Here is a 70,465-nt window from a genome sequence, read left to right on the forward strand (position 1 = left end):
CACTGTTAAATATCATTCCAGCAAAGACCCTGTGACTGGATGTCTCCACAGTCTTACAGATTCAGAGGCTGGTTTGTGGGTTATGTTGTGTGAATTAACATGTATATTCTTCCTCCTGTTTGCATAGGACATAAGCCTATGATCTCATTACCTGAGTAACTGTCTGTACGTATAGGCCTCCCTTAAGAAGCCCATCTGCATCGCCGCCTCCTGAGACTCAACGGTTTGGCTTAACTAAGTGGTTGGGTTGGTAAACTGCGGGGCAATCTGTGGGCTTCACTTTAAAACTGGTTTCTTTTTTCCTGTCCCATAGCTTGGACATAAAGAGCACAGAGGTCTGAGATGGAGGAAATCCTAAAATATTCTCCTCAGCCGTAACTAAGTTTAGTGGGCAGAAGGGCTTTGAACAGGTGTGACATGCCTTGCATGCCTTCCACCAAAGAAGCCAATTTTTTCCCTAATGTGGGACATTAAACATTAATCTCTGCCTGTTGTCATCTAGTGGTTATGGTTTTAATGATGCCTTTTAACCCTGCTGCCAGATCTGTTGCTCTCAGAATATGACTAGGATGCCAGTTTGTTCAGCGCTGGAGACCAAGTAGCCAGTGCCTGAGGACAGCCAACTGACTGGGACTTTACAAAATCCTTCCCCATGTGGGAAGGCCACGCTCCCCACCTCACTCCCACACTATTAGAAATTTCTAGAGCCAAGAGTAGGTAGGACGACAGCCATGCCCAGCTTGAAGCAGCCAGAGGAGCATGAGATCTTCACCTGTTGTCCTTTATAAGATTATGAAGGTTCTTAAGTCTGAGAGGGTGAATTGTTACAGAGTAGGGTCCCCCCAAACTCCCCAGAGCCTGCAGTAGGGGGATGGAGGAAGAGGACAGCTTTTAAGATGCCTTTGCATAGCTATGGCTGGTAGATAGTGTCTTAGTTATGGAGATGGCTTTGGCTCTTCCAAGGCCCCAAGGAGATGGGAGGGATTTTGACCATAGAGTGGTGAACAAAAAGAGGTCAACAACTCCTGGTGGATCATTCAATCCTCACATCAATGACATCGATGTCATTAGGGTCCCAAGCCCTTTGAGTGCCAACGTCGCTATGAGTGACGCTGACAAATTTTCCCAAAAGTGCCAGCGTCACTCCCAGCGACTCTTTTTTCGATGGCTATAAATGTAAATAACAATGAAATAATTCATATTTTATGTTTTGTTCTCCTTTTTTATACTTCAGGTTATATATTGATATAAGTTTTTCTCATGTTGATCCAAGTTTTGAATTACACATGGCACTCAAAGAGCCAGAGAAGCTCCAGATGAATTTAAGGCTAAAAATCAAATAGCGAGAGGTTTTGAAGTCCTCTTCTGATCAGATAAACTATATTTATTATAACCAGCAGTGGCTTATCAATTATACTAAGGATGCTATAAAAGGAATAATTCCACAATTAGATGCTACCAGTTGTATGACCTGGGAGAACAGGATAGCACTGGATATGATGTTGGCAGAAAAGTGAGGTATATGTGTAATGCTCGGGGGGCAGTGTGGCACCTTTATCCCTAATAATACAGCTCCTGACGCAATTATCACTAAGGCTCTGCAGGGACTGACCACCCTAGCAAATGAACTAGTGGAAAACTCAGGCATCGACAATCCTATAACAGGATGGTTAGAAAATTGGTTTGGTATCCCTCATAGTGGTAGCAGGCGTCCTCACAGCTTCAGGCTACTGTATTATTCCCTGCATCAGAGGTCTGATTCAGAGACTAATTGAGACTGCACTAACTAAACAGATGCTAATAACATCATAATCTCCTCCTCCTAGAGGCCAAAGGAAATCCTTGCAATGAGGGAGAGAGTCTAGAAATCCTCATGAGGTTTGAAGGGACAAATTAGAGGTTTGCGTAGTCAATTTTCCAAAAGAGGCAGGGGGAATCGTAAGGGACAAAGAAGACAGTGACTCTCAAACCAGCAGGAGATAATTAACAGGTGAAATCATGGAAAAAGGGCCAGGAAATGACATTCCGAAGCTCCTCACACGTATCTCTGGGTTCAAAAGGAGGACAATTGTTATCACCAAACACAGAAATGGGAAGATGTAGCTGGATAACTTTGCAAATAAGTTGGAGATAGACCTGTAACTAGATTAACCTTAGATAATCACACCCTGAGTTGAGTAGTTAATTGCGTTAGATTGTGAACCTGGATCAACCAGTCCTGGAGAAATGGGGGAGAAGGAGAGGGGAGGGGGAGCTAATCGCGTTAGTATAAAACCAGTTTACTTTATCTACTTGGGGTTCGTATGCCTTTGGCTGGCTGTGCTTTGCTCTGCAGACCCGTGAATAAACAAACGCCTCACTTTGCTGCTGAAGTCCTGTGTCCTGGTGTTTTATTGTGAGCGTTTCTCACAATCCTGCATATGGAAAAGTCACGGGTTCGATTCCCAGTCAGGGCACATGCCTAGGTTGTGGGTTTGGTCCCTGGTTGGGACGCCTATGACAGCAACCAATTGATGTTTCTCTCTCACATTGATGTTTCTATTCCTCTCTTTTTCCCTTCCTTCCCTTTCTCTAAAATCACTAAGCATGTCCTCAAGTGAGGGAAAAAAAATTTTTTTTTTAATGAAAATTGCCTTTTACACCTCCTCCCCCAGTAATACGCCTGTCAGAGGTGAGAGATGGGCAAGGGAAGGGGTGTGAGGTAAAACCCTGGAGGGGAGCAGTCCTCGAAAACACCCTGGATTCTTGGGGTGCGGTGTTCAATCAGTAGGGTTTTCAATCAAGTTCCCATTCAGAACTTTTGGGGCACATTCTGGCCAGAGGAGAGCATCTCCCTGGGACCCACAGGACCACTTTGGAGTGTGGCAGGAGAGCAGAACACGTGTCTTTGTGCACTCAGGTGGGGGGACAGGTCCCTCCGTTCTCAGTCCTGTGGAAGGATTACGGCCGCTCCCCCAGTCACGCAGGGGGAGGGAGATGGCTGTTTGCTGGGTGGCAGGGCTGCGGGGGGCTTTGCTGCAGACGGGGCTGGGTGAGCCTACAGCTGAGGCCCGCTGAGGGCAGGCTACTACTGGGCAGGGCATCTGCTGTGCCACCTTAGAACTCAACAGCACTGGGGACAGCCAAGGCTGAGGCATGGTCAGCAAAGGAGGCCAGCGTCAGAGCCCACGAGGAACACGGAGCCCCCTCCTCTGATGTAACAACAACCCGGTAAGTTCTGCAGAAGCCGGGGCCATCTTGCCAAGTGGAAGGCTTGCTGAGAAATAGCCCTGACAGGGAATTCAACTTTGAATTGACGAAACATTTAGGCAAACAAAGCTATTTAAATCTGAATAGATGGAGATAACCTTTATTGGCAGGTTTGAAGTTCCTCCCACTCCACCCTCTCCTGCTCTTTAACTACCGAGTTACCCGAGTTACCCGAGTTACACACTGGAAACCTGGCCCTTTGCTATGTTTATTTTCCTCTCCTCCACTCTTTAGACTATGAACTCTTTCAAGGACAGAGCCTGTCTTCCAACGGCCCAGCTCAAGGGGAAGCTGTTTATATAGTTTTACCTTTTCTAGCGGCTGCAGTGAAAACTAAAAAGAAACAGGTGAAATTAATTTTAATAATATATTTTATGTAACCCGATAGAACAAAAGTATTATCTGTACATGTGCTCAATATAAAAATTACTAATGAGGTATTTCCTCTTTTTTTCTGCACGAAGCCTTTAAAATCTGGCATATTACTTTACACTGACAGCCCCCCTCACTTGGGACGAGGCACCTTTCAGATGCTCGAGACACATGGAGCTGGTGTGTGCCTCACTGGACAGCTCAGGTCTGGCACAATCCTTGCCACAGAGCAGGTAAAGAGTAAATATTTATTCGCTGGATGAATTTATTATACTAAATGTTATCATTATATCTTCCTGCCTCCAGAGAAACTTGTTCCTGTCGCGGTAGTGCAGAACAATAAATTGATGTATAGCAGGGCTTGCCCAACACTAGTTGGCAGTACATTTAGAAACAATCTAATAGAACATATGTCTTACCACGTCTTAATAAGGTACATTCAAGTAGGACCTTGGCTTCACTCTGCTTGTGTCAAGTTGCAGCTCATTAAAATGTGTAGCCCCTTCCAAAATAAACATACGAGGAGTACGTGTACTTTGCCCTCAGCTGCATGGCCATACCTAATATTTGTGGAGCCTGGAATAATCTCTATGATATTTCACAGAATCTCAGGGGCTTGGTTTTTAAAATTCAATCAAGATGTCCTGTATTCAATTACTAACCCATTTTGTTATCCATTGCTTGGCTTCCCAGTGATCAATGACCATGTTCATTTTGTTTAAGTGAAGATTGATCAGATCAAAAAGAGTCTGTGCCTTGTGGAAATTTCCTGGTATAGAAGAAGGTCATCCTTCTGAGAATCTGGCTAATCATTTCCCAGTTTGGACCGCTGGAGTTGGACCTGTGTGTGCTCCCTTTCTAAGAACAGAGCTGTGTCATCTTTCTTATGTGTGTCCTTAACTGCCTTACAATGCGTTCTGAGACGCCAGGGATGTTTAATTCCCCTCTCAAAATTGCTATTGATCACAATCGGGCTGTGTCCCTCCTTTTATCACCTCGTTACTATTGGGAAAATAGGAAATGGCGTTGATTCTGGGCAATATTGTGGAGAGAAAACCATTACCGGGTGGTCCTCTCCCTGAAAAACTTAACGGCACCGCTTGTTCCCTTGCCAGTGTATTTTGCTACTTTGCTGCCGAGAACATCTCTTATCAGGTTAGTTTCTCTGGTGGATGATAAACTTTCACGTCACAGTGGTTACGGGATGCATCGTCTCATCAGTGACCCCTTAGCAGCAGCTTCCAAACTCAGAGGGTGAGAGATGCAGACGATTGTGACTCTCTCGCGGTCCCCGACCAAAGCCAAGTATTCGGGTGTTCCCGTCCGAGGAGGCGTGGAGGCCGTCCGACCGAAGGCCCTCGTCGTCGTCCTCTGGATGCTCCCTGATCGTATTCCCGTGGTTTCCTCCAGCGTGAATTGCTCCTCTCTGCTTTCTGGGGGAGCCAGGCAGCCCCTGTTGTGTGCATTCCCTACCCTGAGAACTAGGGGGTGTCTTCCTTCTTCCAACAGCTGTTTACTTGGCATTAACGTCTCAAGCTCAAAAGGTACCGCGGGGAATAGGCCCCGTGGAGCTCCCTTCGCAAGTGCGCGCACCAGCAAAAATCCCAGAAGCAGGACCCTCTTCCCCGCCCCAAACGATCTTGTATTGGGTTCAGTTAGGAAGAACTGTCCCAACAGCCGTCTCTGAAGAAGTCAAGGCAGTTTTGAATAGAGGGGACCGTATTGGGTATTTACAAGTCGGACAGTAGAATATTTGCAGATTGACGAATTCTGGGGGGCGTAGTCTGCTCCGACTTGTCAGGCAGGCGCACTCGGCAGCTCTGGACACTGGAAAGCGTTAAGATTGGATTTAAAGCAAGTACTTCACAAATCTTACGGTGGAGCCGAGCGCTGGTTGCTAGGCAACCTGACAGACTCTCCAGCGAGGACCAACTTGTCTCCCACACTTGACCATCTCTCCCCAGCGGTGGGACGCGCCGACCCCATTGGCCCCCGGCTCCTCTCGCTCGGCTCCGATTGGTCGGAGAACCTCTCAGTCCGCTCCCGTTGGCTCTCGCTGTCTCGCGCCGCTCTGTCATTGGCAGCCCGGTTCTCGGGCCACTCGACGTCACTCTCTCACCCCACTTCCTCTACCTTCGGACTCTGACACCGCCCCTCCTCCCGCCCTTCCAGCCACGAGAGATAAACCTCAGCGAGCCCCCGCCTCCATCTTCCTCCTGATTGGCAGAGGCCGGGCTGCGGGGCGGGCACTACCGGGCTAGGCTGCCGGCCGCAATTGGCTTCTTGAGCCCCTGCCCCGCCTCCCGCCGCCTCCCGGCGGTGCCGGAGTCGGGAGGCTGGACGGCTATAAATTTGGTGGCGAGGGCGGGCGCCGCACCCTGTGCCTTCGTGGCTCTTTCTTTTCTCTGTGGTGCCGCCCGGTCACCTTTGGGTGAGTGCCGCGAGGGGGACCGAGCCAGGCTGCGGAGCGGCCGCGGGCGGGCCGAGGACGGGGTGGGAGCGGTGCCCTTGACTAGGCCCGAGGCAGCCGGGGTTCGGTCCGGCTCAGGGCAGAGGGGGACCTGGCCCCGAAGGCGGCGCGCTGAGAGTCCGGGCCGTGCGGGGCTCCCCTCCGGGACGCGCCGCGGCGGCGGGGAGAAGGCGCGGGGCACCCCAGTACCGGCTGTCGAGCCGTGGAGGGGAGAAGGCGAAAGGGCGTTGAAGGTTACAGTTCTAGTGACCCAGTGAGCGGGGGGCTGGCGGCGCCCGGGGAGTGGCCGTGGCCGCGACCGCGACCGCAACCGCCACCGCCGAGGGGCCGGGGCTGGGGCTGGGGCTGGGGCTGGGCAGGGGCGGGCTGTGCATCAGGGGGTGCGAGGAGCAGCTGGGCCGCCGGGGCGCTCCGGAGCCCGGGGTGGATAAAGGCGGGCGCCGGCCGAGCGATGGGGCCGAGCACGCTCCGGGGTGGGTGGCGGGGGTGTGTCCTGCCGCCACCGCGGAGAGGGTGGGAGCGACGCGCCTGGCGCGGGTGCGGGAGGGCATCCCAGCCGCGACCTCCCCTGGCCGAGGACCCGCGCCCCGGACGCCTCTGACCGTGCCTGTCGCCAGGGTCACAGATTCCTGCCTCCCGCCTCCATGTTGTTTATGTCCATTTGAAAAGAAAAAGGAAAAAGCAGGTTTCTCGGGCGTCCTGAAATCCTGCCCCTCCGTCCTGGGGCAGCTCCGGGACCTGCCCGACCTGCCGGGATGGGTTAGGGCGCAGGCACCCCCGGAGCCCGCACACACGGGACACCTCGGAACCCGGGGCGCGGAGCCTGGGAGCAACGTGTGTGCTGTCTCAGCCCGGGGTCGAGAGGGGGGCGCCCAGAGCCCCGTGGGAGGTGACGCGAGCCCTGCGGCTGTGGTCTCGGGGCTCCGCAGGGCCCCCCTCCCCCGACGCTCGCCTCTGCTGCAGCCCCTCCGCCCTGTCCCGGAGCTCTGGCCTCCCGCGGCGGCCCGGCGGCGTTTGCCCTGGGGCGGGCATGACTCACGGAAAAGGATGGCAAGGAACACGACAGGAGTGAGACCAGTGCGAGGGCTCCCGGAGTCACCGACGCTTCCTTCTGGGGCGCAGGGTGGGCGGCTCCTGCCCAGATGCCGTTAGAAGGCGGACGGCAAGCTTGAGCCACGGATCCCGGCCGGGTGGTTTCTTGTCGCTGGGGACAGCTAAGCAGTTGGTGTTCTTCCCTTTGCTCCGAACTTCGGGTGTCACCTCGCACTTGTCTGTATACGGACGGGAAGAGCGGGAAGAGCAGGTCTCTCGGAGAGGAGGAAGGCATTCTTGGTGTCTGATCTTGGTGGGCTTCTGTCGTTTAAGTGTGTAGGGTTGTCCTCTTTCCAACCCTGGTTCAGTGCAGTTCTGCTTTGGTCAGGAACCCCAGTTCTCACATGGCGTTTCCAATGGGGAGACCTAACCTGCATGATGTGTTCGAAGCCGTCGCAGGCCACGCCATCTGTTAGGCCGATTCTGGTCTTGTTTTTGATCTTGTTTACTTACATATGTCTCCAGAATGCTTTTGCTCCTGTTTCTCTTAACTGGGATTGATTTTGAGAATTTCTGATCAAGAAGTCAGATAGCTTTTCGCAGCAAATGCAGAACGCCGATATTGATATAATGTGTTTCCTGGGTATCTTGAATAATTTAAAATCATAATCCAGTGGGACTGAATGTGGGGAGACAGTTGGTTGTGTATGGCGGAGCCTAATGGGCTGTGTATATCAGGGCCTCTAATTTCATTTAGAAAGGAATACAAAGTCCTAATTTTATGTTTGGTTACTCAAAAAACAAATATAGAAGGGTGTGGTATTTTTATGTTTCTCAGGAAGGTGATACAGATTTTAAAAGTTGAGAAACACGTTCCCCAGCCTAAAGGGAGCGTGATGGGACTCGATTCTTAATAATCTGTTCATCCTGCTGCTCGGCACGTGATGGTGCTCACTCGCCGTCTGCCAACTGCGTGTAGTTGGAGCAGTAGAGGAGAAGCTCATCGTTCAGGCCCCCAGTCTTCATGTGCGTAGGGTTTGTGGTTGGAGGGGTGTGCGTGTGGAAGTGGTTGTGAGAACCACAGATGTTCTCTTCTGGTTCTGTGTCCAGCCCTTCCAGTTGTCAGGTTAGGATCTGGGAACAATCGAAACCTGTCATCTGCTTTGAACAACGGTGGAAAGCCCGTGTTCTGGACGCTGGTGCTACGGCCTACCTGGAGCATGATAGCAGAAAGGACTTCCTAGTGAGGACTGCTGCAAGTACTTGGATCTGCAAGATGGGTCCTCCAGTTGTTGTAACTCCACCCTCAGCTGCTTACAAAAATGGCAGTTGAATCCCCTTTACACCGAGGTCTCAAAGGGATTTCACAAGAATCAAAATAGAGCCGCTCCTCCTACAGGAGCCTGGGAACCCAGTGTGGATGAGAAGATCGCCTGTAGAGCGGAATATGGAGACTTTGGTGTAAACGACGTGCCTGCTGTAGGATTGTGGGACCCTGATTAGAAACCTCTAGGAAACCTTCCTGGAAGAGGGAGCCTCCGAGAGGCACTTGAAATATGCATAGAATCTCTGATGAGCAGAGCAGGAGCTCAGGGAGGGGCGGGCAGGCCGGCAGGGATAGCCAGGTCTTCTGCTCAGAGAACTAGACCAGCGTGTACAGTGGAAGCAAGGCCTCCTTGACAGAGGTTTTGCCCACTTGCTCCTGAGGCGGAAAGGCAGCTTATCCGCAGTTTCCTGGATTTCTCTCCTGTAATAGTGAAAAAGGTCACTCGTTTCTCTTGTACCAAAACGTGTGTCCTGGATGCACCCTTCTGACCACCCGTTTGAGTCAAGGCTGAGGGGGCCAGAGGGGGCATTGAGAACGCTGACGCAGCCCCAGCAGCAGCAGCAGCAGCAGCAGCAGCAGCAGCAGCAGGGGCCCGGCCGGCCAAGGCAGCCTCGTCCTTCTTCAGTTTCCGCTTTGCCGGACTCTGCCTCTCGGCATCTCCGAACACGTGCCGGCGCGGCCTGCCCCGCGCTCCTGCTGCACCAGCTGCGCCCTGACCCGTGCGTGCGGTGCCGCTGCGCTCCGCCGCGTGGCCTGGGAACACCCTCCGTGGGCAGTAAGCCGGCCTGCTGGGGACGGGCGGTGCTGTGCAGGCGGGACAGAGACCCTTCCAACGGTGGCGGAAGGGACGGGAAGCCTGATCCCTTCTGATGGCTTCATGGCTGCGCTTGTCCTCCAGCGCCTTTCCTGGGAGCCTGCGCAGCCCGCAGGGACGCCTTCCATTCTCTCTTGCCGGCTCGCTCTCCACTCTTCCTCCCCTCCCCCTTCCTCCCCCCCTTTCCCCCTCCCCCAACCTTCCTGCCCAGTTTATTTATTATTATGCTTGAGTTTTTATAAGAGTTTATTTGAGCCAAACTGACAACATATGCTGGGGAGCAAGATCTCAAATGCTCTCCCTCCTCCTCAGTTAAAATAATCAATATTGAAAGGGAAATATTTGGCAGTTCAGGGGGACACCTCCTTGGCATAAATATAGTGTCTAATGTGTATACATACACGGCTTCCAGAAAAAATACTGGTGTTACTGAAATAGTCTCAACATGCAAAGGGGGTCATGATTTTCCCCACAGTGAGACCTGGTCTCCATGATCTGCTTAATTTGCAGATTACAAAAGCGTCATTTGAGATGCTAAAGAACAAAAAATAGGTTATTTTTTCAAAACATGTGTTTACTGCTTTAATCAGAGGTTTTTCGGAATGCAGTAGCCTTATTTTTCTCTGTTAAGCTCAGGATTTATTTATTTTGGGAAGTGAGGGTAAACTTAATGAAGAAGTAAAAGGTACTAAGTCTGTAAAGAGTTCTTTAATCATCTAATGACGTAAAGGAAGTCAAGCTTTAACGAAACAGCATCTCAATGTAGTCTGTGGGCCGGTGCCAAATGGCTCAGTAATTAGAGAGCTAAGGAAACTGTGTTTGAGTTAAAGGTAGGAACCATTGCCTCAAGTGACAATCCTGCGAAACAGATGAAATGAAGAAAATGCAGGTCACCACATAATTTAAATCCTGCTGAAGCTTGATGATGTTCCTTGTCCTGATACAGCAAATGGTTGTCTTCATAGAAGCACTAAGGGGGCAATCACTCTCAAAGGTAGCAGAGAGTGAAGTTGAAAACTAGGAGCGTACGAGTAAATTAATGAAGATAATTATGTCTTGCTAGGAAGATAGACATTTTGTTTGAAAAGTACTGAGAACTAGGATAATTGTCAATATGTCGGTCCGTTTGGCCTTGGCTGAGCAGCTCAGTTAAAGCGTCGCCCTGACAGGCCACGGTTGTGGATCGGACCCGGGGTCAGGGCACATAGGAGAATCGGCTGATGAATGCATAAATAAGTGGAACAACACATCTCTCAAAAAGTTTTTTTGTATTGGTTCTTTATGTTACAAAGCATCATTCACACATTTTATCTTCTCTACAGTCCCTCACAGTGAGCCGGGAAGGCAGGTGTTAGCTCCGTTTTACAGGTGAGGGACCTGGGGCCCAAAGAGGCACAGTTACTGTCAAAGCCACGGACTCCTCAGTGCCGAGCGAGCCCTTAGATACGTAGGCCTCTCCACTCTAGACATTTGCGAGCCCAGTACGACTGACTTAAGTTCCTTTCTCGCAGTTCTTGAAAACCCAAATGTAGTAAAGAAGACCACAGCTCTCCCAGCATCAGACTTGTTTGAAAGTCTGAACGTGAACTTAGGTCAGCTCATTAGCAGGACTGAACGTACCGCTGTAAGAGCGGATAAAGTAAAAGGGGGGGGGGCACGTCTCACTTAGAGGCTTTAAGGACCATCTTTTCTGCGCAAAGTCTAATTCTGGACTACGTAATGTGGTTGGGCCAGGAAATGTTCCTTGTGCCGCCCTTTGGATTGAAGTCGTTGGAATCTGTGTGGTAATTTATGACCTTAACCGGAGCTCTCGTTTGAAATTTCTAGTGCCTGAAGGAGGAAACCGTGCCAGACCTGGAGACTGAAGTTCCTCGTCCCTCACACAGGTACGGCGCCCTGTCATGCTGCTGAAGGGAGGTGTCCCTCTGACCAGAAGAGGGGTTTCAGCTTCTCTCCCAGGGCAGATAGCCATTCGCGTGTACCCATGGCCTCCAGACGCGTTGCGGGGTGCACCCTAGCTTGAAACAGTAGCGCGCGCAGTGTGCTTCGGGAGACGGGCTGGTTGGTGTCTAATTGACTAATGGTTAAAGTTTAGAACTAATTTTAAAAATTAGTGTTTTTAAAGATATACAGCTCATAAGATAAGCATGCATATTGTTTAACCACAAAAACATCACAGGTAAGCATGCACGCCCATCGCGCTTATTTGGTTACAGCCTCAGGTGATCCATAGCTGGGCCATGGGGGGATGTTGACCATTACACGAGATTGGACTGTGATTGACTGTAAATTTGTCTGAAGCAATAATCTGATTATTTGTGGCCATTGTTTTCTTGTATTGCCCTGGAGCACCTCTCTTGTGCTTTGTGCATGTGCGCACGCGCATGAGTATTACGATTTCCCAGGAGTGTTACTGACTTCAGAAGGCTAGTAAAAATTCATTTATTTAACGTTCAGCTTCCACCATATGCCAAGTGCTTGGCTGCGTATTAGGGACACAAAGATGAATAAGGTACAATTCCTGCCCTCCAGAAGCTTCTTGGCAGGTGCAAAGAGGCTGACGCTAAATAATAGAGAAGAAACTTGGAAAAGTTTCCAGTTGCATCTGGACAGTGGTCAGATGTCCATTTGGAAAGATGAGCCGAGGGCCGGGAGAGAGTGGGCGAGGATAGGGAGCCGGAGGCTGGTGTCATCAGTGCCCGGGGAGGGGTGCTGAAGTCCCTCCCTTGCCCGGCCGCGGAGGGGCTCGGCGGGGGCTGCCCTCGCGTCAGCCTCCCAGACTGACTTCCCTGCCTGTCCCAGTTCCCCTTCACGCACAGGCTTCAAAGTTTCCCAGCAGATCTGTCGGTCCCTGTTGTTTCCTCCTTGGAAATAAGGCCCGGAGCTCCTTTTTTTCCCACCAGAAAGGGGGAGGCTTCACTTTAGACAGACTTGAGGCTACTGTTGGTGTTCTTGTTGGAAGGTAGCTTTGAGAGGTTTACAGAGCTGTGGTAAAGGGTACATCCTCTTGAGAAGTTTACATATTTTATTACAAATACAGATTCCCCATTATCCTGCTTAGGCTTTTAAAAAAAAATTGTTACGTGTACAATACTCTGAAAAATAATGAAGTAACTTTTTTATCAGCAAAAGGTTAAAAAGATATACAGGTAATTTTTTAAAACTGTCAGATTTTCAAACTTTTTTAAAAAAATTTTTGTGATAAATACAGAAGAGTGAATTAATCAGAAATATACCCCATTCACCATAATGTGAACATCTCAGATCTTGAGCGGGACCTTTGTTCCCTTTCTTTTTCTGATTTGTACCCGGCCTGCCTCACTTGAGAAGGCAGCGTAAGTGCATGCACTTGATAGGACAGTTAAAGGCAGACATTACAGACTAGAAATGCTATCAGCATTCTGTTGCTTGACATGCCATGGATGTAATTACTTCCCTGTAGTAATTTTCTTCTTTCCTTTCTTAATCTTACTCTTCCTTGATTTTAACCGAAAATGAAATATTTCACATTAGATAGCTTTTTACCAAGAGTGTAATGAAAACTTGGCCAAGAGAATGAGCAATATTGGCTGCGTTAGACAATGTAAAAGTTGTTTTCATACCAAGGTCAGAGTCGTGATTCAACCTGATGTGCGTGGGTTATTTTAGTTAAGCTACATTTGTTTTTCCAAATGAAACGAGTCACTTATTTAACCTCTAGGAAGTTTTAGAATAACAGCTTGTTTTTTAAAAGTGCCACAATGCAAGGATTAATCAGAGCTAGTCAGTTATCATAAATAAAGTACGTAATTAATTCTGGAACAAAAGCCTGGTGTTAATGATTTTTTATGCAGCTGTTTATACCTTCAGAAGATGATCAATACTTGTCTACTTTCTTTGCCAAAGCGCTGCAAGCCGTGGGACCAAGCAGTGTCTGCGATGGCCCTGCCGCCAGCAGGTTTAGCACGGACTGAGGGGGCGAAGAGAATGTGAAGGGTGACCTTGTGGGACAGGCTGGGAGGGTGGGTGGCCTTCTGCTGCTGCCGTGGTGACTCAGAAGGCAGCCTAGAGGGAGGCTTCCTCTTATCAGTACATGGACTGGCCTGTCTGTTATCTATTTATTTATTTGGTGCCAAAGCCCAGGACTGAATTTTATTTTTAAACACGAGCTGTAGAGCTCTTTTCTGTGGACTGTGCAGAAGATGTGATCTTATTTTTATTTTACTCTAAACTTAGAATCTGCCTGGTGACATATTACATAGTCCCATCTCGCTTCATTTCAACTCCAGTATAGCAAAGTGTAGACTATAAAACTGATGTGTTTGCATGGGGGAGGAGGCAGAACAAGGCGGAAAGCTGCTTCTCTCTACTCAGATAGGGGAGCGAACAGTGAGCCTGTGTGGTCAGCACAGTAGAGGCGACACCACACATCTGGGGGTCATCTGGAGCGTCTCTTTTTCCTAACGTCTAGTCAGTCACAATTTTGCCAGTGTTTTGCTTCTTCCATATGTTCTGCAGCTGTTTCTTCTTCACCCCTTAGGCTCTGTAGTTCGTGCTCTAGTGCCTGACCCGTGTCTTACCTGGACTGTTGTATCAGCTTCCTAACTCAAATCCACTTTCTGCATAGAACCAGTGGCTAAAGACGGTGGCCTTCATCAAGGAGCACACTTTATAGATGTGTGAATAATTGAAACAAAAATTTCATGAAAAATTTCTTACATTTACCATGTGCTATACAATCAGATATTTTCTGTTTTTTAATTTAAGAAAGTGTCATGCACGAATTTGATTCTAGCCTTGGAGAAACGCTCATCTGCACACTCAGTGTGACCGTGTTATTCCTGCGTACAGGTCTCTGATGGCTTCCTGTGCCCGCGGTAACGCTGGCGCCCCCCGATAGCAGCAGGCCGGCACCCTGATGACCTGCCGCAGGCATCAGGCAGACCTGCGCGCTCCGACCTCCCCACGGGGCCTCCCATCGCACTGCCGTGCATCAGGACGCCGAATTGGGGTTGCTTGGGGCGTGCCTTTGTGTGCGCTGTCCTCCTTTGGGAATCCCCTGCCCCCGCTGGCTTCTGCAGGGCTTTACTGATGTCTCCTCCTCATCCCTAAGGCTCAGGTCGGGCACCAGAAACTGAGAAGCCTTTCTCCCTGCTCCCCGCGCCACCAGGGGGGCTTCCACAGTTCCCCAGAGCATGACATGACTGTCTGTGGTGTAGCGTTAGTTGTATCTTACTGGCCCACAAGGCAGGAGCTGTTTCACAGGGCAAGGGCCCTCTCCTCTGAAACGTACCCCACATCTTTGGCATGGAACGTGCTGTCATTGTGTGGTTTAGTAAGAATATATATATACAAATAAGGTTCTAATATTTAGAAGGAAGATTTAACAGCTATCCCCTAAGGCCCTCAACTTAGATTATGTGATTCTATTTTAAGGTGCTTATTTGTTAGGTTTTTAATAGACACATAATTTGATGACTTGTGGGCTAAGGGTAGACATGATGATTTCGGGACAGCCTTTCTACTTTTGATATTCTTAAGATTTCAACAGCTAACTCATTGTGGCAGCAGCCTACATTCCAGACTTTGCAGGGTGGCAGAAGGCAGAGGGCACAGACACGGGGTTTGACTTTTCGTTTTCGGGAGTCCAACTGGCGGTGAGCTGGCGAATGCTGTGGAAGCTTAGGGAAGCGGTCAGCCCAGTAACTCGTAGGCCAAGGCCTTTCTGTTGTCGAGGAGCTGAAAATCTGCCACTGAAGCGACACCATCCTATGATGTGATACCAGAAAAGGAAATTGAGTTGTAGGAGTTTAGATATGGAAAGAAGTTTTTCTCTAAAAATAAGGCCCGTGCCGCTCATCGAAGCCTGGCGCCTCCACGTGTCTGCCCCTGTGCCAGCTGGGCTGTGGTGAGGCCGCTGGGGGCGGTGGTCCGGTGAGACGGGAAGGGGGGGAGCCCACGGGTTCCTGTCGGTGGCAGCAGCCTGGCGTGGTCTCTGGTTCTGGCTCAGCGGCAGCGGGGCTGGTACTGTCCTCCAGCAGCTCCAGGAGGAAGGGGGCACATGGGACCTGAATGCCACCGTCCCTTTTCTCCTGTAGCTGGTCAGCAAGCGTGTAGCCACTTCCTTGTAGTAAAGTCCCTCCATTTGAAGTATGTAGTGTAGTTTCTGTTGTCCTGATTAATACAACCTCTGAAGAAACTGAGGCTCTGATCGTCTGTGACTCGCCCACAGGCACCAGCAACAGTCTGGAGTGGTTAGCGCATTTTTTTTTTTTTACTGTTGGTAGGAATACTTAAGACGCTACTGTAAAGAAAAGGGGTCGTCTCAAGAGGTGTTATCTAAGAGTCAGTTACCATTGCTAATAATGTGGGAATTGCCAGTTTTCACATTTAATCAGTTTTTCTTTTTTTCCTAATTTAGAAGCTAAGCAATACCATGTGATTTTATGGTATCTGTCACATATACACTAGCTACAGAAAGTATAGAATACTGGCGTTTGACCCTGCGATAGGCTGTGGAACTTGTCTTTGCTGAAAATTGTAATCATTTGGGCTCCTGGGTGGGGGGCTTCTTCGGAAGGATAGGATCATATATCGGGCTGTGTATAGATCGGCTCGGTAGACTTCTGTAGTGCAGCTTTTCTCCTGGATCAGATTGTTTAGATCAATTAAGAAGGCAGTATTGTTTTATCTAACAGTCTGTAAAGTCCTATGCAGTCAGTAGCTGTGAACTTGACAGTGTATAACAGAACAGTATTTTTCCGTTTTTCTTTCTAAAGCTCTTCCACCATGCCCGGGTCACTTCCTTTGAATGCGGAAGCCTGCTGGCCGAAAGACGTGGGGATCGTCGCCCTGGAGATCTATTTTCCTTCTCAGTATGTTGACCAGGCAGAGCTGGAAAAATACGACGGTGTGGACGCGGGGAAGTACACCATCGGCCTGGGCCAGGCCAGGATGGGCTTCTGCACGGACAGAGAAGACATCAACTCTCTCTGCATGACTGTGGTGCAGAATCTGATGGAGAGAAACAGCCTTTCCTACGACTGCATCGGGCGGCTGGAAGTGGGAACAGAGACGATCATCGACAAGTCCAAGTCGGTGAAGACGAACCTGATGCAGCTCTTCGAGGACTCCGGGAACACGGACGTCGAGGGGATCGACACGACCAACGCCTGCTACGGGGGCACGGCCGCCGTCTTCAACGCCGTGAACTGGATTGAGTCCAGCTCGTGGGATGGTAGGTCTGCAGGTCTGCTCCAGACAGCGGTCCTTGGAGACGGACAGGCCAAATGACCTTTCAGTTAATGTCCTGTGCAAATGTCCTGTGCAGCGTTACCACTTAGGCTCGTTGGCATGCATTCGGGAGGCTGGTTGTGACTAAACGGGCCTGAATGATGAATTGGTTGTCTTTATTGTGGAGGATAATTATCTTAACAAAATTTAGTCAGCCATTTTCTTTCTTTACCAAAGATGGAAAGTGTTTTCTGGGGAAAGTGTGTTACTTTGGCTTGCATGTGTAATCTTGATAGTATGGATCACCTGCTTTTGTGCTAATGATGTTTTTCAGGACGATATGCCCTGGTAGTTGCGGGAGATATTGCTGTTTACGCCACAGGCAATGCTAGACCTACAGGTGGCGTCGGGGCCGTTGCTCTGCTCATCGGGCCAAATGCTCCCTTAATTCTTGACCGAGGTGAGTGTTTGGGAAAGGGGTTTTTTAGCGTAATATGCTGAGAAATTTGAAAATAGAAGCAAGTACTTGCTGAGCGTTCCTTCAGTGCGGTTCAGTGCAGGCACTGCCTGCCGAGCGCTTTGTGTTATAGTTAGTGTTCATGGCAGTTGTGTGAAGCAACTGGTGTCACCCCTGTTTTACAGAGAAGAGAAGTGGGTTCAAGTAACAACTGAAGGGAGTGACTTGCCGTAGTCACACGGTCAGTGGCAGGTTTGTTTTCAGCATCCAGTTGTGGTCACCCAGTTAGGTTTGTGAACCTTGCACGACCACGTACATCCGAGGGAGCTTAGGCCTGTTAAGGACATGGCTGTTGTTTCAGTTATGTACTGGCTCCATCTTGTGGTTTTTATACCCCAAGTGGCAAGAGGTGACTGGTTAAGGAAGGCCCCCCGATAATGCTCACTAATCTACAGACACCAAGAAGCAGAAATCCATGGACATCTGCCTTTTTGGTTCTAACAGGACTTCGTGGGACACACATGCAACATGCCTATGACTTTTACAAGCCAGACATGCTTTCGGAATATCCCGTAGTCGACGGGAAACTCTCCATCCAGTGCTACCTCAGTGCATTAGACCGCTGCTACTCTGTCTACCGCAAAAAGATCCGTGCCCAGTGGCAGAAAGGTGAGTGGTACCCATTTTTCTTGGCTTGGTCTCTGGGGAGGTCAAGGTGCCAGGGGTCTTCAGTGAGAACCTGCTTTGTGGGCGTCCTTCATTCGTGTCCTTTAACCACTTCTTCCTCACCCACCAAGGAGCATTTGCCTGTGGTTTTTGGGAAAGTGGAATTCAGGACAAGGGGTAAACTGTACTTAGGGTGACTTACCCCCAGTACGAAAACCAAAAGTAGGGTAAAGGAAAGTAACTTGAATTTTGTTCATCTTTGTGGGAGTTATTTTCACAAGGTTTTAGTGTGTAACTGTGATCCAGAGAAAACTGGTGAAGACAGAGTTCTGAAGTGTGAGCCCCTCCCCCATTTGCACATGACTTGTGAATTCGTATTTGCTTTTTTAAAATATATTTTATTATGCTATTACAGTTGTCCCAATTCTTCCCCCTTTGCCCTCCTCTTTCTGGCACCCCCTTCCCTCCAGCATCCCCCCCCAACTTAGTTCATGTCCACGAGTCATGCATATAAGTTCTTTGGCTTCTCTCTTTCCTATACCCTGTCTGTTTTGTATCTACTGATTCTGCTTATAATCCCTGCACCTGTTCCCCTGTTCTCCCCCTTTCCCCTCCTAGCTGATAACTCTGCATCTGATAGGTTGGCTATCACTGTTTTGTTTAGCTCTTTTTCGGGGGTTTTGTTCTGTTCTTACATTTGGGCCATATTTCTTTGCCTCCTCAACTGGGCAGCCTCCCTGGGTGTGTGCTTCTGTGTATTAGGTAGAGCTCTTTGAGTCCCTGTCTTAGGAGCATGGCCTACTGTAGAAAAGCAACCCTGTAAGCTGTGTGGGGCAGAGCCTTCGGTAGTCACCAGGGTAGGGCCACCCACCCACTTCACCACTCTGTGGCTCTGTGAATGGGGGGGCGGGGGCTTGGAGAGGGGACAGTGCCACTGCCTGGCTTCTGGAGGTTTGCCTGGCACTCAGCCCATTCCCAGTCCCTTCACCCACTCCGTGTCTGCCACTGACGTGCTTCCAGCCACTGCCCCGGTGGGGATTCCCAGAGTGGGTGGGCTTGCATGTGTTCTAGGACCGTGCGGGCCCTTTACGCGGAGCCTTCTGAAAATGCCCCAGCTGCCTGCACTGCCCCAGCCTCACCGGGTTTTGCTGCAGAAGTCAGGGGCGTTTTGCTTCCCGGTGCTGGAACCCAGGGTTACGTGGCCTGGCCCAGGGCTGGGAGAGCTCAGTCCCACCACATGTGAGCGTGGGAGCATCCGTCCCACTGCTGCTGCCACCCCTGCCTCCCGGCTCCAGCCTGCGTCTCTGCGCCTCTCCTCCTGCCTCTGCAGCTCCACCCCTCCCGCCGTCTGGACAAGCGTGGCTTCTTTAAATCCTTGGTTGTTGGACTTCTATGCAGCTTACTTTTCTGATGGTTCTGGGTGTGGTGTGTTGTGAGATCTAGTTGTAATCTCTGGTCGCACAAAGAGGCAAAGTGTGTCTACCTACGCCTCCATCTTGACCAGAAGTCCCCATATTGGCTTTTTTAATGTCATCATCATCTCCATCTTTAACCCTAAAAAAGTCCGTCACTCCCCCCACCCTCCCCCTGCGGTGGTATGTTTTTTAATAGCTTTCAGAATCCAGGTCATATAATGATACAATATTATTACATGCTTAAGACACATGATTAAACAGCAAGCAGTCTGTGTCTTTGATGACCACTCAGAAGAGTGGCATACTTCACCGTGGAACTTGATATAGACGTGGGGGAGGCGCTTCTGTCACAGCACGCAGCGTTCCCACAGTCAGAGCTCAGCAGAACACGGCGCTCAGCTTCAGGATCTGAGCGAGCGCTGCTTTCGGGCCGAATAAGACGCCTGAACAGCGTTGATGTATTTTGACTAGGGAAGAAAGTAGATGTGGTTGCTTATTAGCCTTCTGGATACAACATATCTTTTCCAGAATGAAACTGGTTTAACTAAAAAAGTTCTGAGGCGCAGAACAGGACAGCGTTTGAATCCATGTTGTTAAAGCACAGGGTGTCCTATAAAGTGTGCTCTTCCCGCAGTCCAGCCTTGCTTTATAGGGTTGCGAGAGAGGATCGGAAAACCAGTATTCAGAAACCTAGGAGCTCTGGATAAGAAGAATCCCTGTAGGATGTAAAATGCCATAGTACTTTAGTAACTTGTGTTCCTGGAGGACGTGTTTATTGGTTTTAGAGCGGAAGGAGGGAGAGAGAGAAGCATCGATGTGAGAGAGAAACAGCAACATCAGTTGGGGGCCTCCTGGGAGCACCCTCACCGGGGATCGAACCCGCAACCTTTTGTTGTACAGGATGACCCTCCAGCCAACTGAGCCGCCCAGCCAGGCGTAGTTTTCTAACTTTATTAGGACCCACAGTAAAAAACACGGTCTCAGTTGTTTGCGTGCTTAACTCAATCAGAAGTGTCCCGAAATTACTTATCCATGCTGCAAATGCACTTTATTTTCTACTCTATTTCATTTTTTTTTTAAACTTCCAAATTTTTAAGTACTGGCCCTGATGCACTGAATTGCTTCCACAGTCCACTCGTGGGTTCTGACTCTTACCTTTGAGACCCAGTCGCCCATGTCCTGTCCCTGGATGTCTTTCTGGCATACATTTTAAACCATAGAGGTTTCTCATCATATAGTATATTTTGGGGCTACATCCTAGCCCTGTTCAAAAATAAAAACTCAAAAGTTAGTGGCTTATATGGAATTAATTCATAATGTCTTTGCATTTCTTTTTCAGAGGGGATTGATAAAGATTTTACCTTGAATGATTTCGGCTTCGTAATTTTCCACTCTCCCTACTGTAAACTGGTTCAGAAATCTCTAGCTCGGCTGATGCTGAATGACTTCCTGAATGACCAGAACCGAGATAAAAATAGTGTCTACAGTGGCCTGGAAGCCTTTGGGTAAGAGGTTATGCAGTGTCTCCTTCTGTGTGAGAATACTTTTGATATCTGTTAAACTCTGACGTGTACAGTCCGCGGGATTGTAGAGTCGGAAGGATCTCAGACGTCACGTCACCGGCGCGGAAACAGCCCCAGAGCAGTGGCGGCCCGCCTGCGTGACTCCTTCAGGCGCTTCCACTCAGATTCTCTGACTTCCTGCTTGTAGCTCCCCACGCCCGGGTTTATAACACGCCCCGGGCCCAGCGGCTCGCTGCCACTGCGCGCTCCTGCGTGCCCCCCGCAGCCCCCGCTGGGAAGGCCCCCTGCCCTGCCTGCGGTGCCCGCTCCCGCGTCGCTTCCCCTCGCCGGTGCGCCTTCTCCAGCTGATAAAACTCCGTTCCACTCTTAAGACCGGGCTCCTGTAATAGCTTCTCTAACTAAATAGACATTATTATGGACTTAAATGGCGACAGCCATGCTTTACTGGGACTATTAACCCATTAGAATCAAGTTGTCTTGATGATAAAAGAACTTTGAGGAAAAGGGTTACCTGCCTACAACTGCTGTCTTCCGTAGCAATTGGCACGCTGCCACTTGGCTTTTAGCAAACGGAATCATGAAACACAGAATGATACCCACTTGCAGATTAGAATGTTAATTGGGCACATTATCTAATACAAGAAAAATGGTGTATTTGAACACTATAACTGTCTTTTTTACAAACTTTCCAGGGATGTGAAATTAGAAGATACCTACTTTGACAGAGATGTGGAAAAGGCGTTCATGAAGGCTAGTTCTGAGCTGTTCCATCAGAAGACCAAGGCGTCTTTGCTCGTGTCTAACCAGAACGGAAACATGTACACGCCGTCCGTGTACGGCTCCCTGGCCTCCCTTCTAGCGCAGTGAGTGTCCGCAGCAGCCGCTGAGCGCCCCTCGTTGGGGGAGCACTGGGGCCCTAAGGCCAAGCTGGGTGCCAGGTCACAGAACGGTATTTGGTTCCCAGGCCCTAGCCTGTTGTCCCCTGACCTGAAAGGATACGTGCGGCGAGAGCGCAGTCATTCCTGAGCGTTTAGTGTCACACGGGCTTTTCTGGCTGCTGGTCTCGTGCTTCTGTTATCCCCGACCCACAGTTGAACCACGAATCCTTGGTGGGCAAAGTAACCTAGGTTATGGTGAAAGAACTTTCACTAGTCCCGTTGTTCTCCGAGACGGAAACGCTCGCTTTTGCCCGCTTGCTGTGCGGGGGTGACACTTTAGGTCAGGTCCCCGAGGCTGCAGGATGAACTTGTACCCCCGCGCGTAGCTTCCCGCGCACCGCTGTGTTCTTTGGCCAGTTAACATCCTGATAACTCTCCCCACGCAGGTACTCGCCTCAGCAGCTGGCAGGGAAGAGGATCGGCGTGTTCTCTTACGGCTCCGGCCTGGCTGCCACCCTGTACTCCCTGAGAGTCACGCAAGATGCCACACCAGGTCAGTCCTGAGGCTTTCAGCGGGAGGGTACCGAGGGCCAACCGTGGAAAGGCTGACGCGGCCCGCTTCTCGGCGGGCACTCGGGTCCGCGCCGTAGGTCGTTCCTGCGGGCCGGCCCCCACTGTGTCCTTCAGCGCCGCTGGCCTTCGCTCTCCTCTGAAAGCCCGCCTTCCCTGGCTGCAGGGCGGGCCTGTGTCCGGGTGACGGTGTCATCTTCCCTTCCATCCAAGTCAGAGAAGAGGCCGGTGTAAGGGTGTCTTACAGCATAGTGTTTTCGACAAGGAACTGCCTTTCATCTCCGGTTCTAGTCATACAGGCAGGGGACCAGGGAGCGCGCCCACTTAATGCGGGCAGCTTTTGAGAGTGTGATGGTCAAGTCTGGTCACATGGGGGAGAGTAACAAATCATTCCTTATCGTTCACTAGTATCTAAGTTATCTAGTTTCTATAACTTCGTGGTCTTAGCGATATCTAAGGAAACTCGGGCTTTCTCTGAGCTGGAAAGAGCGAAAACAGAGAGAAAAAGTGACGGTGGACTTGGGATTGCTTTAAAAGCTGGGTCGTGGGTCACCTGCGCACAAGTTCTTTGTTGTTTCAAATCGCATCTGCCCCGTCTCCTAAGCTGTGCACCGGCTGGCACCAGACAGACGTGCACTCAGAGGTCGTAGGGCGCTGTCACACTGACACCATCCTCCTACCTTTCATCAAATGGCGGCCAGCATTTCCAGCAGAAGCGAGAAGGTTTTCTTCTCGTGTGGCAACATTTTGATTAGGCTTTTGGGCATGCTCTTTTTGGTCTTTTTTTTTTTTTTTTTTTTTTTTTTTTACCTCCCTCCCTCCCTCTCCCCATCCCTCCCTCCCTCCCTCTTCTTGGTCTTTTAACGTTGGAATTGTTACTGTTTTAGGGTCTGCTCTTGATAAAATAACAGCAAGTTTATGTGATCTTAAATCAAGGCTTGACTCAAGAACTTGTGTGACACCCGCTGCCTTTGCTGAAAGCATGAAGCTCAGAGAAGATACTCACCACCTGGGTAAAAATACTAAGTTGTTCATATACATATACATAAACATACTCCCAAAATCCCATTGGAAGGCTATAACGACATTCAACATGTTACATGTAAGATAAGGCTACCCACATATGTCGGCCGTGTTCAGCCCTGATTTGATGTTGGTGAAAATCACAGGATAACATGCAATCGCTTTAGTTTATTACTGGACGCGCTGTGTGCTGTGACTGATTTTTCACACTCTCTGCCTTCCCTGTAGCCAGCTACATTCCCCAGAGCTCAGTAGACTCGCTCTTCGAAGGGACATGGTTCCTGGTCAGAGTGGATGAGAAGCACCGGAGGACGTACGCCCGGCGACCCTCCCGCAGCGCTGACACTTCGGACGGAGGCGCGGGCCTTGTGCGTTCCAGCACCACCACCGAGGTAGGTCTGCTCGCTGGGCCTGCTCACGGGCTTTGACAGGGTAAATCCCCAGTTCTCCAACCTCAGGGAATGGGACTGAGATTTAGGGACTTAAAAGAATGTCCAGGAAGCAGAGAAATCCAGAGCAGGGCTCCGGGTGGATTCCAGCTGGGCCATTTTCCGGTTTTATAATCTTTGCACTTTAATTATTAGCATTTAAAAAATGTCCTCTAGATACTAGGTTTTAATAATACCAGAATTTAAAGGCAGACTGATCTAGAGAGAGGCTGGTTTGTGGCAGGTCATGGTGAGAAGACGCAGGGCCAGGGTTTTGGGGCCCTGACCGCCTCTCGGACCATTTCAAGCCAGTCCCCCAGCTGTCAGGAGGTGACACTAATAGCTACCCATACTTTGAAGTCCTATTATGCTAGGTACTTTGCTTACATTCTCTAAGTTAATCCCCACAAAAATTACCTTGAGGTTGATGATATTATGCCCATTCTGCAGGTGAGGCTGCAAGTTGTCAAATGACTGGACCGGGATCACAGCCTGGCCTCACACCGAGGGCTTTATAACCTTGCAGTTATTTCTCTTCTCTGCTCATTACAAATCTAGTGAATGCAGCCTTGCTTCTTGCTAAATTAGGTAGCAGGTCAAGCTTCTAGTGTTTGAGTTGTGAATGTCAAATGGAACAAGTAAAATACTGTGTCTCGTAGATGTCAGGCCTTCCTCTGTCTCTTGCTATATTGATAATTATGTAATTAATTGACCATAAGATAAAGAATGGGTAGTTCCCATTATGAACAGTTACAGAGAATAAATATTTAGCATAAACCTGTCTGAAGTTGTTCTCTCTGTTTTTCTACTGAAACTTTAATTAGCACCATGACTCAAAAAAAAAAAAAAAAAATAAGGAAGTAAAACAAACCATGAGACCACTCTTCCCCATTGATTTTTTAGCACATTCCAAGTCCTGCTAAGAAAGTGCCGAGACTCCCGGGAACAGCAGCAGACCCAGAAGCAGCTGTCATTAGCAACGGCGAGCATTGAGGACTTCGTGCGAGGGAAGGCTTCAGTGTGGGTCGGGTGGGGCTGGGCGTGCGTGGGAACGGTTGGGAGTGGGGTGTCTGGGGACAATATTAAAGGATTACATGTTGCTTATCATTTTATATGACTGACACGGAGCCTGGAAAACTGTCGTGTTCTTGGGGAGGTCTCTCTGCTCAGTTTGCTAATGCGCTTCCTGTTGTGGCCTAGTTGATGCTTGATGTACTCAGATGATGTTAAGGGCTCCGTACAACCCCGTACCTCTGGCCATTTGTGTGCATGAAGCTCAGTTTTTAAATGTGGTTCGATGACTCGTGTGCGTCTGGCCGAAAAGAGCGGAGGTACCTGTCTTCAATTTTAGTTATTTTGAACATGTAAGAATTTTATATTTTGAACAAACAAGGTTACTGAAAGTACCTGTGGTTTTTGAAGGAAGTTTCTAGTTTAGGAATGTGCTCTTACATGGGATCTGCACAAACCCTGTTGGAAAATGGCAGGACAGATGCATTCTGTTTCTAAACTCAGTACATTCGGAAGAAAGAAGAGCTGGGAAGGTAACTCTGGTTTTGGAAACTGGGGTGCGGCTTTGGACCCAGGCCAGCAGTGACGAGGGCTGGTCCAGGCCTCTGAGCAGACCCCCGGCGCTGACAGCCAGCGCGCTGTGAGTGCGGCTCCGGGTCGGACCCCGGTCGGACCCCGGTCGGCCGTGCTGGACGAGGCGGAGCAACACTCGGATGCTTCTGGGACTGGGGTAAGAGGAAGCTTGTTGCTGCCTTTGAAAATGTTAAAAGGAGGGCTGGGGCAAGGCATTATTAGGTGACTTCTGATGCTTCAGTGTTACAAACTCAAAGGCTGGTGACCTAAATTCATGGTGTAAGTATTCTGTTCCTTTTTTTAAAAAAAGAAAAAAATTGTTTAATGAAAATAAAAAGGTAAAACCCAAGTTTTTACTTAGTTTGATCAACCCAAACAAGTGTTCCACTTCAGGATCTGGAAGTAGGGTGTGTAACGCGCTTTCTCAGACTCTCCCCTTACAAACACTGTCACGTGGTACGAGCGAGCTTGGTCAGACGGTTCTGTAGATACTTTTGGTGCTGAACTAGGACGTGAGCCTTGTAGGCTGTAACGTAGCGATCGTTGGAACTAATGTACAGAACTAAGTTTTTAAAACTTCATTTGCTGTTAAATTCTGTGAAGTCTCAGTTACCTGAAATAAATTTACACAAATATGAACTGTAATGTTGCAAATTCAAGGTAATATGTAATGTAGTGTCTGTAAAATACTCTTGTCTGATATTAACTCGTGGCATTTTGATTTGTACAGTCATAATCTGTTAATGGTTTCATTTTAACACACACTGATATAGATGAATGATGGAAGTTCAGATTTAAAGGCCGATGGGAAGGTGGTGCATGCAGTCCTTCCGCAAGTGCTGGGAGTTCGGTGTGTTTGAAACGTCATTTAACTTCTGGTGTCAGAAAATGGGCTTCCTCGGAGTCCATTGCCAGGAATGGGCAGCCCTGGTAATGCTGGCACAGAGAATTAACTGTATACCTTATCAACAGTGAGGTGAATAACTCCGAATAAAGTTTTAGAGAAATATTTCAGATACTCGAGTATTCTTTTTTCCTCCCGAACTAACATTTAGGCAAGAAATCAGCTAATACTCTATTTTTAAATATGGGCATTCCTGTCATTTCAGCTTATTCATTCACCAATCCATTCATTATTCATCATTCAACCAACATTTGAAAACTTGATATAAGCAAGGCACTCACTTAAGTCAGAACTGAAGATGTACCAGACATGGTTTTGCCTTCCAGGAACTATTCGCCTAGTGTAGTAATTTATTATTACACTTCAGACAAAGTAAGTCCCAAATTGGGTGATAAGCGTGTATGATGTTTGCTATAAATTTTTATGAAGGTAGTTTGTTTTCCTAAAAACAACCTAAGATTAAGAGTTGGCAATTGAAGATTCAAAGCAAATTTTATAACCTGCAGAGAACTGCCTTTGGCTTAGGGGGTCCCATGTTCCCAGGGGTCTTACAGAGAATTGTTGCATTGCTAGTAATACTGGACTAGGTGGTCTTTCAGGGTCCTTCCATGAATTAGGAATTAAACCTAATTCTCTGCTACTGATTAGCTCATTTTATCATGTCATGTCTAGATTCAATACCGAGTCATAATGTCTTATGAGCCAGTCTCCTGTCCCTGTGGGGGACTCAGGAAAAGGCCACTGTGCTCTGAGGCCACCTCTGCAGATTCTAGAACCATGATTAATATGCCTTTAATATCCTTGCCCTTCACGATGGAGTCTGTGTACTTTTTCCCACCTCGGTTTTTATTTGTGCGAACGCTAATGAGTAAAGCTAAGATTAACACGAGATGAAACTCAGACAGAAGCGAACAGCTGCCTTTGATCTTCCCGTGACTTAGTTGAAACCCTTCATCTCTCGTCTGCTGTTTGCAGTGTCCTAAGAAACAAAGTGAAGCTCAAATAGAGCAAGGGACGGAAATTGGAGCTCTGTGATCTTGACCCAGAAGTGAATAGTTTAACATGTCTAGCGACTGTTCTTAACTGAATCATAGGTTCCTCTTTTTTCCCCCCAGTTGGCGGTGGGAGAACATAGCTGACCCATGATCTACTCCCTACCAAATTATCGTAAGGGCAGTAATACCTTGCTGGAGATCTTGAAAACAAGGCCTCAGTAAGTGTATATCATCAGGGCTCTAGCTTATCATCGGAAAACACGCATTTGCGTTTACAAGTTTACAAGTAAAAAAGAAGGAACTATTCTGTGTCCTGTGCCATCGTTGTGCAGGCGTCAAGAGTCAAAAATAATAATAAAAGCGATTGAATCAGTTTTGCAAAAGCTCCAGCCCACCTTAGCAAAATCTTGTTCTGTTCGGGGTCCAGCTCAAGAGCCAACCGCACTCAGCAGTCAGCACTTTTCGCCCTGTGCATCAAATTGCTTATGCAGACTTGCAGACTGGGGGGGTGGGGGCGGGTCCCTGCCACACTCACCCTGCCTTCTCTTCCATTCCTCAAACGTGCAAGTGTAGACAGCCTTAGTGCCTTTGACCTACATATCAGAAACCTTGGGCCCCACCTCAGACCTCCTCTGCCCTGGATCCTCCTCAACCAGGATCCCAGAGAACAGAACTCGCTCCTTTTGGATTCCTGCTGCAGACCTTTCACTTGGGCTTCACTGTGATGTGGGATCCTCACAGAACTCAGTGCTCCAAAGTTCACGTGGCAGGAGTGCAGAGTTCTTATGTCCCCACAGGTTCGCCCTTGACCAGTGGTGGACGCTCGGTGGTGGATAGATGCCTTTCCCTTTCATCCCTGGGACAGACAGTTCTGAGAAGCATTCAGAAGATGCTGTAGAATCAGCGGCCAGTTTCCTATGGCCATTCAGTGATGCATCCTTATGTGGGCATTCTGGTGTCCTGTTTTACTCCTGCGTGTCCTGCATCCTGGGATCATATCCCAAGTAAATGACATACTGACAAGCTTTTGTGTCTGGCTCCACCGTTTTGGAAAATTCAGGCTAAGACAGTTGATAACCCAGGATAGTCATAAAGCAGACCCTCAGCATAGGAGGTTGGAGCTGGTTTACTCATCAGCATGGCCAACAGCCCATTGCTGTTTGTGATTGGCAGAATGGTGGCCCCACCCCCGAAGGTGACCATCTCTGGACTCTGAGCCTGTTGCCCTGAATGGCGAAAGCAGGTATGATAAAGGTTAAGGACCTTGAGATGGGAGATTTTCCTAGAAGGTCTGGACAAGACCAACCTAATCAGTGTCCTTGAAAGCAGGGAACCTTCCTGGGCTGTGGTCAGATGTGGCCACGGAAGAACGGTCAGAGAGGCGTGTGTTGCTGGCTTTGAGGGTGGGGGAAGGGAACCATGAGCCAAGGAAAGTGGGACACGTCTAGCAGCAGGAAAAAGCCAGGAGACAGACGGGCTCTCCCCCGAGCTCTCAGCAAGAAGGAACCCAGACCTAACACCACCTTGATTTTAGCACCATGAGGCCCACGATGGATTTCTGTCTCACAGAACTGTAAGTTAATAAATTTGTTTCACGCCACTAAAGCATCAGGACATCACCCGAACGCTCCGGCACTGTTGGTAAGCAGGGTGCCAACATGCCCTGGCCTGCAGGGCCAGCAGTTACTGCCAGGGCTCAGCTATCGCCGCAGGCGGACGGCGAGCACTGGCACATGAACGCGTGGCACCGGACGGTGCAGGGCGATGACCAGGACTGAGTCCGGCCAGCTTCTATTAGTGCTTTGGGAGCCTGGGGGAAGAACTAAGTAACAGGCCTGTCAGCCGACTATCAGCTCAAGGTGCGCCCTGAAAGCCCCAAGGCCTTGGAGGCAGGCGGGCAGGAGCGCCTTACCCTGCCGCAGAGGAAACTACCTGCCAGAGGCCCAGGACCTAACTGCAAGGGTGGCCGAGCTGCAAGGCGATAAACTCAGTCTTGACGGTTTTCCCTGGTCTAAGTCAGGGCCTTGAGAGGGAGGGAGTGGGCGGCTGGGGTCTAAGCAACAAGAGGGTGTATGGGCCTGAAGATGCGAAGAAACGGGGACCCCCCCCCCCATGTGGGTCTTCCTCGCCTGAAGACCCTGCTGACGCCCCTAGGGAGGCAGGTAGCTGCAAGCTGATGCTTGACCTCAAGATGCCCCGCCAATACCTTTGTTCCCCTCCAAACCGAGAACTCGGTCGGGGCCCAGCCCAGCCCGGGCGGAGAAGCACAGCCTGTGCCTGGGAGGAGAGAGATTCCTTAGACCCCAAAGGAAGTGCAGATCCTGCCCGGTGCGTGCCGTCCGGAACCGAGGGGCAACGTGGCTGAGTGGATCCTGAGAGGAACAGGCCCCGGGGGTGGGGACGCAGAGAGAAGACTAGGAGGCATGGGAGCATTGACCTGTGACGTGGGGTGAAGATCACCAGAGCTGGCCCTGACGCGCCGCGGGGGTGACTGTGGCTCAGGGGTGAGTTTGGCTCACGGGGCACAACGGGGCACAGCAGCACCGCCAGGGCGTAGCGTTCAGGAAGGGGGCAGGAAGTTCCAGGAGGCGTGGATGTTCGCATGGGTTCATCGCGTGAGACTGAAGAGCAGCTATGTTCTCGGGAGGCCGTTTCCTGCCCTGAGCCAAGAAGAACGCTCGGCATCTGTGGGGACTTGGGTGGCCGCCGCCCAGGGTTTGACAGCAGGAAGTGCTGCCAGGACACTGGGCGTGCTGGTAAGCGGGGAGGGCAGGGGCCATGTATTATTACTTCAGTCAGAGGCGAGGTGGACATGATATAATGAACAGTCAGGCTGGGGGGGAAATCGGGGTGTCTTGACCTGCGGGGGTTCGTGACAATGGCTAGCACATCACAGGGTCTGAGCGACAGCTGGCTAGAGTGTTACTGGGCCTGCATAACCAAAATGAGGAAGAAGAGAGGCAGGCTGGTGAGCAGAAGCCTGGTGTCGCCTGTCACCGTGAGAAAATCATGGTCCCGGATATGTTTACAGATTCGGTGCACCGTAGCGGGGCGCAGGGGGGCAGGTCTTTGCTGCTACAACTATATGCCACATATACACCCAGAATTTTTGTGGACTGTTGGATAAAAGTCTACACTGGCACGGGTGCCAGGGAACAGAGGGGTCAGAAGCAGGTCACCTTTCCCTGGGATGGACAGAGATTGTCACTGACACTATTGTCCTGAGGTGATGATAAACCTGTGCTATGTCAGAGGACCCTGGTCATCTCGACATCATGCAGAACATCATGCTTGCCCACTGCGTCAGGTGGATTTAGCATCAGAAAGCGGCAAGGGCCCCAGATGCTCTAGTAACATTTACGAGTGCCAGACAGTGGTGTAGACTCCATGATGGGGTCCTGCTACACTGATGAAGAAGTCAGAGCGCCGATGCCCTGGGCCATGTCTGCCTATTCGTTCTGCACCTCACACCCCTTGGCACCGGGATAGGGGCATGGTGTTGGCAGGCCTCTCTGTGTTTTGCAGGCACCTACATTGCACTTGGTTTATCCCTCCCGCCCATTTATCAGGGTCTGTCAGTTTCAAGGGGATCCCACACACACAAACATGTGTTTCAGGCTTTAGCGGAAACTGCGCTGCTACTCTGGCCATATGCATGGCAGTGAAGGGCACTGTGCAGAGTCTCTGGCAGCCCCAGTGGGTTGCAGCTCAGCCCCGGAGGGTCCTGGCGGGAGGCCATGCTTTCTGCAACAAAGAACAACACTGACTCCTGGCATGCCACTGGGCACCAGATTGTGGGACACTAAGAGACCAAGCAACGGGGCTGTCTTCTCACGAGCGGGACGTTATCAGATCCACAGGTCATAAATGCCGACAGGCACAGCAGTGATGAATCCTGATTGGAACTGACATCTACTCAGGACGCGGGTTTGCCTTTCCTGCCTACAGTTATTCGCCAACGCAGTCAAGCTACGGCAGAGAATGTCTGACCCGTTGTCATGGCGACTCACATAACATTGCTTCTAGAACCACTCTCCTTGCAAAGGCAGTGGGGCCGTGGGCACTAGACCACAGGACCTGCTCATTTGAACGTCTGCCTCTGCCCCAGAAGCAGCCAGCACCAACGGAACAGTGGAGTGGGTCAGCGAAGACACCGGCCGCAGGACAGGGCCCTGCAGGGGTGAGGGGCCGCCCTCCAGGACTCAGTACGCGTGACCTAACAGTGGCTGAGAGATCTGTGTCTCCCTCCGGTTAACATACACAGGTCTGCGAACATGCAGGATTGACCTCTCTCGCCATCACGACCAGTGACCTGCCTGAAGAGTTCCTGCTTCTCTTTCCTGCAACCTAGGCTCTGCCAGATGAGAGGCTGTGGTTCCCAGGGGCAGAGGGATGCTTTCAGCAGGGCACCCAATAAAGGCCCAGTAAATTGGGATCAATGGCTGTCCCAGGGCCCCTCTGGGACCTCTGTGCCCGCTGACAAGGAGGCAGAGAAAGGAGCTTTGATTATGGACCCTGATTGTCATAAGGAGTTAAAGGGGAGCATGTCTGGGACCCAGGAGAGTGACTCCAGTGTCCCTCTTGGGGCCTCCTGATAACAGTGAGCGGATCGTTGCAGCAACCAAGGCCCGAAAAGGCCAAGCACGGCAGCCGAAGGCTCAGGAGCTGTGATGATAGAGGGAAGGACATGTGCTGCGGGGCGAGCCCAATTATGGCCTCCGGAGCAGCTGCCGCCAGGGCCGTGGCCTGGTCGTGTTCAGTGTGTGGGCCCTGACGAGCAGCATCGTCATCATCCAGGAACTTGAGAAAGTCTCAGGCGCCGCCCCAGCTGTACTGAATCCGGGCTCTGGGGCCCGGCCTCCCAGGCTGTTTCAACAAGCCCTCCAGGTGCGTCTGATGCACCAGAACGTGAGCGCACCTGCCGTGGCTCCTCCTGCCGACCCTGCGGCTTTGCGTCCTCCCGGTCCCACCCCCTTGAAGGCTGGGGCTCCGCAAAGGGTTGGATTGAAGAGGGCGAGGGTGCCCGTGTGCAGAGCCAAGGCGGGGCCGCTCCTGTGTGCACTCCGACGCTTCCAGCCACACTCCGCCCCCAGCCAGTGACGCAGGGACCGTTCCCACGGACGTGTGGACAGCTTCGAGCGGGTCCTACTTGGCCAGTGGCGAGGACCTCATACTGCCCAGGGCTTCTCTGACACTGGGCGCGCGGGGCAGGGGGAACCCAAATGGCGCTCACACAGTACCATCTGGGAGTGCAGGGCAGGGCCACCCTGGGGCCCCTCTGGAGCTGATGGGTCAACGTCTTCCCCTTGCGCCCCGGGCAGACGCCTGAGATGTGCTTCATAGGCTCCTCAGAGGAGACTGAGCACGGACCACCGGTGCTGGGTTTCCCTTCTCTCCCCCACCCCTCACTCTTGCTCTCTAGTTTACGCCCCAGGTAAACTGCTCTACACGGAAGCCTTGGTCTTGGGCTGTGTTTGGGAGGAACCCCGTCTAAGGCCTCTGGCTGCCTGGAGTGCGCTCGGTCTGCTTCTCCGGCTACTCCTGCCTCTCATTCAGATCTGATTGCGGTCCCCTCCACGCAGCCTTTCCCAATGATCCAACCCAAAGGAGTAGCCTCTCTATCACACCGTGCTCTCCGAATTCTGTATCACTATGACAGTTTCCTTTAAAAAAATCCTTCTGTTAGTGCCTTTGTGGAGCCCTGGAATATCCTGCATCAAACAGGAAGAACCTGGCATATTTCTTTTTTTTGGCTGTTTCCCCAGCTCGTGAAACAGTGCCTGGCATATAGCAGGCACCGAATAAGTATTTCTTGATTAAATGAATAAATGCTAAAGTTTGAGAGCAAGAGAAGACTGTAAATGAAGTCCGGATCTGAGCTAATACACGTATTCAGGGGAAAAAAATGCATACCTTAAATTTAAATTTATTTAAAAATTACAAAAAGTATCCCCACCAAGTGGTCCGTGAAAAAATTTAAAAGCAGCCACAATGATCTTGGTTAATTACCAGCAGTCTAATGCAATTTATAAAATTGAACAAAATTTGGATGTGTGTTTTAGGCCTCTGGAGACACGGGAGCCTTTCTTTAGGTCCCGGTCTTCAGGGTCTGGTAGTGTCATCACTGGGACACCCTCCAGAGCCTTCCTCCTCTGGACCCTATGCAAGATGATCCGATACACCCCCGTGATGGAGCTCCGGGCGTCTCGTCCCTGGTTGTTGCGAATATGCTCTTCCGTGATACCCAAATGCTCCAGCGTGCTCTTGACTTCATTTTCTTCTTCTCTGAGGGTGCTGGTTTCTGACAAATGTTTGGGATCCAGCTGGAAAGGTTCCAGCGGGGCGGGGTGCGGCACCCCTTGCATCCACTCATGGTTCATGATGGAGTCGATCCCGAAGCGCTCAGTGGGTACAGGCTGCAGGACGCCCTGGATGAGGCGGAGGCACGGCTCTGACACGTGGGGGGGCACGTTGTACGTGCCCTCCAGGATGCTCCTCTTCAGTTTGGCCACGGTCTCTGCCCGAAAGGGCATGGTGCCCGTCACCATGAAGTACAGGAGCACCCCCAAGGCCCAGACGTCCACATACACGCCCACGTAGTGCTCATCTCGGAAAAGCTCAGGGGCCGCGTAGGGGGGAGACCCACAGAACGTGTTCAGCATTTCTCCTTTTTTACTCACAGTGCTGAATCCAAAATCGCCCACCTTCACACAAGAATTGCTGGTGTAGAATACATTCTCTGCTTTCAGGTCTCTGTGAATGATTTGGTTTTCGTGCTGCGGAAGAAGACATAGGGGGAAACGATCATTTCCAAAGCAATACACCGACATAAAAAGGCGTCAGCTGCTTCTGGTCAAGATGGAGGCGTAGGTGGGCATGCTTCGCCTCCTTGCTCAACCATAAGAAGGATCACAGCTAACTAAAAAACAAACAAACAAACAAACAAACAAAACACCCAGAACTTTCAGAAATCGAACTGTATGGAAGGCCAACAACCAAGGATTTAAGGAAGCCAATTTCATCCAAACAGGCAGGAGGAGCAGAGACAGGGAGCCAGGATGGAGAGGACTTGGTGTGGCAGTGGCAGCAGCGGTAGCAATGGCTGGTGGAAGTACGGTTCCACATTTACATGTGGTGGATAAACACTGGGAGGGACACCTGGGGACCAATCCCGGTCCCAAGCCAGACCATACAACCTAGCGTTCTAGTGCCAGGAAAATAAAGCCTCATAACTTCCGGCTGTAAAAACAAGTGGAGGGTGGGGCAGCAGAATACACTGCCGGCCTCTCAGGAGAGAGAGTCCGTTTAAAGGGCACACATGGTCCTAGAATGTACACAAATCCACCCACCCTGGGAACCACCACCAGGGCAGCAGCTAGAGGGGTGACAGATTCATATGGAAAGTAAGTGAAATGAGTGGAAGCAGGGCAAGTGCTGAGCCAGCCTCCAGCAGCCAGACAGCAGCATTGTCCCCTCTCCAACCCCTCCCCCACATACAGAGCGACAAAGCGGTGAAGTGAGTTGCCCTGTCCTAGCAATTACCTAACGCTCCACCCCATTCAATATAACAGGTGCGCCAAGATGAGAGGTCAACACAGCTCTACCTAATACACAGAAGCACACCCAGGGAGGCTACCCAATTGAGGAGACAAAGAAATATGGCTCAGATGAAAGAACAAAACAAAATCCCAGAAAAAGAACTAAATAAAATGGAGATAAGCCACCTATCAGATGCAGAGTTCAAAACATTGGTGATCAGGATGCTCAGAGAACTCACTGAGTATGGCAAATGCATAAGGGAAGAAGTGAAGGCTACACTAAGTGAAATAAAGGAAAATCTACAGAGAACCAATAGTGAAGGGAAGGAAGCTGGGGTTCAGATCAATGATTTGGAACATAAGGAAAAAATAAACAGTCATCCAGTACAGAATGAAGAAACAAGAATTCAAAAAAATAAGGCGAGAATAAGAAGACTCTAGAACATCTCTGAAAGTGCCAACATCTGAATCATAGGGATGCCAGAAGGAGACGAGGAAGAGCAAGAAATTGAAAACTTATTGGTAAAAAATAATGAAAGAAAACTTCCCTAATTTGGTGAAGGAAATAGACATACAAGTCCAGGAAGAACAGAGAGTCCCAAACAAGTTGGATCCAAAAGTACCACACCAAGACACATCATAATTAAAATGCCAAAGGTTAAAGAAAGAGAGAATCTTAAAAGCAGCAAGAGAAAAGAAGACAATTATCTACAAAGGAGTTCCCATAATACTGTCAGCTGATTTCTCAAAAGAAACTTTGCAGGCAAGAAGGGACTGGCAAGCAGTATTCAAAGTGATGAAAAGCAAGGACCTACAACCAAGATTACTCTATCCAGCAAAGGTATCATTTAGAATGGAAGGGCAGATACAGTTCCTCCCAATCAAGGTAAAGCTAAAGGAATTCATTGTCACCAAGCTCTATTATATGAAGTGTTAAAGGGACTTATTTAAGAAAAAGAAGATCAAATCTTTGAACAGTAAAATGAAAACAAACTCGCAACTATCAACAACTGAATCTAAAAACAAAAACAAACCAAGCAAACAACTAGAACAGGAACAGAATCATAGCTATGGAGATCATTTGGAGGGTTATCAGCTGGAAGGGGGAAGGGAGAGAAATGGGGAAATGGTGCAGGGATTAAGAAGCATAATTGATAAGAACAAAACAGACAGATGTTAAGAATAACATAGGAAATGGAGAAGCGAAAGAACTTATATGCACGACCCATGGGCATGAACTACGGTGTGAGGGATTGCTGGAGGGAAGGGGGGTACTGGGCAGTGGGGAGCAAAGGGGGGAAAATTGGGACAACTGTAATAGCTTAACCAATAAAATATATTTAAATAATGAAAAAAAAAGGGGGGGGGGGCATCAGTTGCTTGGAAACAGCAAGATGATGCCCTAGCAGAAGTTCAGTGGAGATGAATCACGTCAGCAGACCTCGAGAGCTGCCCTGCCATGACTTTCAACCAAACACATAACTTTTAGCCACCCACAGGCCCCAAAGAGATGAAAGGTTTTATTTTCCTGTGGGGTGCGGGTTGGAGCCTGTCCCACACGTGTGAACTCGGGAATTAGTGCCAGAAGTAAGACCCAGACCTTATGCACCTGCATGTTCCTAAACACAATGAAACAGTAATTAACCCCCCATGTCTGAGGTTGGGGATGGGTTTTTTGTGGCTGAGCAATCCCTGACTAGAGTCAAGTCCAAGAAGTCCTGGAGCCGTCCCCCGCTTCCCAGCCATGCTCCCTTGGTTTTGGTGGGGGTGGGGGCTGGGGGGCTCCTTTATCGTTACAGAATTCAGGAGAAGGGATGAGGCTACGTGTGGCAATTTCTAGCAGCAGGTGCCACGGCCGGGTGTGAGCCCATGCCCCACCCCCACGCTTGTGTTCTGAGTCCAGACCATCTTGGCCTGTCCAGGCCCCAGGGCTCTTGGGAAATGGCTCCCGTGTACTGTTGCCGATGGGCCTCCTGGGGCAGGAATCCAGGCTTTGAAGCCCGACAGCTTGGTTCACTAACTCTAGGTTCCGTGCTCCCAGCTGCGTCGTGTGTCACTGATGGGCACCTCGTAAGGGTGTCATGAGAACTGCACAGGACTCTGTTTCTATCGCGCACAGCACGGTGCTGGCATGGCGGACACACACCCAGTGCGATTCGGAACCATGTCTTGACTCATCCTTCCTCTTTTCGGAGACCAGACAGCTGGGAGAATTGTCAGGGCTCAGAGCTACGGAGGACTCAGTCTGCACCCTTCACTGCTGGAATCCCTTCTGACTTGTTTTCCAAGGAGGACGTGCAAGGCTCCTTCCCCAGCTGCTGCGTTGTGTGAGGTGGACCACAGAAGAGCCCACTTAAATGACCACCTACAGGTCTAAAACGCCTGCCACGGTTAGGATCAGGCTCGCTCTCTTGCTCACTCCTTTGTGCTCCCCTCCCTCCCTCCTGACTGCTGTCATGGACCCCTAGGTCACTGACTCCCCTGCTGATAATTTGGCCAGAAGCTCGCTGATCTCAGGCCTTGGCGTCTGATAGCCAGGCAGAGACGTAAACCAGAAACAGCGTCTCAACTAATAGAGGCCCCAGACCAGGGTGTGTTTTCTGCCCATCGGACTGACGGGGAGCTGGGAAAAGAGGGCGGCTCGAACCTCAGCACTGACGGAGGCGCCCCAGTGCAGTGGGGTCCGCAGTCCATTCCTACGGTGCGCCCCGAAATACGGCCAGCCGTAGAAAGGGCACAGAGCACCGGCTCTTAAAAGATCGAGGGCGTGTGCTTTAGGAGTCCAGATCTGGCGAAAGAAATAATCAGAGAACTGAAATCGGAATGACATGATCAGGTCCGAGCGCAGAGGCAGCAAGAGCTGGAGGAGGTCCCTGACGTCAAGGAGGAAGGGTGTGTGAGCCAAGGTGAGACCGAAGAGTTTCAGAGAGACAGGCATGAGCTGAGTCACGACGTGCGGACATGATTTGGAATGTGAGATGTGGCCGTGGGGCCAAGGGCCTCCCCAGCACAGGGTGAGGACGCCAAGGCCAAGAAGCAGCGAGGAGCTCGCTCTCCGGGTGGTGGAAGATGGGGTTGGAGCAATGGATGTGAGCGGGGAGCCATGGCTGTCCTCGGCTGCTCAGAGTGACTCCTGCTAACGTCCAGAAGCCGTGAGGCTGCCCTGTGACTGGGGACTCCTCGCTGTTGCTTCAGAGGCGAGGAGCGCGTGCGCAGCCAGGCTTCTGACTCTCACGGAAGGGACCGCTGTCTGCCCTGCAGGACTAAAGCCCTCTGGGGTGCTGGGATGCTGGTCTCCTGAGTCCCCACGCTCCCGCTGCGCGTGGGATGGGAGCAGAACGGTCCTTCCTGGCCCCACTCACCATGTGCTTCACGGCAGACACAATCTGGGAGAAGACGAGCTTGCTGTCGGGTTCGGGGAGCTTCCCTTCGGCGCTAATCTTCCCGAAGAGCTCCCCACCCCCTGCGTACTCCATCACCAGGTGCAGCGTGGACAGGGTCTCCACGACCTCGTAGAGGCGGATGACGTTGGGATGGTGCAGCTTCTCCATGCTGGAGATCTCGCGCGACAGCAGCCGCTGGGTCTTCTGGTCCAACTTGGTTTTGTCCAGGATCTTAATGGCCACCTTTTCTGGAAAAAAGGAAGAGTCAGAGCCAGCGTTCGCAGGCTCATACAAATTTAGAACCAAAAGGGACCTAAATCGGCCCCTTTATTTTACGAGACTCAGAGGTTAAGTGGCTGTTCCCAAGCTAACAGAGCTCATCCCTGACCGTCAGTGTGTCCTCCACGGTTGGATGCCAACTTCTGCCTCCCAAGGAGGTTTTAGTTGGATGATCTTTACCCGGTTTTCTGGGTGCCGTTAAAGCCCCTTAGCTTAGCCGAGAAAGCCCCTCGCACGCCTTCAGTCTCAACGTTCATCACCCCTGACCACCATCCTCACCTCCTCGTGCACGATAGTCCGACTGTCACGGAACCTTTTGTGGATCCTCAAAAAGGGACTAAACTTTTATGTCTGGAAGTTTCTTCCATCTGAATTGTTTCATTTATCTGGTTCACGACTCCTTTCCTGTTCTTTATTCATTGACCTCTCCCAGGAGGCCTTCTCTGACTCCTGCCCTATGAAGGTCACAATGCTCGGACTCTGTGTTTCTCTGAACTATAATCTCAGCGCACTGGCCTGCACGTGCTGATGTCTCGTTGGTCTCCTCCTACCCTGCCCCTGTGCAGGCTGCGTCCTTCGTCAGCGCCTGGACCCTCCGGTACTTACTGTGTGGTGAGGGTTAATTGGTACAATGGTCCTGGGCCACTTTACCAACTCATGGTAGTTTCAAGTTTACGATTTGAGAGCGTTAAAAATGGCTGCGCTCTTTGACCCAGCCATTTCACTTTTGGCATTTACTCTTAAAGAAATGCTCTGACCTACGTACAAGATGGCATGTGTGCATAAGAAGACTTCTGTGATATTGGGAACAGCCTAAGCGTCCCCCAAGAGAGACAGCGAACAAAAGGTGTGGCTCAGTTACCTGTACAATGGCACCCCCTGCAGCTGTCAAAACAGTTGCGTGAAAAGACGTTCAGTACGGAACAAGTGAGGAAACATACAAATATACCATTGCACTGAAAAAATGCTGGTGAGATATTCATCAACATGTTTAGAATAATTATTTTATTCATAGGAGGATCATGAATGGTTTTCCTTCAAATTTTTCTTCCTTATCTATATATTTTTAATTTCCCTATGATTAATTATGCAATCTAGATATACAGTTAATATAGATTAAGTGTGTAATAGAAAGGGTTGATGTTTGAAAATGAATGAATCTCTACTCCCAGGTAAGCCTTCGTTCATTTTTTGGTTCAAAGTGGATCAGACTCTATTAGATAAGAAAGGTTTTGCAGGCAAGTGGCCACGGGGAACAAAAATCACCCACGCCTCTTGGAGCTTCTTGCAAAATAACTGCTTTGAAGAACGTGGGCCCCGCGGTGACCTGCACCCGAGCAGACACTGCTGGTCTCAATGGGAGTGTTAGGGCACATTAAAGTAGGACTTCTAGAATGGGAAGAGGCGGGGCTCCGGGGGGTCTGAGGAGGCAGAACTGGGGAAGGAGGAGGAAGCCACAGCTGAGCAGACCCTCTGGGCTATAACCTGGGCCGGCCCCGGGCCCCAGGCCCCAGCAACGGACCTCCACCACAGTTACCTGACGCAGAATCTCCTGGTTTTGTGGAGCCCATTGGGTGAGCCGTTCTTTTAAGGGAAGATTTCCCAGAGAAAAGGCCTCGGTTCCTCCTGGGGTCTCCCCCAGCACTGGCCCAGGCGTCTGACAAAGTGCGGGCCCCTCTCCGCTCCCCGCTGCTCCCCGCGTTATGAGGGCTCAACACCCAGCTCACCGACCTCCCCCCTCTCTACCATTATCTCTGCCATGATTCCAGACGCACAAATCCGTACACCTGCCTACCTGACGCCTCCGTTGGTTTTTGTCTTCATTTGGGTTCTGCCAGCAGCAGATCCTGAGGCGGAGAGTCAGGAGGGGGTAGATCGAGGGAGGGGGCCCCAGGAAATGCGGGCAGAAGGATGCAGAAGTGAGCCGGGAAGGAAGGGAAGGCGGCCAGTGAAGGTGTGTTGCTAGGTTACCAGTTAGTCCTGCTGAGACTTAGGATGCCCGTGTTTTATCCGGAGAAGAGGGAGGGCGCTGGGGTGCTGATGCAGCCGCCGCTGTCAGTAGCCGGCCGCCGGCTGCCCCGGGGGCTGTTAATGCCCCTGCACGGGTGGCCTCCGTGGGGGCAGGCAGAGAGGGCCCGGAGGCGAACAGGTGGGGAGCCTGGCACTGGCAGGTGCGGCTTGCACGCACAGATATGGCGAGGCCCAAGGCGACAGGGGAGGTGCTGGCAGCTGCGTGTTACCAGCATGTAACAGACGTGTAATAAGCATGTCCGACATATATGGTCAATGCTGAGCCAGCGAACGCCCCAACCCCATGGCTGCTCCCCCTACGGTCATCCCAGCTTCAGTGAAGGGAAGCGCCGTGTTTGCCGCCGTGCAGACGAAAACCCTGGCGCACCCGACTCCTCCCCTTCACAGTCCACTCGCAGTCTATCAGCACATCCCACGACGTTAACCTCGAAGACAGCGCTGCGTCCAGCCACGCCTCAGCACCCCGCTGCCACTGTGCTGGCCCAGGGCGCCCTCCTCCCCGGCCCGGATCATCGCCACAGGCTCCCAGTGGATCTCCCCTTTGCTGCCTTTGACCTCCTGCGGTCTGTTTTTCACAGAGCGGCCAGGGTGATCCCATTGAAGCACCAGGCAGATCACATCACTCCCTGCTCCTTCTGCGGGCTCTGGTTTCTCTCGTAGGAAAAGCCATGCCCTCGCTATGACATGCCGGCCCTGCACGACCCGGGCCGGTGGCCGGCGGCCGGCTGCCTCGCCCCCTCAGCGGGCGTGCTCCCGCCCTGGGACCCTGCCGCCTGCTCTGGCCTCTGCCCGGCCACGTTCCCTGCTGTGCGTGCGTGGCCAGATCCCTTATTCCTCCCTGTTCCATTGCCCCCCCTCAGCCAGGCCGACCGGGGCCAGCTCACCTGACCCTGCAGCCCTCGGGGCTCCCGCCCGCCCCCCGTTTTCCTTCCTGTCACCCTCACCACATAACATGATGCGGAACCGACTGGCTGACTTCTGTCCGCCTCTCCACACCACAATATAAACTCCACACGCCAGGGATTGTTGTCTGTCCTGTTCACGGCTTTGACTCGGGTCCCTGGAGAAGTGCCTGCTACACAGTAGATGCTCAACAAAGGGTCTCACTTAATCCTCGCAAGAACCCAGGGGAAGCATCGGCATCGCAGCGCACACTCAATTTCGTGTTTTGCTTTTCATTTACGATTGTGCCCCACGCCTCTCCCACGTGGCCACACACTCATCGTTGTCACGATTTTTAATGGCTGTGTAACCTTACATCCGGTGTGTACACTTCCGTGTACTTGACAGTTTCTATATTATTGGATCACACAAATTATTGCTAGTCCATGGCACTACAAATCACACCACAACGAACAGTTGTTTGGTTATCATATTTCTAATACTGGACTTATTTTTAGGATGGATTCACAAAAGTCATTCCTATCTCTAAAATAAGAAAACGTAATTTTTTTTAAAGATTTTATTTATTTATTTTTAGAGAGAGTGGAAGGGAGGGAGAGAGGGAGAGAAACTTCCATGTGTGGTTGCCTCTTGAGCACCCCCAACTGCGGACCTGGCCCAAAACCCAGGCCTGTGCCCTGACTGGGTATCAAACCAGCAACCCTTAGGTTCGCAGGCCGGCACTCAATCCACTGAGCCACAGTGGCCAGGGCAGAAAACATGATTTTTAATTGCTGTTTTTAAAAAGGTTTTCAAGAAGAGAGAGAGCCTTTTAAAAATCAGTGGGTCTTCTCTATTCAGCTTTCGTAGAGACTGAGTGAGTGTCCCAGTCCGGTGGTCCTAGGAGATTCAGCAGGGAGGACCACCCTCAGCACACTTCCCACCAGAGCTGAGTGTTCGTGAGAAGTCACTCTGTGGGCTTCACTCACCAAACGCTTGTTCAATGTTTCTTATTTATAATGCGTGTGGGTGAACTCCAAGGCTCAATACGATACCAGGTCTGGCACCTAGGAACTTGTGACCAGGACACCCGAGACTTTTACCACCCCCTGGATTTGTTAAGCTCCGAATCTTTATTTCTTATTTATACATGGTTCTCTTGGGCTCCAAGATGGCCATGGGACGCATTAGTTCATGACTTCCATGGACTTCCAAGTCAGTGCCCCCAAATCTTCGTTTTCAAACCCATCTGTTCTCCTGTGCTCACTGTCGGCTGCTAATCATTAAAGCTGGAAACCTGGGAGCCATCCCCAACCCTCCTCTCACTTGGCTCCCTCTCTACTCCCCCGTCCAACTGACCACAAGGTTTTCCAATATTCTAAACTATTTCTCAAATGCGTCTCCTCCTTTCCAACCTCCCGGCTTCCTCCTGAGTTGAGATGGACATCACGTTCATCTGAACCATTAGACTAATATTTTATTCTGATGTCCCTGACTCCTGTCACACCCCAACTTCCAGTTTACCTTCCTCACTAAGATCAAATTCTATTAGTCTCTTGTATTAATTGCTTGCTTTAAGCTCTTCTTCAATGGTTCCCCAATACCAAATGACAAAAGTCCAGATATGCAAGAAGATTCTCCATGGCCAGCCCTGCCTACATTACCCTCCATATCTCCCACTGCCCGGCGGGCACATCTTGGGCTCCAGCCTTGCCGGACTCCTTTCAAATCTCCAAGCACTCCCCAGACAGGTTCACACTTCCATGCGCCTGTCGTCCTTTCTGGGCGTGGAATTCCCTTTTCCCTGTGTCTTGTATGATATCTCGTCAAACCTCAAGACCCAACACAAGCCTTTCCTGGCCAACTGACCCTTTCCTGACACCCTCGGGCACACGTGATCCCCCCCCGCCTTGGTACCTTACCGGGTGACAACACGTATCAATTGTTTCCTGTCTGTCTCTATTACATAGCGTGAGTCTGTATCAGGTTAGAATGGTATCTCATGCATCCCTGCAAAGGCCCAGAGCGAAGTATGGGCACAGGAGCGTTTATTACATTTTTTTAAGAGAAGAATAAACGAACTGATGAATAAATAAGTTGAGAGGTGAGACGAGAGCATTCTAGAAACATGAGGCTAGAGTAACAGAGAGGAAGACCAGGGAAGGAGAGGTCAGGAAGGGCAGCCACAGAGAAAGGGACCGACACCGCTGCCTCTTTTACTTTTGTTTGTGACAACAGATGCGACATAAAATATTCAGGAGCCAGGTGCATCATCGCTTTTGAGAAATTTCTCCTTGGCCCCATTTCTAATCATGCTGGCGTCTGCCCGCCCTATCAGCTTGCAAGGCCCGAGGGAATCTGAGCTGTTCATTACAGAAATAAGCTCCAGCCAGCAGGGGCCTGTAGTGGGGTCTTTCTTTTAGAGACCAGAGCAGCTGGCACCTTTGTAAAAACGACCGTCCCAGGACCTGCCCCGGCACCGAAACCCTCGCTTCCCTGGAAAACTGTTCCCTTATCTTATGCAGACGGCCCGTGTTTCCTGGAAAACCTCATGACCGTCCTGGGCAAGCTGACCTTATTGACACAAATCGCTATCCACATGACATCATCCGACAGGGCCTGGCGATGGGTCAGGGTATTTGAGATGCCCCGCAAGGCTTCCTAAACACTCGCGAATAAATGCATCTCCTTCCCCTTTCAGAGGTAAAGATTTTAGAGAAATGTCCCCCCTTTCTTTCTAGCCCCACCTGCTCCGAGTAGCCCAATGTCCCCTCTCTGCTTACAAGCCACAGTTTTTTCGTCCTGACCTGTCACCCTGCGCCGAGACTCGGTTTCCCAGCACCTGCCCGCGCTTGCTGTCTGCTCTGCCTCGCACGGATCTGCGCCTGGGCTTCCCCGCCACCGCTTTTCGGTGCCTGTCATTCCCATTTTCCTACTCTTCCCTCCACTCGGGGGCTCACTGGACGGTAGGACCCCGCAAGAGAGAGGAGGCTTTTATGGGAGGGCCTCCGTGTCCTGAGGTGAAGTCAGGGATTTCTCCTTTCTGTTGCCTTAGTCTACGTTCTCCGTTACCTGCCAGGACATTTTCTGGCTCGTTTTGACCTTCCTCCCCTTTGGCACACATATCCTGTCACCAGAGGTAACCTGAACCTTTGACAATAGGGCAGGTTAGCAGTGAGGATCGCATGTCAACGAAGCCACCAAAGTGCCCAGTGGCAGAGCAGGAAATGTCACGTTCCCCGGAACTCAAGGGAGTAGAATTGACTTAACTTCATAAGATAACAGAAACCTGCGGAATTCAAGAAGGAAGTCATTACGCACACCCCCCACTGTTGTTGCTTCTCTTTCTTCTGCGCACCCCACATCGGAGCCTGTCTATGGCATTAGATGCTGTCTTGGGGACAGTCCGCACTCACCTGGCTCCTGTCTCCGTGGCGGATCTGCCCCCTGTCCCTTTGCTGTGCTCTCTACTCACCTTCTCAAGGGCACATGTGTGGACCATGGGCTCTGCTGAGAGAGTCATGAGCCTACGGGCTGCCGCTGACGTGACACAGGAGCACTCTTGACTCAAGGGTGGCCTGTCATCGGCTGGCCAGTGAGCAGTCATACAGGGGTGGGCAAAAGTAGGTCAATAATAATAATAACCAACAACACAGTAATTAATAAATCGATAGTAAGACAAGAATAACTCTGTGCTTCACATACTCACAACGGTAGCCCCACTTTCGCCCACCCGTGTCCTCTCTCTTCAAAGTCTGCGCTCAGACAGAAGGAAGCAAGTGGGATGCACACGAACAAGAAGGCTGAGAGATGGTGTGGCCGTGGGACCCATCGCCGTCTCTTCGGCCATGTGCCTTCTGACAACAGAGCAGAGACAGCCACTCTGCGGGGAAAAGGCTGAAGGTGGCATCACCCGCCAAGGGAAGGGGGACCGAGTGACCGTGGGGCCCCGAGAAAGAAGCGGTGAAGACAGTCACACCCTGAAAGCCGGCTCCCTGCCCCTGCTGCGGGTCCGCTGGACACGAGGCGCCCGTGCACTGTGAGCTATCTGAGTAGGCTTCTGTTCCGGGAAGGGAACGGCGTGTGGCTCCAGCCGGAGGAGCCGGACTTCTTGGAGAGCCGACAAATAACAGCACCCAATGACGGCTTATTTTGTGCTCTGTCCTGGTGCATGGCAGAGAGTCAATACATTGTATTTAAAGTGTTCCTCCTCGTAACAATCCCCTGCAGCGGATCTATTTTCCTCGTCTGTACATGAGGAAACTGAGGCACAAAATGACACCATAACATGTTCGGGTCCCACAGCCAGAGAGAAAAAGAACTGGCTGACTCCAGAGCCAGTATCTTTCCATAAGATTGCACGACCTTCTGCCCCTGAAGGACATGGTGGCCGGTCTCCCTCAGACGCTGTCTGAGCAGAGAAGGGCAGGTGGCAGGAGGCCCTTCTCTGAGTCCTATCCATGCGCTCTACCGCTCCCACTTGTTCCCTGTTTCCTCAGCCCTTCGGCAGGCACTGCAAGGGCAGGACCACCCCCTGGGAGTGTCGCCCCAAGGGAGAGGGCTGCTCCGAGCGCCTGGGCCTGGCTGGGTCTGTGTTGGGGAAGAAGGGTCCCATGGGGCTCGCTGGGCCCCGGTGGCTGTGAAGGCGGGGCCTCTTCCACACCACACCAGCATCAGGCTAGCTCGGGGAGGTGAGAAGGAACGTGAGTTCTAGACCCGTCTCTGCCGTGACCTCGGGGCAGCCACTTCTGCAGGAGGACTAGATGAGGCCAGTGTTCCTAACCTTTAACACTCACGGGGCCCAAGATGATTTTAGGGCCTGGAAACAGCCTTAGATAACACTGACGCGCAGCAAACCGACATGTCAGTGCTCCTGAGTTCTCCGATCAAGGCAAAGAGAAGGCCTCAGGTTGCCTGTTGGCCGGTTCTAAATTACTTTCTATTACTTGGTAATTTTCCTCTAAAACCTTTTGAAAGTTGCTAGGAGAGTAGATTTTAATATATCGCACCACACATAAAAAAAATTTTAACTACATGAGGGGATGGATATGTTAGCCGTATTGTAATCACTTTACAATAGATACGTATATAAAATCACTGCATTGTGCTCCTTAAATGTACGCTATGGTGTATGTCACTTATATCTCGATAAAATAAATAATACATTTAAATTTATTTGCCGTGTATTTACTTTTGCCATTACCTTCTGTTCATAGTGCAAGTGGTGTTGGGTTTTTATTATTTTAATAATATGACATTTCCTTTTGAAATCAGGTCAAGTAAAAATAAGAGTTGTACCAATGCTAGCTACTATTGAGTGGCTGGTATGTGCCATGTATTTCATATAAGTTACTTGTAATGACCCCCACACTTGGAGGAATTATTATCTCCATCTGACAGCTGAGGTGACTGAGGACCAAAGATGCTAAGTAATAGGCCGCAAAGTCGGATGCCTAGGAAGTGACTGAGCGAGGATTTGAAACAAACGTGTCTGATTCTCAAGCCCATGTCCTTCCCACTTCCCCCCACCTTCCCGGCTTCCTGTGCTCTGGATTCTAGCACCTGAAGCCACGCTCAGGACGCAGCTCCGAGCTGGCCCTGTCCAAACTGCTGCCTCTGTGACCTCTCCGCCACCCTGGACATTGTCCCCTCCTGCAGTCCTCTCTTGGGTTGCCTTTCTCCAGCTTCCTGCTGCTTCCTAGCCATGTCTTCTGTCTCAATCTATGGCCCCTCCCCTCCCCACATGTTTGATCTTTTTTCTCTCATTCTTGCTCTAGACCGTTGAAAAGCAACACCCATCCCCATTAGATCTGAGCTACAGAACGAGATCCCCTTTTCTGAGTAGAGTAAGCGCTGTTATTGGCCGCATTTTATAAGGGAGGAACCCGAGGCCTGTAATTTACCCAGCTAAGGAAGGTGAGCAGCTGAGACCGGAAGACGTGGACCCAGAAACTCGGGCTCAGAGCAACATGGAAGGGGACTTGGAGCGCCAGTGACTTGGGAGTGAGAGTGTGCGTGCGTGCGTGCATGTGTGTGAATGGGAGCTCATGGTGTCTTTTTCTATTGGGGCCAAATGCAGAGATGGGAGGAACATGGGATTGGGGGATGGAGAAGAAACGAGGCCGAGAGACAACTTACAAGAGAAAAGAGTGCCCCTGGGGGCACTGTGGCAGGCTGGGTCCTAGGGGGGAACATGTCAGGACAGGACTCCCAGGCAGAGGGCAGAGCCCAGGGGCTTAGGAAGTCGGTCAATTATACTGAGTGGCAAGCATTCCTTTTCTGTTTTTCTTTAACTCCCTTTGATAACTTCCGGGCTTCAGCTCAGTGAGAGGTACCCACTTAGTGGGGAAGCGCCCACACTGCTGGGGTCTCTGCAGAGCTCCTCCCCAAGACCCAAGTGCTGGGCGCTGCTGCTCTAGGATCCAGAACGACTGGTACAGTGAGAACAGTGGAGGGGACTGGAGTACAGAGGGTCCTGAGATCAAACCCCTTCCCCCCAAATCTAACAGGAGTAGCAGCCTCGGGTGAGGAGGGGAGACCAGACCCTGCTGCCGGCTGGCGGGCGCAATCTGGGAGGTCTCCCGGACCCTTGGCGCTGACACACAAACCCAAACAGACGGTATAAACAAAGACTGGCTCTATGAGTTGCCTTGGAACCAAGCCACTTCTCCGGGCCAGAGGCCCCTCAATGTGTGAGCGCGTCCACCCACGTGGTACAGTGGGGTAGTTCTTGGAGGCGGGCGCCCTGACTGCTGAGGGTGAACTGGAGAAGCCACGCTTAACTGCTTTGGGTCTTATCTCCCTGTCTGTAAAGTGGAATAAAGACAGTACCCTCACCCCATTACTGTGGAAATTAACTGAAATAACAGAGGACAGGCCCTCACGTGACCTCGCTTCACTTGCTTCTTTGTCCCGGAGTCCTGACCCCCCTACACCGGTCAGGCACCATGGAATGGTGGGGGCGGGGGTTAGGGCAGGGGCTCATCCCTGGGAGGTCAGACCCTACCTTTGGTGAGGGAGTGAATCCCGAGCTTGACTTGGGAGAAGTTGCCGCTTCCGATCTCACCCCGGACCCGGTAGAAGCCGATCCGCTTCCCCAGGGAGATCTCTCTCACCACCTTCTCATCCTGGCACATGTCTTGGGTCAGCTTCTCGAAGGGCGTCAGCTGGCGAGCCTGTCCCTCCCCCTCCTCCTCCTCCTCCTCCTCCTCCTGGTTGCACTCTGTCTGACAGCCGCTCTCCACGCTGTCCTGTCGCTCCCACGGGGCGCAGTGCGCCTTCACCAGGCCACCTCCGTTCACATGCACGGCTGTCATCGTCCCGTCCCCGCTGGCTCACGTCTCCATCCCAGCCCAGAGGCGCCGATCCAGGGCAGGTCGGGGAGAAGCAGAAGGGGCCCGGCGGGCGGCAGATGGGAGTCAGGGGCTGCCAGAGCCCCCCAGTCCCCGAGAGAGCCCGGGAGCCGGCCTGCGGCCTGCAGCGGAACCCACGGAGCTCATCTGGCGCGGCGCGAAGCTGCCTGCCCGGCGGGGGACATCTCACACCTGCCTTCAGGGTGAGCGTCCCAGCTTGGACGGTGCAGCCCGGCCACACCCAGGCCCCAGACCCTTCCCTTCCTGGCCGGCCGCGCGCTCTAATGCTCTGCGCCCGGCGGCTGTGTCCCAGGACACCGGCTCCAGGTTGCTGTTGCCTTGGATGGCCCGCGACTCTTTCCCGCTGGAGGCTTCGGGGCCCTGGTGCCGGCCCGCGGCGCTCACGGTCCTCGCTTCCCACTAGCGGCCGGGCCCCGGAGACCCTGTCCTCTGGCCCCGGAAAGCAGAGACCTGCCGATCAGCCTTCTGGTCACAGGGCAGCCGGAGAAGGATTAAGTCCCCGCAATGTCACTTTAGCCGGCCTTTATTTAGATGAGCCTTCCTCTAAGCCCCGAGCGGCCTCAAAAATTTGGCAGGTGCTGGTTCGTCCTAAGAACAGAGAGGAAGAAAATGTATCAGCAAGGCCAGAAAACAGCACGGGGTGTAGAACGAATGTGGAGCCGCCTTGTAGGCACTGATCTGAAAGCACCATGCACGTGTCAGGGACGACTCATACGAGTCGTCAGCGCTCGGTTCTGCGGGACCTTAGAAGAAGAAAATGTACATCCACACACAGCCCTCAACCCACGTTCTAGAAAAGCCCTCCCAGCCTGTAAACATGTCTAGCAAAACTTTTCCTCATTTTTGAGGTTTTGAAAGATATGTATCTTGCCTTGGGTTGCTTTAAAGCCAGACTTATGATATTATAATACTGATAGAAATGATGATACAGATTTTCTATTAATATGAGTTTTCAAAAGTTCTTACATTGATCCGAATAATAATGTTATATTTCCAATGTATTTCCAGTTGTTGGTCTTCTTTCAACTTTTTCTCCCCTTTTTGCTCCTACCCTTTTTTTCCTGTTGTCATTCTAGGACAAAGGCCAGTTTTCCTCCTCGCCTTATTTCCTGGGTGGTTCTCTCTCTCTTTTTTTTTTTAATTGTTTTTATTATTGTTTTTCTATTACAGTTGTCCCATTTTTCCCCCATTGCTCCCCCCCACCCAACCCACCCCTTCTCCCACAATCATATCCCTCCCCGTTGTCCATGTTCATGAGTCATTTATACACGTTCCTTGACTAGACCCTTCCCTTCCTTATCCCCCTTCTCTCCCTCCCCCTCCCCCCTACTGACTGCTATTCTGCTCCTTGTCCTATTTAGTTCATTTGTTTATGTTGTTCTTTAGTTTCCTGTATTAGGTGATACCATATGGTATTTTTCTTTCATTGCCTGGCTTATTTCACTAAACATAATTCTCTCTAGTTCCATCCATGTTGTCGCAAATAACAGGAGTCCCTTCTTTCTCTCTGCTGCATAGTACTCCATTGTGTAAATGTACCACAGTTTTTTGATCCACTCACCTACAGATGGGCACTTAGGCTGTTTGCAGCACTTGGCTATTGTAAACAGCACTGCTATGAACATAGGGGTGCATAAGTTCTTTTGAATTGGAGTTTCAGGATTTTTGGGGTATAACCCTAGCAGTGGAATCGCTGGTTCAAAAGGCAGTTCCATTTTTAGTTTTTTGAGGAAATTCCATACTGTTTCCCACAGCGGCTGCACCAGTCTGCGTTCCCACCAACAGTGCAGTAGGGTTCCCGTTTCTCCACAGCCCCATCACTTTCTGTTTGTTGATTTGTTGATGATGGCCGTTCTGACAGGTGTGAAGTGGTATCTCATTGTGGCTTTTATGTGCATCTCTCTGATGGTTAGTGATGCTGAGCATTCTTTCATGTGTCTCTGGACTTTCTGTATGTCCTCCTTGGAGAAGTGTTTGTTCAGGTCTTTTGCCCATTTTTTAATTGGTCTGTCTGTCTTCTTGGTGTTGAGATGTGTAAGTTCTTTATATATTTTGGAAATCAATCCCTTGTCTGAGGTATCATTGGCAAATATGCTTTCCCATATGGTTGGTTTCCTTTTCATCTTGCTAATATTTTCTTTTATTGAGCAGAAACTCTTTAGTTTGATGTAGTCCCATTTGTTTATTTTTCCCTTTATTTCCCTTGCCTTAGGAGATGTATTGGTGAAAATATTGCTACGTGGGATATCTGAAAATTTCCTGCCTATGTTTTCCTCTGGGACTTTCATGGTGTTACGGCTTACATTTAAGTCTTTGATCCACCTTGAGTTTATTCTGGTGTGTGGTGTAAGTTGGTGGTCTAGTTTCATTTTTTTGTACATCCCTGTCCAGTTATCCCGGCACCATTTGTTGAAGGGGCTCTTCTCAGTCCATTATATGTTCCTTCCCCCTTTGTCAAATATTAGTTGACCATAAAGTCCTGGGTTTACTTCTGTGCTCTCTATTCTGTTCCATTGGTCTATACGTCTGTTCTTATGCCAGTACCAGACTGTTTTGATTACAGTGGCTTTGTAGTATAGTTTGATATAAGGTATTGTGATTCCTCCTGCTGTGTTCTTCTGTCTCAAGATTGCTTTGGCTATTCGGGTTCATTTTTGGTTCCATGTAAATTTTTGAAGTATTTGTTCTACGTCTGTGAAATATGTCATTGGTATTTTAATAGGGATTGCGTTAAATCTGTAAATTGCTTTGGGTAGTATGGACATTTTAATGATGTTGATTCTTCCCATTCATGAACATGGTATTTGATTCCATTTATTTGTTTCTTCTTTAATGTCTTTCTTCAGTGTTATGTAGCTTTCTGAGTACAGGTCTTTTACCTCCTTGGTTAAGTTTTTTCCTAGGTACTTCATTTTCCTTGTTGCTATAGTAAATGGGATTTTTTTTAGTTTCTAGCTCTGGGATTTTATTGTTGGTGTACAGAAATGCCTTAGATTTCTGAATATTGACTTTGTACCCTGCTATTTTGCTTATTATGTCGAGTAGTCTTTTTGTGGAGTCTAGAGGGTTTTCTATGTACACTCTCATGTCATCTGCAAATAATGACAGTTTTACTTCCTCTTTTCCAATTTGGATACCTTTTATTTCTCTTTCTTGTCTGATTGCTGTGGCTAGAACTTCCAAGACTGTGTTGAATAGGAGTGGAGACAGTGGACATCCTTGTCTTGTTCCTGACCTCAGGGGGAATGCTCTCAGTTTTTGCCCATTGAGTATGATGTTGGCTTCAGGTTTCTCGTATATGGCCTTTATTATGTTGAGGTGTGCTCCCTCTATTCCCATTTTGCTGAGTGTTTTCATCATAAATGGGTGTTGTATTTTATCAAATGCTTTTCCTGCATCTATTGATATGAGCATGTGATTTTTGTCTTTCATTTTGTTTAGGTGGTGTATTATATTTATTGATTTGTGAATATTAAACCATCCTTGCATCCCTGGGATGAATCCCACTTAATCATGGTGTATAATCTTTTTAATGTGTTGCTGGATCCTGTTTGCCAATATTCCGTTGAGGATTTTAGCATCTATGTTCATCAGTGATATTGGCCTGTAGTTTTCTTTCTTTGTTGTGTCTTGACCTGGTTTTGGATTTAGGGTAATACTGGCTTCATAGAAAGAGTCTGGGATTTTTCCCTCTTCTTGGATTTTTTGGAATAGTTTGAGATGGGTAGGAGTTAGTTCTTCCCTAAATGTTTTATAAAATTCACCCATGAAGCCATTCAGTCCAGGGCTTTTGTGTGCAGGGAGATTTTTGATTACTGCTTCAATTTCCTTCTTTGTTATTGGTCTGTTCAGGCTTTCTACTTCTTCTTGATTCAGTTTTGGAAGGTTATATGTTTCCAGAAATTTGTCCATTTCATCTAGGTTGTCAAATTTCTTGCCATACAGTTGTTTGTAGTCGTCGTCGGCAGCCGTCCGTCTCGAGAGACGATGGCGTAGCTTCTTGAGAGTCTATCTGCACCGCAGAGAATGGCTGTGCAGTCCGACTCGGGAGTGACAATCCCTGCCGCACTTGGTACAGGTGAAGGCAGATGGCTGTTGTTGCTGCTGCTGACGCTGCTTCCGCCTCGATCTTTTCTGGGCCGCTTCCTCGTTGCGCGCAGCCTCCGCGCGTGACGTACCTTGCCTGACCGCGAGCCTCCAGGCTAGGCGGTCGTCTGCTTGAACTTCCCATGTGTTGAGATCGATGGAGCATTGTGTCATGTCCTTTTTGCAGATGTCTTTGAACCGCAGTTTTGGGCGCCCTGTCATCCTCTTGCCTTCTGCTAGCTCGCCGTAGAGGAGGTCTTTGGGAATACGGCCTGCATCCATTCTTTTGACATGGCCGAGCCACCTGAGGCGTCTCTCGCTAAGAACTGCATGCAAACTGCTCATGTTGGCTCGCTTCAGCACCTCGGTGTTGGGGACCTTATCCTGCCAGGCGACATGCAGGACGCGTCGCAGGCACCTCATGTGGAAGCTGTTGAGTTTCCTTTCGTGCCTTGCGTAGGTGGTCCACGTCTCGCTGCCATAGAGGAGAGTGCTGAGTACGCAGGCTTGGTAGATGCGCAGTCTGGTTTTCTCAGTGAGGCTGGAATTGTTCCACGCTCGCCGGTTCAGTCTGGCCATAACTGTGGCTGCCCTGGCGATTCTCCGGTTGACCTCCAAGTCGACTGACAGAGAGCTCGAGATGGTGGACCCGAGGTAAGTGAAGTCGTTGTTTGTAGTAATTTCATACAATCTTTTGTATTTCTGTGATGTCAGTCGTGATTTCTCCTCTTTCATTTCTGATTTTGTTTATTTGGGTCCGCCCCCTTTTTTTCTTGATGAGTCTGGCTAAAGGCTTGTCGGTTTTGTTTATTTTTTCAAAGAACCAGCTCCTACTTTTGTTGATCTTTTGAATTGTTTGTTTAGTCTCTACGTCATTTAATTCTGCTCTGATCTTGATGATTTCCTTCCTTCTACTCGGCCTTTGTGGGTGTTTCTGACTAGGTGCCAGCCACCAGGCCCGGCAGCGCGTTTGGAAGGTGCAGGAACAGAGGGTAATGTTGCCCAGGGTAAAAGCCTGTGGCCTGCTCGGTGACAAGAAAGACTGCCCAGCTGGAGCGTCTTCATGACCTTTTGTCCTGCACCCGAGAGGAAGGAATAGGCTCTTCCTCTCCAAGTCCCTGCGGCACTCTGTACATTTTCCAAACTGCCTCCTCTCGTGAAGGTGGGAACCGGGTGGAATTCGTCTGTCTGTCCCGGTCCCCTCCTGTCTCCTGCAGCTGGGAGCACAATGTCCTGCATAAAGAAACTGTTTGCTGAATGTGTGTTGAACTTGGTTTTTGGATTTGAGCGTTCTGAAGCAAAAACCTGAGGCAAAACATGAGAGTGCCTTGGAAATGTGAATTTCCAGTTCTGTTTGATGAGATCACGTTATTATGGTTAAGAACAGGACTGCCTGCCTGTATTGTTACCGTGGTTAAGCATGGGGGTGCCAAATACAGGTAAGGACAGGGAGGAGGAGACCTGCAGGGCTAGGGTGGGGGCTGGAAGGATGAAAGAAGGAGGTTTAAAGGGACCAGGTGCTAGTTACCACACACATCTCTAGGTTAGAGTCTGATTAGGACGTTTTAAAAGACGGTCTTAAGATAAAAGATCCTTAATTAGGTTGAGGGAAATCTAAGTCTGGTTCTTAAGATTTCCGGCTTCACAGACTCCTTTGTGATTGTAACAAAATCTAAGACACTATCCCCAGGAAAAAGGCATGCACACATTATCTGTGTACAATTTCAAGGGGTTCACGGACCTTCTGAAACCCCAGCCCGTCCCTCAGATTAAGAATCTCTCTGGCACTAGATCTCAGATCCCCGGCGGAGAGGGACCCCAAGGACAAGAAGCAGGGTGGGTTCATTGTAATTCTGAAACTGTAGCTTAACCTGTGCAGGACCCAGTGCCTGACCATCTCATGTGCTAGCAGGTTCTGGGAAGAGCTGCTTGGCTCTGAGTCCTTGCTGGGCTCTCATGGCCTCTGAGCACCGCGTGGCCTGTGCTGCTGACCTATCTGTACCCCAACTAGATAAGCACCCTGAGGGCAGGAGCCTGCCCCTTACGCTTCTGTCCCCCGGAGCTCGGCACTGTGCCAGGCCCTTATTTAATAAAAGTCTGATGAAGAAGGAATGAATTCACATACCGATTTATTGATCGCTACATTTAGATATGATTTAGGAGATGTGAATATCTTTATTTATAACTAATGACACTGCCCCCACATTTACTTGAATTCTTTCGAGAGCTTAGTTCAGTTCTCATTTCCCCAAGGTCTGGGCTACCTTCTTCTGGCCCTCAGGGTTCCTGGGCCCACCTTCTGTGCAGGTGACCGCTGAGTCCAAAAACTGCTGCAGGGCTGCTCACAAAGGACAGAAAAGCAAAGTCTCCCCTGACCTTGCCCTTACCGCTTCCAAAAGGCCGGCTCCCCCCTGGGCACCCAGACCTCACGCCTCCTCGCACGTGGTCTCTAATTCCACTCAGGGGTTGACTAGGACTTCTCTGCTTTCCTGGTTCCCCCCGCTCTCCTGATGGGGGCTCTGAATGGTCAGTTCCACTCAGGCCTGCGATTCACAGTCAGGTTTTGGACTTGCTACCCTGATTAACTTCAGGTGCCCCCAGGGACCCTCCTCTGCCCCTCCCAGTTCCACAGGAGGGGTCAGACACAGCTGCCAAGTGTGCTTGGATCACATGCTGCACCCACAAATTAAATGTCCTGCACAATGGCTTTGAAACCGGTTGTCTGGCCTTCAGGACCAGGGAAGCAGGTCATCTGGCTAGATCAGACAGGGGAGTTTTTACAGTTCTGAAAATGTTGCTGTGGGTTCGGATTGAGGAAGAATGGCAATTTTGGGGACACCTAGAGCCAGCCAGCTGGAAAAAAAAACTGAACCTCTCTCTCCTACCTATTCCAAAGTAAACGCCAAATAGATCACTTAAGTAAACGTAAAATAAATGAACCCATAAAATACTAGAAAAATTTAATTTTTTAACTGATCTCAGAGAAGGCCATGAAAAACCATTACATTTGCCTACATGAAATAATAACTTTCTGTTTGCCAAAAATATCATAAACCAGTGAAGGAATTCAGTGGTAAACTCCTAGGGAAAGCTTTCCAATATATGTGACTGACAAAGGGCTCATCTCATAGATGAAGAATCGCCACAAATCAATAAGAAAAATACCGATATCTTAAAAGAAAAATTAAAGAACATGAGCAGACATTTCACAGAAAGTACAGATGGCTCTATACTATATACAAAGATGCTCAATCTCATTTACAACTAAGAAAATACACATAAAAAACTACACTGAAATTAGAGTTTTCACAAATAGATTTGGAAACTACAAAAAAATGTGGTAATACACTGGTCATAGAGGGTGTGGGGAACAGGAACTCTCATTCACGGTTACTGAGAGTGAAAGTTGGTACCACTGCCTGGCGGGCAGCTTGGCCGTAACAGCCACTGAAGCACAAGTACACATGACCTTGGCCTCAGCAATTGCACTTCTAGAACTTATTTTATGCATGCATGCACAAAGATATACCTATCTCTAATATAAAAATGGATCATAGATATTCACTGCTGCATTGTTTTGCAGCAAGAAAACTAGAAATTGTAGGAAACTGGTTAAATAAATTACTAAATATATTTAGTAATGTCATATATATATATGAAATATGGTCTGTGCAGAAATTATCCAGCCATGTAATATAAAAAATAGAGACATTATTGAAGAAGGTACAGGATACAAGAAACATTGTACATAGGACAATGACACCTCAGTCCCCTTCAAAGTAGGCACCTTGGAACCTCACACAGTTCTCCCAGTCGCCATCAGCTGCCCCGTTGTATTTTCCTGAATCTCATTGATGGTCTGATTTCTCTTCCCTTTTAAAGGTGATTTTAGTTTTGGGAAAAGCCCGAAGTCACAAGGTTGTAGGGAGCTGAGTCATCTGGGTGATTTGATGTTTCACAAAAAACTGCATGAGACATGATGTGTAAGTGGGCACACTGTTGTGATGAAGCCACCAATCACCTGTTGCCCAGAGCTGCGGCCTCTGAATCATCCGAATAGTTTCCATGGAGGAAAGTTCAAGCTTAAGGCAACATTTCATGAAAATTCATTGCTCTACTTGCTCAGTCATTTTGAATGTGACGGCCACACGGTACACATGCTCACTCAGTGGCATCTACTGCCCCCACTGACTAGTGCAGTGAAGTTGTCATTGTTCACACATGTGCATCCCAGTCCGCTCTCCTTGGCTGCCAGGTTACACTGATGTCACACAAACCATTCTCATTATACAGTATTAAGAACAGCTGGACTTTTTCTGGAAAGAGCTTAGATATCATGAATCACTATGCGCTTCTAAAAAAAGAATGAGTTACCATATGCAAGTTATACTGTTAAGAGGACAAAAGAGTATATATAATGTGATCATAGACGTGTAAGAGAAAAGAGGGCATCCCTAAGAAACTGGCGACAGTGATTGTATCTGTGGTCAGGGGCAGGGAATTGTTGGACTGGGAATTGGAGTGCAAAGTATATTTTTCACTATTGACTTTTAGATGACTTTCATCCCCTCCCCCACACACTTGTACTTACCTTAAAAAAAGGAAACAAAAATATGGAATGTGTTGCATCTTACACAATTTGCGTACAATAAATTTGCTTTACTTCGGGTTATACAAGGAAATTAGCACACCTGCTTCTCTAATATCTAATGGATTGTTTTTAAAATCAAAGAATAAGTCGGAACTCCAGTGAAATAGAGAATTTTTAACTGTCATTGATCTCTACCTTCTTCCAAAAACCCACCATAAGAACAGTAGGAGAAAAGGTGTGAACCCACAGGACAGAGAGGACAAGAGAGGATGTAGCAGCAGACGCAAGACACCAGCACATCGTGGGGAAGATGGCAAGCAGCTGGGGACTCGGGGTGACTCAGTGAGGAAAACTACAACCTAACGCCCACTTACGGGCCTGCCAGTGAGGTGTCCCTTTCCCATGCTCCAGGCTTCATGCCACAGGGGACCAAGGACCTCAAAGTCTGGAGGAATGAAGCAGACCAAAAACGTGGGGACTGTCTGACTGTGGAGCGGTCCCTCCTCAAAGCCAGGCTGTCCCTCTCTCTGCCGCCCCCGGCCCAGCTGGGAGTGTGTTGGGACAGCTGATCGGTCAGACTTGGGCTGTGGGATCCCCTTGCCTGCTTTGGCCGGGAGCCCTGCACTCCGTGTTTCCAGAATGGAGGGAAACCAGTGTCTGGGGGGTGTTCCTCTTTCGGATCAGCTAAAGAGCCAACGAGGAAAAAACCTCCTGAAACCGGTCTTCGGAGGTTTTCCAGCAAAACCTACCCACCTACCCTCCAATCCTCCGGGTGCCAGGCTCTCTTGCACGCAGGAAGCTTCCTGTCAGAGGTGAGTGCCTTCCCCTTAGAACGAATGGCCAGTCCAGACACTCCAGAGCCCCGAGGGAAGGCTCCAAAGTGAAGGAAAGAAACCGCACCCACCCAAGGTAACAGCCATGCAGGAAGCAGGAGGCAATGGTAAGATAGTGTATCCAGAAAACCAGAACAAAATGCAACCTGGCCAAGAGAGGGAGAGAGAAGGAGCACCTTGGAAACTGAAATTAAAGGATTTATTGAAAAGTTGTAAAAAAAAATTCTAGAAACGATAAACAATAGAGGGAAAAACAAACAAGAAAACCAGGTAATCCATTCAGAAAGTCCAATATCTAATTATTAAGATTTCTAGAGTGACACCGTTTTCCTCCCGATAAAGTAAGACATATGCTTTCTATTGTCCTTGAAATGCCAACAAATCTCAGAAATTTCAAGAACAGTAATAACAGAAGAAAAGCTCTGGGTTCTCACATATTCCAATAGAATAAAAGAAGTAGATAAAAAAAGATCTTAACAGGAAAGATAAGTCCTGCTTGGGTGTTTAAAGACTCATTTTCATTTCGCAAAACATTTCTTTTCTAAAGATTTTTCTTGGATGTTTGGAAATAGAAACCCTGATTATGGGTTGTGAGATTACTATCAAAAGTTTATGTTTTAGCCCTGGCTGGTGTTGCTCAGTGGATGGAGCGTCGGCCTGCGAGTCAAGTGTCGCTGGTTCGATTCCCAGTCAGGACACGGGTCTGGGTTCCACGCCAGGTCCCCAGTTGGGGGAGCGTGAGAGGCAACAACACAGTGATGTTTCTCTCCCTCTCTTTCTCCTTTCTCCTCTCTCTAAAAACAAATAAATAAAATCTTTTTTTAAAAGTTTATGTTTTGATTATGTTCTAGCTACATCATGTTGAAAAATAAGCAAGTAACGGAAATTACGACACCCCTAATTGCAGATGAAGTCCCCCTTTCTTAGATGCAAGTGGGTTTTGTTTTTTGTCATCTTGCCTTTGGCCCTTTTGATTCTGACCAATGTTTATGGACATTAACGAGAGCTCAGGAACCCGAGCAGCCCAGACTGCGGAGTCCCGTCCCCGTAGATCAAAACCCTAGTGGGGGCGAACTGGGCCTTAATTATTAACTGACTGGTGCTGCACAGCAATGCATTAAATAAGATTAAAGGACACAGAGCTTGCTTGGTAATTTATTTTCTTGACTTGCAACCCACTGTGAAAATAATATCAAAGAGACCATCTCGCCTTTGTTCTCTTTGTCTGAGTTTAAATTACAAAACTTCTGGGCTAGGCTCTCAGGCAACCTGGCAAAAGAATGCAGGGACAGCCGAGTCCCCCTCCCTCACCCTGGTGCGTCCTCGGGGGGGGGGGGCGTTATTAGCAAACTCACTTCGTTGAAGAATCACTTACACCGTCTCAGCTTTTGCCCTTAGCTCTTTGTGTCTCACCACGCGTGTGCAGATCCCCACAGGAGGACCAGGGGGCAGCTGGGAACTTTGACACAAATGGAATCCAGTGGGAACTGGGTGTGGCCCGGAGGCGAACTGCAGCACTGCCCCTTGCTGCTGCCACCTCTCGTCCCTCCTGACCTCACGGCTACTTTCTGGGCCCCTCAGCCCGGGTGTCCCTCATCCAATGGACCACCCAGTCAGTCTGTCTGAGGGGCTGACATCGGCTCTCTCTGCACGGAGTCCTACCACGCTTGAGGCTCCCTGGACCGATGAGGGCGCAGACCATAACACCAAGGAGGGACACACAGGGGTTCTGCGTGCTCCCCGTGGCCCCCGTGCTGAGGCAGCCCCCGCCCAGCTCCAGCCAGGTGGCCATGCTGGAAGGCAGGCTTACTTCCGCCAGGCCTGTTAAGTCGTCAAGAGCAACTGGAAATCAAGAAATTGTTGGGGAGCTCTTCCAATGTTTCAATAATGGATTAAATATTTTTAAAACATTGTATGGCCCAGCGAACTGAACAGTCAGGCCAGAGTTGGCCTTCAGATTGCCAGTTTGCACACTGCTCCTGGTTTTATAGGTACATCATCAGAAAAAAGGGGGAGGGCAGTCCACAGGCCCACAGTCAAATACATCTGGGCAGGGGCCTGTTATACCACTCTGAGATATGCCCAGGGGTTCCTTACAGTCTTGTGGTACGTGAAACACACACACACACACACACACACACACACAGAGACGGAATCTGTTCTTCGTTTGTTTCAGTGTTCGCCAAGTCTCCTTAACCACCTAACCCATCCTCACGGAGACCTCTTCGTCATTCGCATTTTTCTTACAACTCTGACCTCACAGAAAGACAAAAACTATAAAATACTCAAACTGTCAATTAAGTAGCTGTAAGATTTTGGGTCCCAAGAGGAAGATTATTAAAAAAACAGTACAGAGTGATACGGAAAGAAGATTGGTTGAGTCTAATTCACAAATGTAGCCGCTGGGTGGAAGCTGCCCACCTCTAGTTTCTCAGTGACTAAGAGTTGTTTAACCTTGGGAAGGCTTTGAATTAAACACAGAAATGGTTAAGAGACTTAAATTCCATATTATTAATATTTTTGTTTTGAGGAGCCTGTAAAAATTGGTATTCTATGTACTTGTAATGTGAAGAACATTAGGTATAATAGAGAGACAAACCAGTTTTGTGATTCTAATTTAAAATGAAGGATTGAACAACTAACTTAGACTTATGGTTTCAAGTTGAAATTTTATTGTTTATAAATGCCACTGGAATGTATTTAAGAGAACCTAAGGTTTACCCTGTTTACATGTTTAGATCATTATATTTGTAAAAGTTTTTAGTATTTTGGAAATTTTTTTGTGAACCAAAGTACTTTAAAAAGAAATTAAATAAATAATAAATTCAGAATTTAAAATGCTAAGAAGGTGTAATTGTTTTAAATGAAATTAAACATTACTCTGTGAAAATGATCAGTCTGGAATGTGTTTCAAAATAACCAGGAGTAGAGGGAATTCTGGGAATTTAAATGAAACAAGGCTGACCATGAATCGATAGTTTTTGGTGCTGGGTGATGAGCACATGGACGTTTATATTGTAACGTTCTTTGCAACATTTTTGCATCTACTTAAAATGTTCTATAATGCAATTTAAAAAAAGATTATTAAAATTTACTAGATCAAAGATTTAATATTTATCATTTTTAAATGCTAGGTATTTTACAATGGGCCACTGTGTCTGATGAGCAGACAGATGGAGGAACGAATGAATGAATGAATGAATGAATGACAGGTTGGCCTGGGAGGTGAGGTTACAACAAAGAACAGAAACTAAGACCGACCGACGTTAAGAAAGTTGCCCTTGTTTTGTTTTGCTTGTGCATTTGCTTTTGATTTTTAGATTCCACATATAAGTGAAATCAAAACAGAGTCACAGACACAGAGAACAAACTGCCAGCTGCCAGATGGGAGGGGTGGGGCACGGGTCGGAAAGGGGCAGGGGAACAAGAGGTACAAACGCCAGGCACAGCACAGTCAGGGGATGCGGCAGGGCACAGGTAAGACAGTCAGTCACGCTGCCCTAGACACAGTGGCAGGTGGTCGCCGGACTTACCATGGTTACTTTGTAAGGTACTTAATGTCTGATCTGATGCTGTACACCTGAAACTAATGTAATATTGTATGTCAGTTATCATTCAAAAACCAAACATTTTTTAAAGTTGCCCTTGATGTCTTGACTATTAGCTCCAGGAGGGTGGAGACTGTGTATTTAAGTAAATTTGACAAAACTCAAAGCTAGGAATTTCAAACACATGGGATAGAGAATGGACTCACATTCCAATAGAAACACAGCGGAAACTGGGGCGCTTCCCCATAAAGATTTGAATCTCAATTACAATTCGCTTCCCAACACCAGTCTTCCCACCTTCTCGGAGGGACTGGGTCCGCCTCCAAACCAACAGGAAACCGCACTAAGATACAGAATGGCATCGCGGACGGAATCACTCGCAGGTGGCCCCGAGGAGAAAAGCAGAAGCAGAATGCGTTCTTCCTCAGAAAGCACTAATTTAGGCGACACCTCGGGGAACGGGCTTGCCTATTTGCATCTCGTGGCTTACTTTTATGAGATTAAAAGTATCTGCAAGTCAGAGCAGAAACTGCTCTTTCGCTGCCTTGTAACTTCCTTCAACCCCACAGCAGCGTGTGCCCTGAGGACTCCGTCTGAGTGAGGCCCTGGAGGGTGTTGTTGGACAAGACCTGCCTTCCCTCCGAGCAGGACCCAAGAAGGTCCTGCAGCCGGAGGCGGGAGCGCCATGCTCCTGGGCGTGGGGGACGACAGCCATGTTGCAGAACAAACGCTCTTCTTTTACTAACAGGAAGACTTCAAGGGCACCCGAAACCTTTACAAAGAGCCTCTCATGCCTCGGGAGCGACCCCTTCACACGGGAGAAGCAACATGCCTGAGGATTCTGACACGTCTACCAGCGGTGGCAGAGTGACAGGTGGCAGCCGGGGACAGGAGAGAAGATATTCCATAAGAAAAAGGGGACAAGTGTCAGTGTGCAATCGCAATCTGGACGAACAGAATGGAGATTTTTTTTTTAAATATCTTGGTAGATATGGACATTTAATATGGGATAGAGGTGGCATTTCCAAGCACTGGCAGAAGATAAGCAATTCCACAGACCACACTTGCCAGGGCTGAGCCAAGAGGTGGCTTAGGTGGGCTTTAGCTGTCCTGCCACCTCAAATTCTCCATCAGAGCCCCCCCTCCTTTGATATAGATAATTTATATTATCTTAAATCGATGTAAGGTGCCATGTAAATAAACAGAGAGGCTCACACTTTTCCAGTAACTTTACTGTCCCAAGGCTGCCCCATATAGCAATTCTGGAGTCACGGTTGGGCACACGTGCACATGTATGTCTGCGTTTATTTGTGTCTTCACACAGAAAGGTCTGGGAGAATAGGTCCTGAGCTAATGGATAACACTCGGCAGGGCGCGGCCTGCGGCTCAGTTCAAGTCACCTCCCTCTACCTGTCCTTTCTTCTCCAGCAGCGGTTCTCAGACTTGGCCTGCGTCAAAATCACCAGGGGGCTTCAGAAAAAGGTGGGAGCCCAGGCCTTGCCTCCAAAGACTCCGATTGAATGGGTTTAGGGGAGGGCTTGCCTTTTCATCTGTTTTCAAGTTTTCCAGGCACTTCTGTTGTGCAGCCGGATTGGAAAACCACTATCCTAGAGCATAGAAGTTCCACCTCAGCACGTTCCTGTTCAACTGCTGTAGTTCCCAGTCGCCTTTCTAGCGAGGTTTGGCCACGTGTCTGAGTTCTGGTCACGGGCTGTGGGCCAAAGTGATAAATGCAACTTCCGAGCTGTGCCCTTGAAGGAAGGAAGCGTGCCCTCTGCCTCTTCTTTCTGCCCTGTTCTCGCTGGAGGGGCCGAGACACGCGGTGAAAGCAGAACGAGCCGCCTTAGACCGAGGTGGAAGCGTGAATGCTGAGGGGCAGAGGCAGGAGAGGGGAGGAGACTGCATCCGTTGGGTCACAGCCCCCCGACTTGTATTATTATGGGAGAGGAGGAGGTTCTACCTTTTGTCAGCTTCTGTTGTTTTGACCTTTTTACAGCAACCTAATATTTGTGCAACCTAGTGTTATACGATGCTTATACTGCCCACACCATGAGCTTTCACTTAATATGTTTATGCATTGTTTGAATGTCTCATAGCACGTAGAAAACCTTTAAAAATTAGAAGCGTGTCAATAGATAGATAAATGGATAAACAGGAAGAAAGTGCAAGGGTCAGGGATAGAATAACAATGATCAGCAGTTGGAGAGACTTCAGATTTTGGTGTTCTGATATCAAAATATTTCAAATTATTTCTGCCTTCATACAAAGCAAACTCACAAATACTTATTGAGGACTGATCACATGACGGAAACTAAGGTGATACAAATGAATATGTCAGCGCTTTATAAAGTACTACATTTACTTAGTTTACTTATGAGTAAAGTTATTTTCAGCAAAACAATACCATCCCTCCTTTTCAGGTAATATTGTGAATCTAAATTTCATTGGTGTGAAGTTTTGTTTGTATTTAACTTGGTAAAATTTGTTTTGCTTTATAGCTGTATTCCAGCAATAAGGAAAAACAATTTAAATGGAGTTTTATATTTATACATTTTTAGTATCTTTAATGAAGAATTTTTGTTTATATTTGTGTACAATAAAATAACTTCAGTCCTACCTATTCAGAAAGTTGTGACAATTCTATTCCTTTAGAAGCTAGTGGTACACAACACAACTTTGAGAAACTCTTCTTTTCAGGGAGATTTCCCCCAAATTAAACCACTGAATGGGGGTGTGGGATCAGGACAGATTTAGAGTCACAAGGCGGTTGGAGCTTGCCCTTCCCACTAAATTCCTGTGTGACCTGAAGCAAGTTCCTTCCCCTCTCTGCGCTTCGGTGTCCTTACGGGCAGGTGAGAGTGTTGGACAGCCTGATGTCTAACGATCTTGCCAGCCTTGACTTCTGAGATTCTCTATCTCACAATACAGGTTGGATTCCAAACCGTCTGTGTCTGATGGGGAAGTGGGGGTCTGGGGGGACCTCCTCCTGAAGGTCAAGCATCACATCGCCACCTCCTAGACCTTTGCAGTGTTCACATGAATGAGATTATTCAAAACCCATAGTCTACGTGGCCATGCTGAAGTATTTTAGCCCAGTTCCTTCCCCCCTCACCAATAATTCAGAAAGCCAGATCCGAGGTTTCCTGAGAGACATATTAGAGGATGACCCAGTAAAGCAGACAGGGCGAAGGGCAGCCAAGGAGCAAGTATTGACATGGGGGAGGAGCTGGACTCTCAGAACTTTAGTTTCATCTTCATCAGATTCTCCCAGGTAACAATTGGCCAGGAGCCAATTTTTTAAATCCTTCCAACAACTTCCAGCCAGAATGTCTGGGTCCCGTGCGGCTCCTGCGTATTCCCACAACGCTGCCCTTTTCCCTCTGAAAGCGGGAAGAAGGCTTTCCTTCTAGAAGCATTCTCTGACTACTCCTGACCGCACTGCTACTTCCTTGCTGTACCTCCGATCTGGGTCTCGAGATCTGTCTCCTGGTACCTTTTCTATCTGATTTGTGTGAGTCGAGGCTCCTCACGGTAAAAATCTCGATGACACCCCTATTCATGGTCAATTTATTCTCACTCACCATCGCCACCATCACTCATTCATCTGATAAACATTTATTAAACGCCTATCGGGTGCGTCTAATAAATGCTTCAAGTGGCTCGCACATTTCTGTTAGTAGCAACACCTTTGGTGCTTTTGATTTCTGAGCCCTTTGACCTGTCCCAGCTTTGGCATCTCAGGCAGGAATTCACTCAGAGCAACCAAACTGGAAAGAAAAGACACTGTTTTCCTTCCCTTAGAATTATCCATCCAGGGGCTTCCTCAGTCCCTGCACCCGCTGGGGTACAGCTGGCTTCTCAAAGGTAGAACGCGGCTCCTTGTCATGATAATCATTTAACAAAAGGAAACAAACACTAACATAAGTGAATACATACACATACATGTACGTACACTAACAAGGTGCTTCGGTAACCAGGTAGTGTGGAAAAATGCGAAACCTAAAATGTTACTGACGTTTGCTGGATAATCTCAACGAACAATCCTGGTCTTCTAAAATAATTATTATTATATTAATAATAATAGTGTATATGTGGTAGGCACTATTCTTGGTGCTCTACACGTATTAACCATTTAATCCTTACAAGAATTCCGGAGGGAGGTACTAATAACTCAGATTTACAGAAAAGGGAGCTTTCATGAGCGGTGGGAGGCCAGGCAACCCCTCCAGCCAGAGGTCAAATCCAAGCGGGCAGCCTCCATCCAGCCTTGAGCCTCTTAACAAATACAGCGGGTGCTGTAAATATTTCCAGAATATTTTTACAACAATGAAGTGATTTCTTTATGTCTAGGGTATGATTATTTGGCATCAGGGAAGCTGAACACTTTGTGCAATGCATCTCTAGCCTAGCACAAAGCAGGCTTTCCGTAATGTTGTGTGTGTGTGTGTGGGGGGGGTGAGTGGGTGAATGTAGCCCATCCGGGCTCTCTCTCAGGGGCCTGAGTCCATCACCAGTAGTTTTCACCTTCCCCTGCTCCCCGCCCACTAAGTGCCCCCCCCCCCCCCCGTCTTCTCTCTGCTCAGCCCTAAGCCACAGGCTTGTACTTCGCATCCCTCGTTGACTGGACATTCTGCTTGGATCGCACAGAGAGAGCCGACAGTCCAATGGGGATGGGGGGGTCATGAGGTGAGAACCCAGAAGCAGCACCAGCACAGAGCCACGGACTCTGAGGAGAGGCAGAGGGTGCGCCCATTTGGGGGGCCTGGGGGCTTCTAACACGGAGACTCTCTTGCTTCATCCTCCAAGGTCTGCACCAGCCATAGGGTGCTTCAGCCATTCATTCAACATTTACTGAGCACCTACTATGTGCAGTAACTCCCCATCTCCCTCAACGTCACGGCAACTCACGCAACCTTATTTTCTTAATCTCTTCATTACTCACTGCCACGTCTCATCGGGACTCCCCATCGGGGAGTTCATTTATTATGTGTACAGAGCTCATTGTTCACTTACTCATAGACTAAGTAAGCGCCTACTGTTCTAGGCACGGGACACGATGTTCAGCAGAGCAGAGAGCATCTGCACTCACAGGGCTTATAATAATCCAAGTCTATCTATTCTCACTACCCGTCCCTCTCTCATCTTCTTTAAAAGACATAACATTATATCAAGTAATAATTACAATATGTTGTAATTATTAGCATACAGAGATGTAATAATTATAATAACAGCACAAGTAGGGAGAGAAGACAGTGGGGCTGTAAGAGGGTAAACTTCCTAGCTCTCATTGGAATTAAGTCAGTATAAATCTAAACTAGGATCCGGTAAGTTAAAATGCATATTTTAAACCTTAGAGCAACCACTGAGAAAATAAGTAGAAATCTGTAATTAAAAGATAGTGGAAGGGCTGTCCACATGCAGAAGAATGAAGTTACACCCCTACCTCACACCATAAACAAAGGTTAACTCAACATGCATCAAAGACCCAAATGTAAGAACCAGAACTATAAACTCTTAGAAGAAAACACAGGCATAAATCTTCATGGCCTTGGGTTAGGCAATAATTTCTTTGCTGTGACACCAAAAGTACAAGCAACCAAAAAAATTAATAAACTGGATATCACCGATTTAAAAATGTATATTGTATGATTCCATTGACATGAAATGTTCACATAGGCAAATCTATAGAAAAATAAAATAGATTAATGGTTGACTGGGGTTTAGAATGGTGCATTTGGGAATGCTAGCTAAGCAGAATAGCATTTCTTTTTAGTGTAGTGAAGTTATTCTAAAATTGAATAAATATATGTACAACTCTGTGAACATACTAAAAGCCATTGGATTGTATACTTTAAATGAGTGAACTGTATGCTACACTATTCCCTCACTTATCGCAGGTATTACGTTCTAGACTCCTCCCCCCACGCAATAGGTGAAAGTCCGCGAGGTAGGAACCTTATATTTATTTTAGTATTTATATATATTTTAAGGATTTATAAACCCTTCCCACACACTTACAAACTGTTAACAGTCCCTTATTAACTTTTTCCACACTTTTATAAACACTACTTATGTTCTTAAACATATCCTACACTCTTAAACCTACGTAACTTTAACAACATACATATACAGTACCGCAAAATCCCACGATATAGCGAAAAATCTGCGATAAATAATTAAATGTAATATTTTAAAAAATCCCGCGATACAGTGAGGATGCTATAAGTGAACTGTGATATAGAGAGGGACTGCTATACTGTATTTGAATCATATCTCAATAAAGCTATCAAAACACACCTAAAAGAATTAAAGGCATTACAATGTTACCCTAGAAAATAGTCACTTAATGTGAAGTACCCAGCTGACTGCCTCCAAATCTTTGTCCTACTACCTAACCATGACTGTGAATGAAATATACCCTAATTCTAGATCACGCATGGGCCCTTTCTTCTAGGCACATCTCTAGAGGCTCACGCCTTCCGTCCAGCTCACATTCTCAACAGCTGTCTCCCCTGTCAGACTTGTGTTTGGATCTTGCCTACTGCTCTTGGACCGGGCTGTCTAAAATGACCAGAACAAAGAAGTACTCAATCGTGGAATGTTAGAAACAGAAGACGCTTCAGCTCTTCTCTCCTCCCACCCCCTCACCTTACAGATTGGGAGGCAGGAGCCCAGAGAGGCTGCACGACTCGTCCATGGTTCCCCCAGGACCCCGTCCTTGCTCACCTCCCCTAGAAAGCCTTCGCTCATTAAGGGCCAACATTCCTGTCCAGCCTCTGATGCTTTTATTACCTCACTTACAGGTAGCAGATGCCTTGACCTGAGGACGCTCTTCATCTTTCAACTCAAATCTTGCACCCCAGAGGGGAAAACTCAGCCCTTTTACCTCCACAGCCACCATGTCTCAGCAGCTTTAGTTTCTCTTCTGTTGTTAGAGAGGAAAATTCACAGGAGGCTGGCTGAGTGCCAGCCAGGAGCAAACATGGGACCAACGCCCCGGTTTCCACAAAGGACATTCCCTCCACTCACCTCCCAGAAAACCATTCCTCGGGTCGTCAGAGAAAGAGCAATTTAGTTCGTATAAAATAAAGCACCTCTACACTTCTAAACACTCCCAGGAAAGAAAATGGTAACTAAGGGTATTTACTTTTCTTTATGAGTTTATACCTATAGGTGTACCAGGGTCAAAGGGTTGTTTTCTTTTTTAATTCGATAAATATTCGTCTTGATGACTAGCCCCTCGGGAGGCAGAAAATTCCTAAACCATGTAGATACAAGTCCTCCTAGACTATAAATGAAGAGAAGATACATCGAAACACAACTGGCCTTCCATCCGAGGGGAGCCTGTTGAATAATGATGTGAATCCCTTACAGAACGCGTGTTATGTCACAGCCCCGCGGGCCTACCCACCTTGGGAAACCAAAGGCCCTGCTCTTCTGAAGAAGAGAACGGGCCTTCCCGAGTCTGGCTGTGCCTTTACTGCTCTAAGAACTGCTGGGCATCTGCACGGATGACCTTCACGGCCGAAGAGAAAGGCAGATGTCATTAGAGCCGCTCTCTGCCCCGGCGCGGAGCCCATGCGGGGCTGATTGAGGAAGATGTGATTACAAGACGCTGGAGAGGCAGGCTAAGTGCCGTCCGCTGGGAGCCCCGAGGCTCCGGGAGCCAGATCTGAGAATTACACGCTGTTCCGTGGTGCTTGCTAATTGACCCTGTATTTCTGATTGAAACAACACCCCCCCCTGGGGGCGGAGGCAAGGGAAAGTAGGTAACGAGCTGTCTCATCTCACAGGGCCCTTCCAGAGCAGAGCTAGAGCTCTGGAGACTACAGATTATTTAAATGCGTAAAACAGCAGAGAGATCGCAGACCGAACACGCAAAGATTCAGAAGGATACATCCAGAAGGTTCTGCTGTGATTCTCAGCCCGGACTCCTCCTCTCCCCGCCCCGTACTCCTTCCGTTTGAATGGCTGAACCGTTTATAACTGTAAAGACGAAGACTGTGTGGGGACCCACCGTGAGCTCTATGAGGTGGGCACCCTTCTGAGAGCTTCACGAGGACAGTCGTCATTCATGTCGGTGGACATCTGTGCACAGAGAGGAGAAGGTCCCCGCCCCGGGCAGGGGAGTTCCCAGCTGTCGGCAGGAGCTGGGCTGCAGACGAAGAGCTCACGTGCCACTCCGTGTGCTTCTGTGTGTGCTTTGGTGGCCGCTGCTGTTCTGACTGTAATTGCAGCAGAGATTTTTTTTTTTTTCCCTTTGGCTTAAGGGCTAAAAATATACATTTTTCTCCACCAATATCTAGGGAATGTGGCCGGTCTCTGATGGCCATGTATATAAACGTGACTCGTCCCTGATAGAGTCCATGGGCCCCCCTCCTGAGATGCTCTAGCCCAGCCCTCTAAAGCTGAGCTTTTCCGAAGCTTTGAGTCCAGAGAGAGGATGACGTAGAGAGAAAAGACACCAGGTACCACATAAGTCAAGTGGTTGGAACGGTGGCCACAGTCACCCTCGGACGATACAATATACTCCCCGAGCAGAGGTGGGTGCTCAAATCGGTGACGAGAATAAATGGCCCTCGCGGTGCCTGTGCGTCCCCCACAGGGCCTGGGAGAGCCCGCAGAGAGCGAGAGTTGTGTCTGAGACACTGCTATGAACTCTGAAGTCGCTTTCGTCTGTTTATTTTGAAGTTGGGGCTTTGGGACTCCTGAAGAAAATGGTGTGAACACGAGGCCCAGGATCATGGGGAAAAGTCTCTTCCCAGCTCCGTCCTTGATGCCCTAGAATATTCAGGAACAATCCCAACCCCCAAAATACATCGAGCTGCTGCCTGCAGCCTGTGGCCAGGCAGGTTTGGGGGCTGGCAGTGGATTAATCAGTCGTGATGTTGGGGTGAAGCCGTGGCTCTGCCAGGGGGCACCTCCTCCTGCTGTCGCGGAGCCACCGTCCCAGGGTGAGTAAGGGACCAGGAGGCTTTGCAGGGAGGACCCACGCACTAGGG

The 70,465-nt window shown here is 49.3% G+C and overlaps 2 protein-coding genes across 3 annotated transcripts; one reads left to right on the plus strand and one right to left on the minus strand.

Annotated features, from left to right (window-relative positions):
- Window positions 1–5,982: 5,982 nt before the first annotated feature.
- Window positions 5,983–25,116, plus strand: HMGCS1 (3-hydroxy-3-methylglutaryl-CoA synthase 1). Of its 2 annotated transcripts, XM_090276137.1 has the most exons (10): window positions 5,983–6,052; window positions 11,092–11,150; window positions 16,023–16,480; window positions 16,811–16,936; window positions 17,438–17,602; window positions 20,354–20,519; window positions 21,230–21,400; window positions 21,862–21,968; window positions 22,873–22,998; window positions 23,237–23,451. In XM_090276137.1, exons 3-10 carry the CDS (start codon window positions 16,033–16,035, stop codon window positions 23,434–23,436), a joined length of 1,509 nt encoding a protein of 502 aa, XP_090132263.1. In that variant the 5' UTR covers window positions 5,983–6,052; window positions 11,092–11,150; window positions 16,023–16,032; the 3' UTR covers window positions 23,437–23,451. The 2 variants fall into 2 exon arrangements, with proteins under 2 accessions (XP_090132263.1, XP_090132264.1); XM_090276138.1 differs by lacking the exons at window positions 5,983–6,052; window positions 11,092–11,150 and adding an exon at window positions 24,340–25,116 and having other exon boundaries at window positions 23,237–23,400.
- A 7,731-nt stretch (window positions 25,117–32,847) lies between these two features.
- Window positions 32,848–48,981, minus strand: NIM1K (NIM1 serine/threonine protein kinase). Its single transcript, XM_090278867.1, has 3 exons — window positions 48,039–48,981; window positions 37,820–38,088; window positions 32,848–33,695 (listed from the first exon to the last, which is right to left on the minus strand). Exons 1-3 carry the CDS (start codon window positions 48,346–48,348, stop codon window positions 32,946–32,948), a joined length of 1,329 nt encoding a protein of 442 aa, XP_090134993.1. The 5' UTR covers window positions 48,349–48,981; the 3' UTR covers window positions 32,848–32,945.
- Between the last annotated feature and the right edge of the window lie 21,484 nt (window positions 48,982–70,465).

Source organism: Furipterus horrens, unplaced genomic scaffold (assembly GCF_987537825.1).
Source record: "Furipterus horrens unplaced genomic scaffold, mFurHor1.1.pri manual_scaffold_5, whole genome shotgun sequence".
Classification (NCBI taxonomy): Eukaryota; Metazoa; Chordata; class Mammalia; order Chiroptera; family Furipteridae; genus Furipterus; species Furipterus horrens.

Coding starts and splice junctions, on each gene's coding strand:
- HMGCS1 (XM_090276138.1), top strand. CDS start 16,033: ATGCCCGGGTCACTTCCTTTGAATGCGGAAGCCTGCTGGCCGAAAGAC. Junction 16,481..16,810: donor TGAGTCCAGCTCGTGGGATG/GTAGGTCTGCAG, acceptor GATGTTTTTCAG/GACGATATGCCCTGGTAGTT. Junction 23,401..24,339: donor GTTCCAGCACCACCACCGAG/GTAGGTCTGCTC, acceptor TTGATTTTTTAG/CACATTCCAAGTCCTGCTAA.
- NIM1K (XM_090278867.1), bottom strand. CDS start 48,348: ATGACAGCCGTGCATGTGAACGGAGGTGGCCTGGTGAAGGCGCACTGC. Junction 38,089..48,038: donor GATTCACTCCCTCACCAAAG/GTAGGGTCTGAC, acceptor CCTTTTTTCCAG/AAAAGGTGGCCATTAAGATC. Junction 33,696..37,819: donor TGTCTGCCGTGAAGCACATG/GTGAGTGGGGCC, acceptor CTTCTTCCGCAG/CACGAAAACCAAATCATTCA.